The 72,089-nt window shown below is 38.2% G+C and overlaps 2 protein-coding genes across 2 annotated transcripts; both read left to right on the plus strand.

Annotated features, from left to right (window-relative positions):
* Positions 1–10,302: 10,302 nt before the first annotated feature.
* On the plus strand, positions 10,303–14,250 carry LOC132160245 (uncharacterized; the record flags this gene model as incomplete). The annotated part of the gene is made up of 2 exons (XM_059569978.1): positions 10,303–10,800; positions 14,125–14,250. Coding segments are annotated over 2 exons (624 nt in total), but the record flags the coding sequence as incomplete, so codon positions are not given.
* A 16,446-nt stretch (positions 14,251–30,696) lies between these two features.
* LOC132160246 (NACHT, LRR and PYD domains-containing protein 3-like) lies at positions 30,697–56,026 on the plus strand. Its single transcript, XM_059569979.1, has 7 exons — positions 30,697–30,792; positions 31,794–31,998; positions 32,170–33,931; positions 34,524–34,697; positions 35,699–35,872; positions 44,600–44,773; positions 55,849–56,026. The coding sequence occupies exons 1-7, from the start codon at positions 30,697–30,699 to the stop codon at positions 56,024–56,026; spliced, it is 2,763 nt and encodes a 920-aa protein (XP_059425962.1).
* The last annotated feature ends 16,063 nt before the right edge of the window (positions 56,027–72,089 follow it).

Genomic DNA, 72,089 nt, shown 5'->3' on the forward strand with positions numbered 1-72,089 from the left:
ACACGCTTCCCAAGACATCACTTCACGACTACTGAACTTCCAGCCAATGAGCAACCTTGGGAAACTGACGACAACAAAGGGAACCCCCTTTACACAGGCAATGCTAGTAACTTACCTCCAGACTCTGAGCTGCACTGGTAAATCTAATATAATTTCAACCTCGTATAGGAACGCAATGCGATGGTTAATTAAGTGATTGATGGTTGTTCATGTCTATGCAATTTCACGTATTGCTGTCAACTTGGGATTTCACATTTTCATTCTCTTAAACTCATTCTTTCCTAACTTTCTCTCATCCTACAACTTGTGTGAATGTGTGAATGCGTGTACTTATGTGTTAGATTAGTTTATATGTCTTCAAGGCTGCAGGACTAACCATTAGCCCAGATAAATGTGCCCTTGCCAAATCAGAAAACCAATACCTCGGTTTTGTGCTGAGTCACGGTGTGATCCGACCTCTGGGGGGGTGGAGGCCATCAAAAGAGCAAGCCGGCCAGAAACAAAGAAACAAAATTTAAAAATGTTATTAGATCAATCGGATGGCTTTATTTTGTCAAGTTTGTTATGAGTTTTTGCCCTAGCTGAGAAATTTGGAATAAACTTCCTGTACCAACCAACAAGCCCAAGAAAAGCTCTGACCTGTTTTTTTGCGATGACCCTCGGTACCCCTCAAGCTGAGATGTTGATGTGATGTGATATCTGATCTAAGTGGGCGTGGTGTGCGTAAGGTAGAGAGGGCATGACTGATGATAGTGTCCTGATCCAGTCATGACAACGCGATTCTCAGCCTGCGCTCCAGCTGAGTAATCAAATTTATTTTTAAAAATAATTTATATATTTTATATTCAAACTGAAAACATGATGTGATTAACACTCAAGTCATCCTGTCTCAAGTCAAGTCAAGTCCCGAGTCTTTAACTTCCAAATCCGAGTCAAGTCTCAAGTATTTTATTTTTTGTCAAGTCAAGTGACAAGTCCTAAAAATAGCGACTCGAGTCGACTCGAGTCCAAGTCACCAAGTCACAAGTCCCCATGTCTGCAAGATTGTAAATCCTGCTCTGCTTCATTAGGCCATCTTTTTACAGTCCTTAATAAAGGTTTAGCTGATTTTAGTTTCTGCCTGTAGGTCGGTATAAGATGAACCAGAAGGTGATCAGAACGTCCCAAAGCTGCTCGTGGAACAGAGTGATATGCATCCTTTATTGTTGTGTAACAGTGATCCAACATATTACTGTCTCTGGTGGGACAGGTAACATGCTGTCTGTATTTTGGCAGTTCACGGGAGAGATTGGCTTTATTAAAGTCCCCGAGAATGATTAAAACAGAGTCCGGGTGTTGTTGTTCTGTCTCTGTGATCTGCTCAGCGAGTTTCTGTAAATCCAGACTTACTTGCGCTTGCGGAGGAATGTAAACACTAACCAGAATGAACGAGTGAAACTCCCGCGGCGAATAGAACGGCTTGCAGTTGACAAACTGCGTTTCTAGATCAGGACAGCACATCTTCTTTAACACAGTTACATCTGTAGGATGTTACAACAAGGAGAAAGCGGCGCGCCTAGCGATTTCCACGCGTTTTTAGGCGCGAATTATTGACGACAAAAGCGATGACCCTCGGTACCCCTCAAGCTGAGATGTTGATGTGATGTGATATCTGATCTAGGTGGGCGTGGTGTGCGTAAGGTAGAGAGGGCATGACTGATGATAGTGTCCTGATCCAGTCATGACAACGCGATTCTCAGCTTGCGCTCCAGCTGAGTAATCAAATTTATTTTTAAAAATAATTTATATATTTTATATTCAAACTGAAAACATGATGTGATTAACACTCAAGTCATTCAAGTCATCCTGTCTCAAGTCAAGTCAAGTCCCGAGTCTTTAACTTCCAAGTCCGAGTCAAGTCTCAAGTATTTATTTTTTGTCAAGTCAAGTGACAAGTCCTAAAAATAGCGACTCGAGTCGACTCGAGTCCAAGTCACCAAGTCACAAGTCCCCATGTCTGCAAGATTGTAAATCCTGCTCTGCTTCATTAGTCCATCTTTTTACAGTCCTTAATACAGGTTTAGCTGATTTTAGTTTCTGCCTGTAGGTGGGTATAAGATGAACCAGAAGGTGATCAGAACGTCCCAAAGCTGCTCGTGGAACAGAGTGATATGCATCCTTTATTGTTGTGTAACAGTGATCCAACATATTACTGTCTCTGGTGGGACAGGTAACATGCTGTCTGTATTTTGGCAGTTCACGGGAGAGATTGGCTTTATTAAAGTCCCCGAGAATGATTAAAACAGAGTCCGGGTGTTGTTGTTCTGTCTCTGTGATCTGCTCAGCGAGTTTCTGTAAAGCCAGACTTACTTGCGCTTGCGGAGGAATGTAAACACTAACCAGAATGAACGAGTGAAACTCCCGCGGCGAATAGAACGGCTTGCAGTTGACAAACTGAAATCCACGCTTCCTGAGTCTGACGAGCGCTCCTGCTCGCTTTCCCCGCCTGCACGTCCTGAAGCGTTTGATCAGCGCCGCTGCTCCTCCGATAACAATATTCAGTAAAACGTCTGAATAATTGAAATCCGGAAAAACATCTTGTGGTGCGTTCTGCCGAATGTTCAGCAGTTCATCCCTGGTGAAACTGATTGCAGGAATATAACTAAAGACAGGACAAACTAACAAAAAGACAAAAACATATGCAGAGCACGTCACGGAGGCAGCCATCCTGTACTCGATCCTAATGATCTGAGTGCTCTGTTAGGTTTATATTTAGTGAGCATATCTGCAATATATTTCGGTCCTAGGTCATTTAGTGACTTATATACGAGTAAAAGTACTTTAAAATCAATCCTAAATGTAACTGGAAGCCAGTGTAAGGACCTGAGGACTGGTGTGATATGCTCAGATTGTCACAACCACGGCTAAAAGTTCTGAGTAAAAAGTCTCTCAAAGAAATCAAAACATAGGGCCAAAGGACCTGTCTGAACAAAAGAACTTCAAGACTGAGCAAAGATACAAATAAATGCAGGTCTTATATATGCCCACACATACACACTAACAAGCCAGGCACAGGTGATATCATTGAACTAATAATTAACAGGTAATCAGGAAGAAGTTGTGGAAGGTCTTGTGCTCTCGGTTTCCCTCTGCTGGACAGACAGTGGTGTGACACAGATTTTCTGGTTCTAGTCAGAATCCTGGCAGCAGCTTTCTGGATGAGAAACTGGAAACTGGAAACGATGTTTATTAAAACAATAAAAGACCTGAAATATTTCAGTTGGTGTGCAATGAATCAGTCTGAATAATTGAAATCCGGAAAAACATCTTGTGGTGCGTTCTGCCGAATGTTCAGCAGTTCATCCCTGGTGAAACTGATTGCAGGAATATAACTAAAGACAGGACAAACTAACAAAAAGACAAAAACATATGCAGAGCACGTCACGGAGGCAGCCATCCTGTACTCGATCCTAATGATCTGAGTGCTCTGTTAGGTTTATATTTAGTGAGCATATCTGCAATATATTTCGGTCCTAGGTCATTTAGTGACTTATATACGAGTAAAAGTACTTTAAAATCAATCCTAAATGTAACTGGAAGCCAGTGTAAGGACCTGAGGACTGGTGTGATATGCTCAGATTGTCACAACCACGGCTAGAACCCAGAATGTGTTGTTGGTAGCCCAATGCTCTAGCCACTACACCACAGAGCAGTATAGACCCAAATTGCAGAGAACCACACAAGGCAGGATTGAAGAAAAAACAAACAGTCTTTACTTAGTGTCCTTCTTGAATAAACATAAATTAAAGCTTCCAACTAAGCAGGTCAAAGTTCTGAGTAAAAAGTCTCTCAAAGAAATCAAAACATAGGGCCAAAGGACCTGTCTGAACAAAAGAACTTCAAGACTGAGCAAAGATACAAATAAATGCAGGTCTTATATATGCCCACACATACACACTAACAAGCCAGGCACAGGTGATATCATTGAACTAATAATTAACAGGTAATCAGGAAGAAGTTGTGGAAGGTCTTGTGCTCTCGGTTTCCCTCTGCTGGACAGACAGTGGTGTGACACAGATTTTCTGGTTCTAGTCAGAATCCTGGCAGCAGCTTTCTGGATGAGAAACTGGAAACTGGAAACAATGTTTATTAAAACAATAAAAGACCTGAAATATTTCAGTTGGTGTGCAATGAATCTAAAATATATGAAAGTTTAATTTTTATCATTACATTATGGAAAATAATGAACTTTATCACAATATACTAATGTTTTGAGAAGGACCTGTATCTGCCAGCCACTCTAAACTGAATGGAAGCCAGAGAGCTCCATGTATGATAGGTCAATTCATTTCATTGAAAATTATGTTACCAAAAATCAAACGGTAAATATTTAAATTAAGACAACCTATAAGAACCAAACAAAACCAACTACAAATTTGATTGACTAATCAACAAACTGGAACAAATTAGAACAACAATTTTCAAAATGATCTAAACTTTCCTCAATGTACTAAACTACATTGACTAATTGAACTTAACCACGTGTACCAAAATAACCTGATGCCTGCACCAGTACAGTAACTGTCATGGAGATGTTGTCTTGTTGTTTGCTGTGTTTGTCTGCTTCTTCTGCCTTTGTTTCTCCAGCTATTGACAATGTCTTCAGCTGAACACCTCGCCAATTGGAGGGTGGGGGGTATAGGGTATCAGACACAAACCAGACAAATTGAATATTCAAGGAGCATGGTTGAAACATGAGGAACCAAATTCCACAGAAAGGCTCAAGACAACAGGATGTTGTAAATCAATTCTTAGCACCACAAGCCAGAAGCAGGTCCACTAACTAGCAGCTTGAACAGCTTTCAACATTAGAACAAAAGAACAATTCAGAAAATAGATTGTCAAATTTGGGGCAAGTAATCAAGATTGATGATCAAAGAGATGCACAGGATGACCATCACATGTAAATCCATGATAGTAATTACGATCACAAGCTCTTTGGATTGTCTTCCCCCACCTAGAAGAAACAGACTGAAACAGACCTTTTAACCTCTGGACTCCACAGAACGTCCTTATGTCAAAGAATGCCACAGAAATTATTTTACAGATGTAGATTGTAGATGCACCAAAATTAACTCAAAAAGACTTATAAACAAATATCTGTCTATTACTTATCTCCTTATCATATATGTAACCCACGCATTTGACTATCATGTTCCTAATCCCTTATTGTGTATGTCTTTTTAATAACTATGGAATAGCTTAAGGATTCATATTCATGTTTAGTATGTGTATGTTTGAATCTTCTTGCTTGAAACGTTTCTGACAATCAATTATTTGTCAAATGTATCCTATTCTTGTTATAGGAATCATGTCCAAAATTATACCCTGCAAGAGCGGGAAAATCCAGACCACGTGATTGATAGAATAAAATGTTTTATGAAGGATAAAACATTGCAACACCCTGAACAAAAGACAATATCTAATTGGTCAAGAAAACATAAAACTACAACCGGCCCAGATCTCCACATCTTCAGACAACTCCCAAACACGCGCTTCCCAAGACATCACTTCACGACTACTGAACTTCCAGCCAATGAGCAACCTTGGGAAACTGACGACAACAAAGGGAACCCCCTTTACACAGGCAATGCTAGTAACTTACCTCCAGACTCTGAGCTGCACTGGTAAATCTAATATAATTTCAACCTCGTATAGGAACGCAATGCGATGGTTAATTAAGTGATTGATGGTTGTTCATGTCTATGCAATTTCACGTATTGCTGTCAACTTGGGATTTCACATTTTCATTCTCTTAAACTCATTCTTTCCTAACTTTCTCTCATCCTACAACTTGTGTGAATGTGTGAATGCGTGTACTTATGTGTTAGATTAGTTTATATGTCTTCAAGGCTGCAGGACTAACCATTAGCCCAGATAAATGTGCCCTTGCCAAATCAGAAAACCAATACCTCGGTTTTGTGCTGAGTCACGGTGTGATCCGACCTCTGGGGGGGTGGAGGCCATCAAAAGAGCAAGCCGGCCAGAAACAAAGAAACAAAATTTAAAAATGTTATTAGATCAATCGGATGGCTTTATTTTGTCAAGTTTGTTATGAGTTTTTGCCCTAGCTGAGAAATTTGGAATAAACTTCCTGTACCAACCAACAAGCCCAAGAAAAGCTCTGACCTGTTTTTTTGTTTCCAGCCGGCCTGCTCCTTTGATGGCCTCCACCTCCCCCCCCTGAGGTCGGATCACACCGTAAAAAACCGAGGTATTGGTTTTCTGATTTGGCAAGGGCACATTTATCTGGGCTAATGGTTAGTCCTGCAGCCTTAATGTGAGTCAACACATCCTTAAGGTGCTCCAGGTGCTCTTCCCAGCTTTGGCTGAAGAGTATAATGTCGTCAAGGTAAGCTGCAGCGTAGGCCTCTGTACCCTGGAGGATTTGATCCATCATCCTTTGAAATGTGGCCAGAGTCCCATGGACCCCAAAAGGAAGGACCCGGAACTGAAAGTGGCCAAAGGGGGTTCTGAAGGCAGTAAACTCCTTACAAGATGGATTCAGCAGCACCTGACAGTACCCTTTGCATAGATCCAGTGTGCTCAGGTACTTTGCTCTTCCTAGTCTCTCCACCAATTCATCTACCCGTGGCATTGGATAAGGATTAAATTTACTAATACTGTTCTGCCAGGAGGATGCTGTGGATGCCATCTTTTCACCATGTTCACATGAAATGTTTGCAGAGGAGAATTTCGTGAGAGGATCTCAATCTGATAGGTCACTGGACCTACCTTACTCTTTATGTGGTACAGGCCCTGCGACTTCGCCAACAGCTTATTTTCAGATGTTAAGCAATAACAAAACTTCTTCCCTGTTGCTCTGTTGTAGTTTCTCCCTAATTTTCATCACATAAGTGAGGATGTTCTTTGTCTTTGGGCTGTCTGTAGCCTCCCAACTCTCTTTCAGGACATCTAAAGGACCTCTTACTTGGTGAGCATACAGAAATTCAAATGGCGAGAGTCCTGTTGGAGCCTGGGTTACTTCACGGTAGGCGAACAGGAGGTATGGCAGCCATTTATCCCAGTCTTTGCCGGAGTCTGAAACAAACTTCTTTAACATATTCTTTAGAGTTTGATTGAACCTTTCAACTAGATCATCAGTCTGAGGATGATATGGGGTTGTTCTCACTCTCTTAATGCCCAAAAGCTGATAAACTTGCTGCAGTGTATGATTCATAAAGTTATTGCCTTGGTCTGATAAAACCTCTTTTGGTATGCCAACTTCGGAAAATAATTTCAACAAGGCTGCAGCTATATGCTTAGCAGTAACATCTCGCAATGGGTATGCTTCAGGGTATCTTGTGGTATAATCTGATATTACTAGAATAAATCGGTTTCCTGCCTGACTTCTCTAAAGTGGACCAATAACATCCACTATCCTCTCAAAAGGCACATCAATTACAGGCAAAGGGACTAGTAGGGCATATGCAGGAATCCAACCAGTAGTCAGCTGGCATTCAGGGCATGTCTGGCAGTATTCTTTAATGTCTGTGTACGTACATTCTAGGCCAGTAAAATCTTTTAGAGACAATAAATTACCATAACTGCAGTACCTCACTTCTTTGTGATTTAGGTACAACCAGCTGACGAGTTCCCCCCTTAGTCTGTTTATGCAGGAGTCCATGTTTCAACACAAAAGGCAAATCAAGTAAAACATCAGTGTCATCATGATTTTTAACCTGATTAAAGCACATGGCTAACGTCGGGTCTTCTATCTGTAACTGGGCTAGATCATTTGGAATGATAATGTCTGATTCACACAACTCCGGTTCAGCAACCTCCTCCTTAACCTGTTCTGCAGTGTCAAACATGTCTGCTACCCAACCTCTATGCTGATGTAATCTGTTGCCTTTTGTTGGATCAGACTCAATCTCAATATCAGCAGAACAAAAAGGCAAGGTTTGCAAGGCATTATCTATATAGTGTTGTCTGCACTGCTTGCCTTGGCTGAGTCATTTTCACTACCCCACACCAGTCTATGTCATCCAGTAATTCAGACAATATTGGTATATCTGTGCCAAGTAGGATGGGATAGGGAAGAGCCTTAGCTATTCCTACCTTCATTAGATATGACTGATTCAGAACTTCAATATACACTTCAGCAGTAGGCAAAGGAGTATTGTCTCCATGCACACAGCAAACAGTATAATGGTCTCAGTGTCACTCCAGTCCTGTCTGGGCACATACCTACTCTGCACTAGCGTCTATGTCCACCCAGTGTCCACCAAGGCTAAAACTGGTCTACCATTTAACAAGACAGACCTAACCGGCTGGGAGTTGCATTTTACTGGGGATGACTTAATTGAACGGGGGAAAATAACAAAGGCTTGTGGTTTTAGGTCTCTTCAGAGGACAAAGAGGTCTAGTATGGCCTGGCTGACCACAATGAAAACAGACAACATCCCCCTTAGCTACACTTTGTGAGACTGCATGAGGAGTCACAACTTCACTCAGTGTAAGTTTAAAGACTCTAGCTTGAGAGTTTGAACAATCCCCAGACCCCTCAGACTTGCCTCTGGCCACAGGGAGGATTCCTGCTTAGCAGTGTTAATTTTGTTAATGAAGATGGCGACAAAAAAATTTCATTAACGACAATTTTTTCTGTGACTAAGACGAGACGTTGACAAGCTAAACTAATATCTGATGATTAAAACTATAATGAAATGTATGCCATTTAATTGTTAACAAGACGACACATGACTAGATGTTAATTTAGAAATATCGGACATTCAATACATGATGTTTTCATAGCATCATAGTCTATCTTTCATCTGCGTCCCTTCTCCTTGAGGGCATCTGCACTCTGCAGCACTCTGTCTGTATATCTCAGGCAGGCAGCCGCTGCTGATGTCATGGGTATGGGTAGTCTAGGTTACCGAAACTCGAACTTGCGAACTCGCTGCAACAATGGCTTCAGCATTAGGAAGGAAAAGAAGAATCGACATATGGAAGCATTTCATTTACAATTCATCTGAAGGGAAGACATTGTGTAATGTCACAGTCACAGAACACGGAAAAAAGCCCTGGGGGTATAAATAATGTGGAAAGAATACAATGAACTTAAAAAGGCATCTGAAAGCACATCACCCTGCTGTTTATGCATCTCTGTCACGGTAAGTAAATTGTGTAAAATCTTATGAAAAAACTTTTCTTAATGTTAGTTCAGTGTTACTGAATATGTCAAAATAGGTGAATTCGGTAGCAATGTTGGCTTAGCCAAGAAGCAATTTTTTTTCTTGCAAAATATGTTTTAGCTTTCTGTTAACCAAGTTAGCCAACTTGTGTTAGCTAATGTTAATACAATGCAATTTACATGTATTTGTATAGCACTTTTCTCAATCCTTTTTAAATCTGCTTTACAGAAGATCCATGTGTTAATTTAATAATACACATGTCATGCATCTTCCGTAAAGCTGTTTTGAAACCATATGTATTTTGAAAAGAGCTATACAAATACATGCAAATTGAATTAACATTAGATACATTTGAACTAATATTAGCTAATACAAGTTAACGTGGTGGTCCAGCACCTACCTGATGATAACACATCTTATTGATTTGAAGGACTCACTGACTCAAGTAGCTGATAGGATGGTCTGGGATGGTCTGCTGCCAAGTGAGTAACTACACTACGATCTGCTCCTCCCCTTTGCTGAGCACACCCAGATGCTCCAGATTGACATAATGTCCTTATTTCTGGTGGTGCCTGCCCTCCTGGACCTGAGTGCTCACCTATCTGAGTTTTCCCAGGCCAATAGTACTAGTCACAAGGACTCAACCAATGCTTCGGTTACTTCCTTAATCCCAGTGATTCAAAGTTCTCGCCCCCTCGCTATTGCTGCATGATTTCTCGATCCAACGGTCTCAGCTGATGCACTCATTGAAAATGGTGACGAGCACATTCAAGAACATTAAAGAATATTTCATCAAGCACGGTGAGTAATGGCTTCTCCTGCTATTGTTTTTTGCACCTCTTGCCACATGTACAGTTTATCTATCTCTGTCGCTGATGAGGGATTCACATGTGATAGACTGACAGAGAAGATTTCAGAATTAGAGACACGCATCCAAACTTTAATTGAGGACAGTAAGAATGTTAGGGCTCTAGATACGGCTTTGGATGCGTCTAGCTCAGGGATTCCTGTACATTGTTCGGTTCAGGAAACAGAGCCCCTGCAGCAGGGCAACTGGGTGACGGTGAGGCAGCGTAGTCGTGGGTCAAAACACCGCTCTTCTATTCCGATCAAAACATTAAACAGGTTTTCCCCACTCAGTGATGCACCCACTGAGAAACCTGATGAAAGTGCTCTAGTTATTGGTGATTCTATTGTACGGAACGTGAATATAGAGACACCAACCACCATAGTCAAATGTTTACCGGGAGCCAGAGCGCCTGACATCTTGGCAAATTTAAAAGTGCTGGCTAATGCTAAACGTAAATACAGTAAGATTGTTATTCATGTCGGCGCTAATGATGTTCGACTTCGCCAGTTGGAGATCACTAAAAATAACATTAAAGAGGTGTGTGAACTTGCAAGCATGATGTCAGACACTGTAATATGCTCTGGTCCCCTCCCTGCTTACTGTGGTGACGAGATGCATAGCAGGTTGTCATCACTCAATGGCTGGATGTCTAAGTGGTGCCCACAGAATAACATAGGTTTCATAGACAAATGGTTGAGCTTTTGGGGCAGACCTGACCTGTTGAAAAGAGATGGTCTTCATCCCTCCTGGGGTGGCACCACTCTTCTCTCTAGAAATATGGCAAATAGTCTTAGTGTTTATACTTGACTAACTGGGGCCCAGGTCAGGAAGCAGACAGACTGGCTAAACCGACCATCTGCTAGCTGCCTCCCGTCACAGAGGTCAGTTAATTCTCAGCACATAGAGACTTTTTCACCTAGATATCACACTATAGAGACTGTGTCTGTTCCCCGAACTAGAAAATACAAAAAACGTCCAAACCAAGTTAAGATTAACAAATTAATTGAGGTTCAACAAATAAAAAACAGAAGCAATATGGATAAACAAATGATAAAGCTTGGCTTATTGAATATCAGATCCCTTTCTACGAAAACACTTTTTGTAAATAATATGATCACTGATCATAATATAGATGTACTCTGTTTGACAGAAACCTGGCTAAAACCTGATGATTACATTATTTTAAATGAGTCCACCCCCCAAGATTACTGTTATAAACGAGCCGCGTCTAAAAGGCAAAGGTGGAGGTGTTGCTTCAATTTATAACAACGTTTTCAGGATTTCTCAGAGGGCAGGCTTCAAGTATAACTCGTTTGAAGTAATGGTGCTTCATATAACATTATCCAGAGAAACAAATGTTAATGATATGTTTGTATGTATGTTGTTATGTTTGTACTGGCTACTGTATACAGGCCACCAGGGCACCATACAGACTTTATTAAAGAGTTTGGTGATTTTACGAGTTAGTTCTGGCTGCAGATAAAGTTTTAATAGTTGGTGATTTTAATATCCATGTTGATAATGAAAAAGATGCATTTAGATCAGCATTTATAGATATTCTGAACTCTATTGGTGTTAGACAACACGTTTCAGGACCTACTCATTGTCGAAATCATACTCTAGATTTAATACTGTCACATGGAATTGATGTTGATAGTGTTGAAATTATTCAGCCAAGTGATGATATCTCAGATCATTATTTAGTTCTGTGCAAACTTCATATAGCCAAAATTGTAAATTCTACTTCTTGTTACAAGTATGGAAGAACCATCACTTCTACTACAAAAGACTGCTTTTTAAGTTATCTTCCTGATGTATCCAAATTCCTTAGCATATCCAAAACCTCAGAACAACTTGATGGTGTAGCAGAAACTATGGACTCTCTCTTTTCTAGCACTTTAAATACAGTTGCTCCTTTACGCTTAAGGAAGGTTAAGGAAAACAGTTTGACACCATGGTATAATGAGCATACTCGCACCCTAAAGAGAGCAACCCGAAAAATGGAGCACCGCTGGAGGAAAACAAAACTAGAGGTATTTCGTATTGCTTGGCGGGAAAGTAACTGCTAGATCCGATTACTTTTCTTCTCTTTTAGAAGAAAATAAACATAACCCCAGGTATTTATTCAATACAGTGGCTAAATTAACGAAAAATAAAGCCTCAACAAGTGTTGACTTTTCCCAACACCATAGCAGTAATGACTTTATGAACTACTTTACTTCTAAAATTGATACTATTAGAGATAGAATTGCAACCATTCAGCCGTCAGCTACAGTATCACATGAGACAGTGCACTATAGACCCCCTGAGGAACAGTTCCACTCATTCTCTACTATAGGAGAGGAAGAATTGTATAAACTTGTTAAATCATCTAAACCAACAACATGTATGTTAGACCCTATACCATCTAAGCCCCTAAAAGAGGTACTTCCAGAAGTCATAGATCCTCTTCTGACTATTATTAATTCCTCATTGTCATTAGGATATGTCCCCAAAACCTTCAAACTGGCTGTTATTAAGCCTCTCATCAAAAAACCACAACTTGACCCCAAAGAACTAGTTAATTATAGACCAATCTCGAATCTCCCTTTTCTGTCCAAGATACTAGAAAAGGTGGTATCCTCACAATTATATTCCTTCTTAGAGAAAAATGGTATATGTGAGGATTTCCAGTCAGGATTTAGACCGTATCATAGTACTGAGACTGCTCTACTTAGAGTTACAAATGATCTGCTCTTATCATCTGATCGTGGGTGTTTCTCTCTATTAGTTTTATTGGATCTTAGTGCTGCGTTTGACACAATCGACCACAACATTCTTTTGCATAGACTTGAACACTTTGTTGGCATCAGTGGAAGTGCATTAGCATGGTTTAAATCGTACTTATATGACCGCCATCAGTTCGTAGCAGTGAATGAAGATGTATCATATCGATCACAAGTGCAGTATGGAGTACCTCAAGGCTCAGTACTAGGATCGCTACTCTTCACGCTTTATATGTTATCAATGTTAACTCAATACAATACAATACAACTCAATACAATATCAACATAATAAATTTTATTTTAGTGTGATGGGTATTTTTGTATTTTAGTCATTAAATGTCAAATTTAGAAAAAACAACAACATGAGGACAGGAACAACATTACATAGCACACGATCAGTTAAATTATGTGTTAACTGGTGTTCAATTTGCGCAAACATAGAGAAATGTACAGTATGCATGTATGTTCACAGTCCCTTATCAAAGTAAGAGCCCTTTTCGTAATAAAAGTTTGTAATCACAGAGCCTCACTGTGACAATTTCCTTTGAGCTAAATTGACCTGTTTCCCTTACAACAGTTACGATAGTGTTTTTTTTTTTGGTCAGCATTTACATTGTACAATTATCAGTCTGGGTACTCTCCTGCGTTTACCATGCTTAGCACATAAAATTATATGTTGTTAAATTACATGAAACTGTATGTTAACACCACTATCCTTATTTACAGTGTTGCAATTATTATTATTTTTTCAGTTTCTGATAATAAATTAAAAATTGCATGACTTTCATAGTAGTTGAACTTCTCTTGTATCTAACTGCACTCTTAGAAATTACTTTAAGCAAACAGCATATTACTGTGTTTCTACAGTCCATATGTACTATAAATGATCCCAGCATGCAATGCAGCATGAATACAGTAGATCATGCTGTAGAGTTTTTTTTAAATTATTGTTATTTGTGCTATTGAACTTGTTTTTGGGTCACTGTAGGTATAAGCAGGTGCTGAACTGAGAGACTGTATTAAAAAATGTACTGTATTAAAATAAACTCGCTTCTGGTAATTCATTTGGATTTTGTTGTAGTTCACTGTAAAGCAGAGTTCCTCAAATCTTACCCTGGATGTCCAATGCACTGCAGAGTTTAGCTCCAACCCTGATCTAACTCACCTACCTGTGATTTTCTTACAATCCTGGAGACATTGATTAACATGCTCACGTGTGTTTGATTAGTATCAGAACTCTGCAGGAAAGTGGTCGCGTCATCATCGCGTCATCATCGCGTCTACCTTCCTTTAAGCGCGTATACAGTCTTGAGTTTCTGCTGGATGTCTGCAGAACCGCATTTTTACAGTTAAACTCCGCGCACGTGGAACAGTTGCAGGAACTGCTCCGGAGGCCTACACCATCACCGACGCCCACTACTGCATCTCGCCCACAGTGGAGGTGCCACAAGCGGCATGAGAGGAAGCAGAAGAGGGGTAAGTGCAGAGGTATCCGGGCTAGGCTAACGGCTTACCCATACAAGCCATCTATCCCCACCATTGTACTGGCTAACGTACGCTCTTTGGACAATAAACTGCACTACATTCTATTACTACGTTCAACTCAGAGGACTGTAAGAGACTGTTGTGTTTTTGTGTTCACGGAAACATGGCTCAGCAACAGCGTCCCTGACTGCGCTATTCAACTAGACCAGCTGACGTGCTATCGAGCGGACAGAGCTCTCGTCATGGGAGGAAAAACCTGTGGCGGCGGGCTTTGTGTTTACATCAGTGACACGTGGTGCCGCGATGCTGTTGTGATCTGCAAACACTGCTCACCCCTGCTGGAGTTTATGATTATTAAGTGCCGGCCGTTCTATCTGCCGAGGGATTATACTGCCATACTGCTTGTTTAGGTTTACATTCCCCCGAACAACATCAACTGCAACAGGAACGATGCACTAAATGAACTGTACAAGCACATCAGTGAGCAGCAGACAGCACACCCTGATGCTTTTCTCATCATAGCTGGGGATTTCAACCATGCTGACTTAAAGAGTGTGTTTCCAAAAATACACCAACACATTAATGTTCCAACTCAAGGTAATAACATTTTAGACTTTGTTTACACCACACAGAGAGGAGTTTACAAACAGACAGGGTCTACAGACTCCTGAAGACACGGAACGCTGCCTTCAGAGCTGGAGATGAGGTGGGCTTGAGAACAGCCAGGCTAAGAGACATTACTCCAGGAGGATAGCTCATCAATTCAGTGACAGCAGAGACACTCGGAGCCTGTGGCAGGGGATACAGACCATTACAGACTACAAGCCCCCACCATGGACCTGTGACAGCAACATCTCTCTACTGAACGAGCTAAACACCTTCTTCGCTCGCTTTGAGCAACAAAACAGCACCACTGCACAGAAGACATCACCTGCTCACGGCGACCAGGTGATGATGCTGACCCCAGACAGCGTGAGGAGATCCTTTAGCAGGATAAATGCATGCAAAGCTCCGGGTCCTGACAACATCCCTGGGCATGTACTGAGAGACTGTGCAGTAGAACTCTTCTCTTCACAGACATTTTCAACATCTCACTTAGTCAGGATGTTCTTCCCACATGTTTCAAAACTACCACCATCATTCCAGTCCCCAAAAAGCCGTCTCCATCCTGCTTCAATGACTACCATCCTGTTGCACTTACTCCCATCCTCATGAAGTGCTTTGAAAGGCTAGGCATGCACCACATCATGTCTGCCCCCCTCCCCCCCTCTGGACCCCTTCCAGTTTGCATATCGATCCAACCGGTCGACCGAAGATGCCATCTCAACTGCTGTCCACTCAGCACATCTGGACAAAAAGGACTCGTATGTCAGAATGCTGCTCATAGACTTCAGTTCAGAAGTCAACACAATCATCCCTCAACAGCTCATTCACAAACTGGTCCAGCTGGGACTCAACACTTCACTGTGCAACTGGCTGTTGGACTTTCTGACTGGAAGACCTCAGGCAGTACACGTCGGCAGCAACACATCCAGCAGAAATCACAACAGCTTCTCTACTTCCTCCGCAAACTGAGGACAGCCAGAGCCCCGCGCCCATCATGTACACCTTCTACAGAGGCACCATCGAGAGCATACTGACGAGCTGCATCACTGTGTGGTATGGCGCCTGCAACCCGTCAATTCAAGTCACCTTTATTTATATAGCAAAACACATTGCGTCAAAGCAACTGAACAACATTCATTAGGAAAACAGTGTCAATAATGCAAAATGACAGTGAAAGGCAATTCATCATTGAATTCAGTGATTTCATCTCTGTTCAGTTTATATAATGTCTGTGCATTTATTTGCAATCAAGTCAATGATATCGCTGTAGATGAAGTGACTCCAACTAAGCAAGCCAGAGACGACGGCGGCAAGGAACTGAAACTCCTTCAGTGACAGACTGGAGAAAAAAACCTTGGGAGAATCCAGGCTCAGCTGGGGGGCAAGTTCTCCTCTGACCAGACGAAACCAGCAGTTCATTCCAGGCTGCAGTAAAATCAGATTGTGCAGAAGAATCATCTGTTTCTTGTGGTCTTGTCCTGGTGGTCATCTGAGACAAGGTCTATACAGGGGATCTGTATCTGGGGCTCTAGTTGTCCTGGTCTCCGCTGTCTTTCAGGGATGTAGAGGTCCTTTCTAGGTGCCGATCCACCATCTCTTCTGGATACGTACTGGATCTGAGTGACTGCAGTGACCCCTCTGATCTGGAAATAGACTGGATCTGGTGGCTACGGTGACCTCGGAATAAGAGAGAAACAGACAAATATTAGTGTAGATGCCATTCTTCTAATGATGTAGCAAGTACATCTGGTGTTATGGGAAGTGTTCCTGGTTCCAGTTTACTTAATTAATGCAGCCTAAAAATCCTTTAATGGTTTGGATATTAAAAGCATATTAGTATGTTATGTGCAAGGTTAAAAAGATGGGTCTTTAATCTACATTTAAACTGCAAGAGTGTGTCTGCCTCCCGATCAATGTTGGGAAGGTTATTCCAGAGTTTAGACGCCAAATAGGAAAAGGATCTGCCGCCCGCAGTTGATTTTGATATTCTAGGTATTATCAAATTGCCTGAGTTTTGAGAACATAGCGGACGTAAACGATTATAATGTAAAAGGAGCTCATTCAAATACTGAGGTGCTAAACCATTCAGGGCTTTATAAGTAATAAGCAATATTTTAAAATCTATACGACGTTTTATAGGGAGCCAGTGTACTGTTGACAGGACCGGGCTAATATGGTCAAACTTCCTGGTTCTAGTAAGAACTCTTGCTGCTGTATTTTGGACTAGCTGTAGTTTGTTTACTAAGCGTGAAGAACAACCACCCAATAAAACATTACAATAATCTAACCTTGAGGTCATAAATGCATGGATTAACATTTCTGCATTTAACATTGAGAGCATAGGCCGTAATTTAGATATATTTTTGAGATGGAAAAATGCAGTTTTACAAATGCTAGAAATGTGGCTTTCTAAGTAAAGATTGTGATCAAATAGCACACCTAGGTTCCTAACTGATGATGAAGAATTGACAGAGCAACTATCAAGTTTTAGACAGTGTTCTAGGTTATTACATGCAGAGTATTTAGGTCCTATAATGAACACCTCTGTTTTTTCAGAATTTAGGAGTAAGAAATTACTCGTCATCCAGTTTTTTATATCGACTATGCATTCCATTAGTTTTTCAAATTGGTGTGTTTCACCGGGCCGCGAAGAAATATAGAGCTGAGTATCATCAGCATAACAGTGAAAGCTAACACCATATCTGTGAAGAAGCTGTGTGATGGGTGGGAGGGATCACCCGCGATGCAGAGGGCTTTTCGAGTGAGACGGGTTCCGTAAAGGTCCTGGAGGGAGGGGAGAGAGACACCAGTGATCTTCTCAGCTGCTCTCATTATGCGTTGCAGGGTCTTTCGGCAGGTTTGACACAATTGACCACAACATTCTTTTGCATAGACTTGAAAACTTTGTTGGCATTAATGGAAGTGCATTAGCATGGTTTAAATCGTACTTATATGACCGAATCAGTTCGTAGCAGTGAATGAAGAAGTATCATATCGATCAGAAGTGCAGTATGGAGTACCTCAAGGCTCAGTACCAGGGCCGCTACTCATCACGCTTTATATGTTACCCTTGGGAGATTTTTTTTGATTGATTTGATTTTTTTTTTTTTTTGAAGAATTTATTTCACACACTTCATCATTTTAAAGACAAAATTAACAATAGTTACAGAAAGGTTATTATGTGTAAAAAGGGGAAACCCCAAAGAAGCTACTGAAAGCTTTTAGGAGGGGGCCCAATAACACCATACAACATATAACATACAAGAACAAAAAGCTCAATCCATAAACACAAATAAATATAAATACAACAAGACAAAACTAAAGCAAACAAACAATTAGGTGCAGAATTGACAATAAAGCAGACTTGACTTGACTTGACTAAAGTCTGTGTTATATTGTAAACCGTGTTTTAGAGGATGAGAAGGGTAGAGGATGGGAAACTGTAAAGAGTAACCAGAAGCCTGTTTATTACACTTATATCTTGGTTTTTGATAGGTTTTATTTATAATTTTTTCTTAAATAGTTAATTTTTTTACTTATAGCCTAATTAATAAAGCTTTCTTTGCTTTTAACATTACTTAAAACATTTAATAATAACTGCATTCTTTACACTGTTAAAATATTCCACTTGTATCCTGTAAGGGAGCAAATTATGAGGAAGTTGACAGAGAGCCATAAGTTGGATATTTTACAGAGAGCTGCATTCAATGGTTAGTACTAAACTTTAAATAATAAAGAATAAAATTTATATTAAGAGACTCAAACTCCTCCTTGTCAGGTGACACATGAAAGTGAAACTATTACAACAGGATCTTTCTTTGTTGTATGAGGAAGTAAACTACACAAAGAGAGAAAAACAAAGTGAGTATCACAATTTTACAATCATCTTGGATAGCCAAAATCAATCCAGATCCAAACCCAGACTGGTTTAAAGAGAAAAACAACAATTTAAATTTAAAAATTTACATTTAAATTAAAAAATGAGTTTATATGATATTAGGAGAGAAAACAAAGAGTTTTGTAAATCATCAGATTACACTTTTACTTTCACTTTAACACAATGCTTGTCTGATTTTGTTACGCAGTTTGTGAATAGTTTGATTCTATGCAAATGATGCCAAGATGAAATAGTTTTCATGTGTGCAGGTCATTGTTGTGGACTGACTATTGAGTTGGATTTGAGAAAATTAATTACTGAGATGATTCATGACTCATTCTGTGGATCAGCGTCAGTGTTTGCATTTAGATGAAACCATGGCTTTCAAAATGGATCCCTCTGAAGAACATGGTACACAGTTAAAGACAGTCAAGACGTGAGAGAACTTAAAACGTTTAACTTATTTAATGTTCAGAAACAATAAATTCATATTACAGTAACATTTTCATTAATAATGAGATTGAGGAGGGTGAGTCAGATTTACCTCAGATTACACAGATTAACACCATATTACACTTTTACTTTCACTTTAACACAGTGCTTGTCTGATTTTGTTACACAGTTTGTGAATAGTTTGATTCTGTGCAAATGATACCAAGATGAAATAGTTTTTCATGTGTGCAGGTCATTGTTGTGGACTGACTATTGAGACAGAGTTGGATTTGAGAAAATTAATTACTGAGATGATTCATAACTCATTCTGTGGATCAGCGTCAGTGTTTGCTTTTAGATGAAACCATGGCTTTCAGAATGGATCCCTCTGAAGAACATGATACACAACTAAAGACAGTCAAGAGGTAAGAGAACTTGAAATGTTTCACTTATTTAATATTCAGAAACAATAAGTGCCATATTACAGTAACATTTTCATTAATAGTGAGATTCAGGAGGGTGAGTCAGATTTACCTGAACACATCAATGTGTCTGTGAGGGAAAATCAACGGATGGATCTTTCAGATCTGTGCAGAGAGGAAGACTCTTCTGTTGAGTTTAGGTGAGATATTATGAGTATATATACTGTAGGTGTGGTGCATTATAGACATTCATCGGGTGTCCCTGTTGCTGCTGGATGTTTCTGTGTCTGCCTGTATCTAAATGTGTGTATTGCTCTATTTTATGATATAATGAATGAATGAAAATAGCACATGGGGCTGATCTCTTTCATTGATAGAAAAATAATACTTTAATCTTTTAACTCTCAAGTCGCAACAGACTCCTCACAGAAAAAAATAAAATAAAAATCAGTTGGATTACCATAAAAATATGTACACTGGTTGCACATATTTTTGGTAAGTTCTCTCAACATAATTTACCCAGTAACATCCCCCCCCCCCAACCCCAGCAAAAAAAAAAAAATTCATTTAGGGAACAGATTGCATCACAGGAACAGATTCAAGTGTGCTGATTTTAAAGCTCCACCATTATACTCCTCAAATGAATACTTCAAGTGATAGTTTACCCAAACATTTTAATTCTGATGTCATTTACTCGCCCTCAAGTTGTTTCAAACATGTATACATTTCTTTGTTCTGCTGAACACAAGAGAAGATATGAGGACAAAGAGCTTTGGGGCACCATTGATTTCCATATAGTAGAAAAAATACTATGGAGGTCAAAGGTGACCCAAAACTGTTCAGTTATAAGCATTCTTCAAAATAACAAAGAAATGTATACAGGTTTGGAACAACTTGAGGCTGAGTAAATGATACCAGAATTGTCATTTTTGGGTGAACTATCCCTTTCATCAGTTTAATGGGCAGTTGATTTTCGCAGTAGCTAAACCCAAGTTAACCTAATATCTGTAAGATTATCTGGCCCTTATTGAGGATCCTGATGTCCCATGGTCTGTCATGGACTTTGTCTCCTCAATGGACCCTGGGATGAGGGCTTCATCTGGAGAATGCACAGTTAAAAAATTTATTTAATACTACTCTGGAAATATCAATAATTTAATTATATCTGTATCCTGAGAAATGTAAACTTTAATTTAATAAAGAAGCAGTTATGGTCAACAAAGAACGATTACAGAGAGCAGATCTTGACAACAACTGACATAGAAAACTGTAATTTTCAGACCTGGCTAAAAATTCCATTAACTGAATTGAGCATTAGCACAAATGTTGTTTTTTAAAAAGTTTGATATGACAAGTTCATAAAACCTAAATGAAAATTTGCACATTTAAAAGTTGAATGGCTAATTTCTGAAATCTAAATTTAATTTTAGTTTAATGTTTTACTTATCTCTGTGTAGAGCTCAGTGCCCGGTTGCATGAAACTCCTTAAGTGAGGGTTTCCCTGAGGGAGAAAAAATCCCTGAGGTAACGGATTTCATTAAGAGCGTTGCAAGAAACGTCTTAACTGTCACCCTTATCTAAGTGTTTATACTAAGCGTTTCACAGTAGTTTCTGACAACATATGGCAAAGATCGCCGTGGTTGCTATAGTTACTACCTCTAACAGTAAACAGAACATAACCAACCACAAAGCCAAACCCTTGCTAAAATCACACTTGTATTAATATATTTTTGCTATGGAGAGTACAAACATAACAGAAAACAAAAAAATGTAAACCAAACTGGACAGAGGACGAAAAGGCAATTATTGTTTTCGTAAGTGGTTATAATAATAATAATAATACTTTTCAGCCTTTCATCAACCATTCATCGTCTCCAAGGGATTATTACGATCATTAAAAACACGCCTTGGTATTTCCTGCTTGCCTTGTAGTACATTAAATAATAACTATATATCGAATTTGGTCATTTAATTGAACTTAGTGTATCTTAATACAACCCGAATTCCCCTTTACAGATTCAATTTATGTATTGCTTTTATCTTTACGATCAAAACTTACTGGTTTTTTTAAGCTCTTTTCGGGGGTTATCAGGAGAAAATGCCTCATAACGCGTATTCACGTTAATCGACTCCAGAGGGTTAAACAAACTGTGGTCAGGTCAAAGTATCTGAATAGTTTTTTGCTTTGCCTGTATTTTTAAATACAACCCGAATTCCGGAAAAGTTGGGACGTTTTTTAAATTTTAATAAAATGAAAACTAAAAGACTTTCAAATCACATGAGCCAATATTTTATTCACAATAGAACATAGATAACATAGCAAATGTTTAAACTGAGAAAGTTTACAATTTTATGCACAAAATGAGCTCATTTCAATTTTGATTTCTGCTACAGGTCTCAAAATAGTTGGGACGGGGCATGTTTACCATGGTGTAGCATCTCCTTTTCTTTTCAAAACAGTTTGAAGACGTCTGGGCATTGAGGCTATGAGTTGCTGGAGTTTTGCTGTTGGAATTTGGTCCCATTCTTGCCTTATATAGATTTCCAGCTGCTGAAGAGTTCGTGGTCGTCTTTGACGTATTTTTCGTTTAATGATGCGCCAAATGTTCTCTATAGGTGAAAGATCTGGACTGCAGGCAGGCCAGGTTAGCACCCGGACTCTTCTACGACGAAGCCATGCTGTTGTTATAGCTGCAGTATGTGGTTTTGCATTGTCCTGCTGAAATAAACAAGGCCTTCCCTGAAATAGACGTTGTTTGGAGGGAAGCATATGTTGCTCTAAAACCTTTATATACCTTTCAGCATTCACAGAGCCTTCCAAAACATGCAAGCTGTCCATACCGTATGCACTTATGCACCCCCATACCATCAGAGATGCTGGCTTTTGAACTGAACGCTGATAACATGCTGGAAGGTCTCCCTCCTCTTTAGCCCGGAGGACACGGCGTCCGTGATTTCCAACAAGAATGTCAAATTTGGACTCGTCTGACCATAAAACACTATTCCACTTTGAAATAGTCCATTTTAAATGAGCCTTGGCCCACAGGACACGACGGCGCTTCTGGACCATGTTCACATATGGCTTCCTTTTTGCATGATAGAGCTTTAGTTGGCATCTGCTGATGGCACGGCGGATTGTGTTTACCGACAGTGGTTTCTGAAAGTATTCCTGGGCCCATTTAGTAATGTCATTGACACAATCATGCCGATGAGTGATGCAGTGTCGTCTGAGAGCCCGAAGACCACGGGCATCCAATAAAGGTCTCCGGCCTTGTCCCTTACGCACAGAGATTTCTCCAGTTTCTCTGAATCTTTTGATGATGTTATGCACTGTAGATGATGAGATTTGCAAAGCCTTTGCAATTTTACGTTGAGGAACATTGTTTTTAAAGTTTTCCACAATGTTTTTACGCAGTCTTTCACAGATTGGAGAGCCTCTGCCCATCTTTACTTCTGAGAGACTCTGCTTCTCTAAGACAAAGCTTTTATAGCTAATCATGTTACAGACCTGATATCAATTAACATAACTAATCACTAGATGTTCTCCCAGCTGAATCTTTTCAAAACTGCTTGCTTTTTTAGCCATTTGTTGCCCCCGTGCCAACTTTTTTGAGACCTGTAGCCGGCATTAAATTTTAAATGAGCTAATTAAGTGGATAAAAGTGTAAAATTTCTCAGTTTAAACATTTGCTACGTTATCTATGTTCTATTGTGAATAAAATATTGGCTCATGTGATTTGAAATTCCTTTAGTTTTCATTTTATTCAAATTTAAAAAACGTCCCAACTTTTCCGGAATTCGGGTTGTACATTATGCCATATTAAGTGTTTTTTTATTTCTACAGGAGGAAAACGCTTAACGAAAGACTTTTCTTGCAGGACCCTGTACGTTATAGTACTAAATTAGTTTTAATCGTTTAATCACCACCACAGCGTCTTGTCTCCATTGGCAACATGCATGATTTTTGTTGATAGAAAGTGACGTCACAGATAGCTGAGAGTGCAAGTGGCGATTGCAAGTGACATTGTAATTTAGTTTATTTTTTTCTTGTCTTCACCACCTGGCTACTTTTGTAAAATGTTGAGAGATTCAAACAAAAAGTTATCAATAACAAAATAAAAAAATTAAGACTGCAAGTGACGTCGCTAGCGGAAGTGCAAGTATCTGAGAGTGCAAGTCTGAGAATGCAAGTCTGAGAGTGCAAGTCTGCAGCCAGACCCTTCTCGAATTGGTTTCCTTGACAAAGGTGCAGGGTTTCTGAAGAACACATAACTACTTTATTTAGCTTCAACATGACTAATTCTGTATCCTTACAGAATAAATAAAAAACAAATTCATGTAGGAAATATGAAATGCATATTTAAAAATTTAACAACCTCCCCATTGCTATATTTCACTACTCAAGTGAAAGAGGTGAACATTAAATGCAGGTTGAAAGAGTAAAGCTGTTTCTGTCAGAGAAGTGTGCGATTTTCAGGAACTGTTTTTATTGCTGTTGTGTTTCAGTTTGTGTGAGGATGAATCTTCTGAAAACAGCTGTGTGTCCATGAAGAGTGACACGTCAATGATAAATCCAATTAATTTCAGCTTGGGAGACTCGTCTGCTGATCTGAGGTGTTGTTTAGTTTACAGTATAAGATATTATATTATATATATATACACACACACACACTCACCTAAAGGATTATTAGGAACACCATACTAATACTGTGTTTGACCCCCTTTCGCCTTTAGAACTGCCTTAATTCTACGTGTTATTGATTCAACAAGGTGCTGAAAGCATTCTTTATAAATGTTGGCCCATATTGATAGGATAGCATCTTGCAGTTGATGGAGATTTGTGGGATGCACATCCAGGGCACGAAGCTCCAGTTCCACCACATCCCAAAGATGCTCTATTGGGTTGAGATCTGGTGACTGTGGGGGCCATTTTAGTACAGTGAACTCATTGTCATGTTCAAGAAACCAATTTGAAATGATTCGAGCTTTGTGACATGGTGCATTATCCTGCTGGAAGTAGCCATCAGAAGATGGGTAAATGGTGGTATTAAAGGGATGGACATGGTCAGAAACAATGCTCAGGTAGGCTGTGGCATTTAAACGAGGCCCGTCTGGCAACAACAACCATTCCATGCTCCAAATTGCTTGAATCACCTTTCTTTCCCATTCTGACATTCAGTTTGGAGTTCAGGAGATTGTCTCGACCAGGACCACACCCCTAAATGCATTGAAGCAACTGCCATGTGATTGGTTGATTAGATAATTGCATTAATGAGAAATTGAACAGGTGTTCCTAATAATCCTAATATATATATATGATATTCATACACTGATCTGTATTCAAAATATGAATAAATATGTACAAAAATATTAAATAATTACAGTCAAAAATGTGAAGGACCAGAATCACATACAGCAAAGAAGAGCTTAGACTCCATTTTCAAGGTTGGTTTTGTGTGTGTGAGTGTGTGTGTGTGCATACATGTCGTTGTTCGTATGCGTGTCTGTTTGTGTGTAAGAGAGAGAGAGAGAGAGAGAGAGAGAGAGAGAGAGAGAGAATTGAATTTGAAAAATAACTTTAATTCACAATCATCTTAATACACACAACATTAACAAGCTGACAACAGGAAAAAACAAATTACGGAAAAAAAATTAAATCATCTTCAAAAATGGTACACAAAACTCCCTTGCAACACCAAATCTTCTCAAAAGTAAACAAATCATTCATATTTTTATAAAACTTGTAATCAATCAGCACTCTTGATTTCACCAATGTTAAAAAAGTGTCAATGATGTTTTGCCCATGTTTCTGTTCAATTTTATCCCTTCTAGTAATATATATTGCCATTTTTGCTTCCCCAATTATAAAATTCAGTAACTGACAAATGTACTTATTTTTTTTACTATATTTAAAACCCAAAATAAACACAGTTTCCGTAAACAATTCATTAAAACCACAAAAACATTTTTCTAAAAAAAACAAATAAAGATATTAATCTAGCACATTGTACGAATACATGAAAAATTGTTTCTCTTTGTAAACAGAAGGGACAATCATCATTAACTTCCACATTTAAAATAGAAACAAAAGAATTAACAGCTAAAATTCCATGAAGAATTCTCCATTGCAAATCCCCAACCTTTTTTGATAATGGCGGTTTATATAATACTCCCAGTTCTGGTTTTACATTTTCCTTTAAGCAAAAAAAAGATCTCCACGGTGTGTCTGTTTTTCTTGCCAAATGATTCTTATTAAAACCCATTACACAGGCTCCATACAGTATTTTTCCTCTAGTAGATATTACGTCCAACCACTGGGAGTCCCAAGTTTTAAAAGGAAAACCATTAAAACCATCCAACTTTGGTGAGATCATCAAACAAGAGAAAAAATCATTTTCATCAGGAATGGACACTCCAGAAAAATTATCTTTCAACATTAAAACCTCTTCTGTTGTGAGGGTAGACTTTAACTTAGCTAAAAAAATTGCAACTAATCGAACAGATCTAGTGCCTAAAAAAACAGCTACTTTTACAGCATTGTCCAATTTCTCTCCAGCTATGTCCAGCAAATGTCTTAAAATAATCACTTTTGATTCTTTAAGCTTAAAACCACAATTATTGTCATTCTCATATAGCCAATCCCCAAGAATTAAAGGTTCCTCCAGAAGCCAGTGAAGTGAGTATGGGTTTTCAGATTTCTGAATATAAAACAGACTCCAAACTTTAAAAAGACTCTTATAAATAGGTGGAAAAACAGACAAGTCCATTTTTAAAGGGTTTAGTAGAAACAGATGTTTGTTTAGTCTGAGACCTCCAAAGCTTTGCAAGACAATATGGGCCATTACCCTCCAGCTGACATCTGATGCACCGTCTACAAGTTTCTGCAGAAACTGCAAATGGAAAGCAGCAGTTCTGCTCTGTAAATGAATCAGTCCTTGTCCTCCTTCTTCTTTCGGTAGATAAAGAACACTCTGCCGAATCCAGTGTAGTTTATCCCAGAAAAAGTCTACAATAATCGCTTGTATTTTCATTAGTAGTTGAGGAGGAGGAACAACACACGCCAACTTATGCCACAGTGAAGACGCGACCAGGTTGTTGATAACAAGAATGCGTCCTCTATATGACATTTTAGGGAGCAGCCACTTCCATTTTTCCAAACGTCCTTTGATTTTTTCAACAAATCCTTCCCAATTCTTTTGTTGAGTTATGTCATCCCAAATATTTTAAACCGCCTTCACCTCAGACCAAACTTTCTGGTATTTTTGGTTTACCATTTTTCCATTTACCAACCAAAAGTGTTTCACATTTCTTCCAATTCACTTTTGCCGAAGATACAAGAGTAAAATCATTAATTAGATTAAATAAACTTTGCACATCTTTTTGTCCACTTACAAACACCATTACATCGTCAGCATAAGCAGATAAACATATATTTTTTCTACAGTTAGGCAAATGTAATCAATAAATTTTTCCCTTATTTTTTGTAATAAAGGTTCGATGGCCAAGGCATATAACATTCCAGATAGAGAGCACCCTTGTCTTACCCCTCTTTTAACCTGAAATGGAGCACATAAACCGCCATTAATCTTCAATACACTTTCAATTTCACTATAGAGTACCTGGACCTTCATAATAAAATCTTTTTTAAAACCAAATGCTACTAAAGTTTTCCACAAATAGGGGTGCTCAACCCTATCAAAAGCTTTCTCTTGGTCCAGTGAAATCATTACAAAATCCAAATCAAGCAATTTTGACACCTCTAAAGCATCCCAAACTAAATAGATGTTATCAACAATGGATCTGCACGGAATACAGTAAGACTGGTCTGGATGTATTACTTGCCTTATTACTTCGGCCAATCTGTTTGCCAAAACCTTAGAGAGCAGTTTATAATCACAACAAAGAAGTGATACAGGGCGCCAGCTCTTTATGTCTGTCAAGTCTCCTTTCTTTGGTATTAGCGTTATCACTGCCCTCCTGCAGCTCAACGGCAACATACCTTTTGACAGACTATCACTCAGCACCTGTAACAAATCCGGTCCCATCTCTGCCCAGAAAGACTTGTAAAAGTCAATTGGAAGGCCGTCAATTGGAAGGCCGTCAATCCCAGGCGCTTTTCCCGACTCCATGTCATGAAGGGCCTTATATAACTCTCCCAGACTTAGCCCGCCTGAAAGAGCCACATTACCTTCTTCTGACATCTTTGGTAGGGAATTAAAAAAATTACTGTCCTCATCACCTTCCATAACATACTTCTATACAGATTTTTGTAAAAATCAACTGCTCTCTTTCGAATATCACTAGGGTTCAACAAAAACTGACCCTCCTCTGATCGCAAGGCTTTAAACAATCTCTTCTGCCCATTTTTTTTCTCTAAACAGAAACAAATTTTTGACGGTGCATTCATATGATTTATATTTTGGAATCTTGATCTGACCAATGCACCCTGTGTTCTGTATTCCAGCAGATCCGCTAACTGAGCTTTCTTTTAAAAAAAAAGTTCCAAATGATTACTTGTCCCAGTTGATTCAGCTATTTTTTGACACTCACTTAATTCATTCTCCAAAGTTTCCAGAGATTTTTTAAACTCTATAGTGACGTTGCGAGTGTATTGTTGACAAAACTGTCTAATTTTAACTTTACCAATGTCCCACCACTGCTGTATTGATCTAAAATTAGTCTTTGATTTTCTATAATTCTGCCAAAAATATTTAAAAATAATCTCTAAAAAAACTATCACTCAATAAAGAAATATTGAAATGCCAATAGGCGATGCTAGGTTTAAATTAATTTAAAATAAAATTGCATTGTACCATACTATGATCAGAAAAACCTATTGGGATTATAGAGCAATTCTTGAAAATATTAAACTGATGTGTAAAACCATACAACCTATCTAATCTGGCAAGGGAAACCATGTTTTCCCTCATATGAACCCATGTATATTGTCTTATATTTCCGTTTAATTGTCTCCAAATATCACATAGTTCAAACTTCTTAATGAAATGAATAAGACGTTTCTGAGACAACAAATGGGGTTCGACGTGGTTCCTATCCATCATATTTTCTGTGCAATTAAAATCTCCACCCAAAAACAAATATTCCTCTTCCGAGCAATTTTGTAAAGTAGTACACAAGAACAACAATCTTTCCATAGGAACTGTTGGAGCATAAATACAGATAAAAATTAAAATATAACTTTCATAGACAGCTCTGATTTTTATTAGTCTTCCTTTCACAACTTCATCAATAACGTAAGAAATTGGATTAAAACTCTTAGAAAAAATTACTCCTGCACTTATTGAAGAGTTATGGCTTAAAACAGTTAGCCCCTCAAATTCTTTTTCCCAATCTGCTGCATTCCCCCCGTCACTATGTGTTTCTTGTAACAATAAAATATCAAGATTCTTCTGTTTCATTAATTCATTTATCATTCCTCTTTTCTTAATGTCTCTAGCACCATTTACATTCAGGGTTGCTAGACGAACTTCACTCATGACAGAGAGGAGAAAAAAAAAGCCCCCAAAAAACCACACTCATTAATGTGGAACATGAGCTTAACTTATTCAACATCATTCTTGAGTTTCTCTACATTCCTCACCAATGTTTTTAAACGATAAACTTCTTAATTTGTGAAGCAACCTTCAGCCATTAAATTCCTCGTTTTCTCAACAAACTGTGTTACATTAGGAAAATACTCTTGTACACACACCCCTCTCTTGTTCTTCGTTGACTTAAGGAATAATTTGATCTCTTCAGCATCATAGCTACGAACAGAGAAATCACTCAGAGACAACGCCACACTAGAATCTGATGATTCACCTTCACTTTTTTTGTTTCATTATCATCGCTACCAAATAAGTCAACTTTCTTCACAACTTTCTTATTTTGAGACTTATCACTCATTTTTCCTTTTTGAGGTGTTTTGAACAATTCTGTTCCTGTCTCCATCTCCAATTCCACACAATCAATTCCACTCTTAACCTGATTACCATCAGTCCCAGTAGTAACCCCTTCTCTTTCTTTTTCAGGACGTTTTGATTGTTTTACATCAGATATCATATCAACTTTGTCTTTCTTTTCTGAATCTATACCGGTCACATCAACAGATTTTATTCCAGCTAACTTCTTGGAAATCACCACTTCAGTCTCACTATGATGGTCACCTTGCACCTCTGAGCTCAGTGAAACTATACCAGCTTCTCTACTCGTGCTTGGATTGGAAACCATGTCCCCTTTCTCAGTGACTTTCTTTTCTGAGCAGTTACAAATTAGGTGACCTGTTTTTCCACAAGAAAAGCACCTGGTTTTAGCAGTTGTAACAAAAATGATGTAATCAAATTCATCAGCCCTAAAACTAAGTTTAAGATCCAATTCCTCATCATCCTGAATTATCATGTATGCAAATCTCCTGAACGACACAATATGTTTCAAAAGGGGAGAATCCGTGCTAATCGGGATTTTTTAAATTGGGGATACCAATTTTCCATAGCGTGATAAAGCTTCTGTTATTATTTTGTCACTGAGAAAGGGGGGAACATTAGTAGTGAAGTAGTGAAGTGACATTTGGCCAAGTATGGTGACCCATACTCAGAATTTGTGCTCTGCATTTAACCCATCCGAAGTGCACACACACAGAGCAGTGAACACACACACACACACTGTGAACACACACCCGGAGCAGTGGGCAGCCATTTATGCTGCGGCGCCCGGGGAGCAGTTGGGGGTTCAGTGCCTTGCTCAAGGGCACCTCAGTCGTGGTATTGAGGGCGGTGAGAGAACTGTACATGCACTCCCCCCACCCACAATTCCTGCCAGCCCGGGACTCGAACCCACAACCCTTCGATTGGGAGTCCGATTCTCTAACCACCAGGCCACGACTTCCCCTACATTAGATAAGGTGACCCTCTTAGAAGGTAGTGAAAGGGGAAGAACAGGAACAAACTCGCCACTAATTACAATCCCACGCTCAACTACTTCATTCACCTTTTCAACATTACTAAGAAAAATCACCGTAGCGTTATTCATTCTTGATGCGGATAGAATACATCCATGTCCTACAACTTCGCCAATTGCTAAACAAATGTCCTCTACACTCGCCGCCAACACCACTTTGACCGCATTGCGTCGCGTGAGTGTAGACAAAACCTGTGTAGCTGGGCTCATCATGCTTCTCCCGGTAAAAACCGGTAGCACACGGCCTAAACCACACCAAAAAAACAACCACAAACTAACAAACAAACAAACAAACAAAGACAAAAAGGCGGAAAAAAACAAAGATATTTAGACACAAAAATCCACTTCACTCACCATGCTCGCAATACACCACTCAAGCGCTCAAACACCCACACCGGAAGTGAGAGAGAAAGAGATAGAGAGAGAGACACAAGGAGACACCAATCAACTGCAATGACATATTTAAACCCTCACCTGGACAAGCAAAACCCATCAGAACTGTGCTGACTAAAGGAGTAGCTGGAATTGGAAAAACAGTCTCTGTGCAGAAGTTCATTCTGGACTAGGCTGAAGGAAAAGCCAATCAGGACGTTCATTTCATATTTCCACTTCCTTTCAGGGAGCTGAACTTGATACAGAAAAATCTCAGTCTTGTGGATCTTCTAAACCACCTTCACACAGAAACCAAAGAATTTAAATAAACAGATTATGATGACTACAAAGTCATATTCATATTTGATGGTCTGGATGAGATTTCCAAAACAATCAGAGTTTGTGTCTCAAATCAATAACTCTCTTGGTAAAAGTGTTAAGAAATATATGAAATCCTCTCGGTAATAGTCACATTTATTTTCCTATCCATGTAAAATAATTTGTAGTCCACTATAAAGAAAATTAATGACCACTACAGCAGAGAAGCTGAACTCATATGTAACCTGATTGCTGCATAAAGATGAACATCAATCTAGCAAACAGCCAATCCAGTCAAACTCTCTCTTTTAGCCTCGGTATCTGTAGATGCTGATGTTTGAGCATACATTGGAAGTTATTAACAGGTGTGATATAATTCAGCGATGTTAGTATTAACTAATGATGAATTAGTATTCATGCCTTTGACTAAACTACAAAATAAATACAGGCTTGACTCGTGTGTATTGATACTTTGGTTCACCTTCTCTGTGACTGCATGCAGGTTCCTTGTTTAAATATTCATTGTGATTTCAGGAGATTGAAAACAAAATCATCTCTGTGATAAAGAGTGAGTTGAAAAGTTTTAAGAGACTACTGAGTCCAGATTACCCAGAATGCTCTGAAAGCAACTGCTATGTTGATGAGGGTCATAGCAGAGTCAGAGAAGGGCTTCTGAAGATCACACTGCTCTTTCTGAGGAAGATGAACCAGACAGACCTCGCTAACAAACTACAGACCAGTAAGATCTCTGGACCAGCAGATTTTAGCCTGTTTTTATTATCAACCTTCTGTCTTCAGTCACTAATGTTCCTGAATGTCACGACACAATCTAATATCTAACATATCAAAACAAAAAATAAATTTCTAATATATTGCTCTGTCAATAACAAAAATTGTTTCCTTTGTTCAGAACTGATGCCTGTGTATCAACAAAAACTCAAATCCAGACTACAGGATAAATATCAGAGAATCAATGAAGGAATGTCCAATCATGGAGACTCAACACATCTGAATGAGATCTACACAGAGCTCTACATCACAGAGGGAGGCAGTGGAGAGGTCAATAATGAACATGAGGTGAGACAGATTGAGACAGTGTCCAGGAGACCAGAGACACAGGAGACACCAATCAACTGCAATGACATATTTAAACCCTCACCTGGACAAGAAAAACCCATCAGAACTGTGCTGACTAAAGGAGTCGCTGGAATTGGAAAAACAGTCTCTGTGCAGAAGTTCATTCTGGACTGGACTGAAGGAAAAGCCAATCAGGACATTCATTTCATATTTCCACTTCCTTTCAGGGAGCTGAATTTGATACAGAAAAATCTCAGTCTTGTGGATCTTCTAAACCACCTTCACACAGAAACCAAAGAATTTAAATCAACAGATTATTATGACTACAAAGTCATGTTCATATTTGATGGTCTGGATGAGAGTCGACTACGTCTAGATTTCCAAAACAATCAGAGTTTGTCTGATGTGACCGAATCAGCCTCAGTGGATGTGCTGCTGACCAACCTCATCAAGGGAAATCTACTTCCTTCTGCTCTCCTCTGGATCACCTCTCGCCCAGCAGCAGCCAATCAGATCCCTCCTGAGTGTGTCAACCAGGTCACAGAGATACGAGGATTCAATGACCCTCAGAAGGAGGAATATTTCAGTAAGAGAATAAATGATCAGAGTCTGGCTGATAGAATCGTCACACACATCCGATCAACAAGAAGTCTGTTCATCATGTGTCACATCCCAGTCTTCTGCTGGATTTCAGCCACTGTTCTGGAGAGGATGATGGGTAAATCAGAGAGTGCAGAGATCCCCAAGACCCTCACACAGATGTTCACACACTTCCTGATCTTTCAGACCAAACTGAAGACACAGAAGTATGATGGGAAATATGAAATTGATCCTGATCAGGCTAGAAAGACTATTCGGTCTCTAGGAAAGCTGGCTTTTGAACAGCTGGAAAAAGGGAACCTGATCTTCTATGAGGAGGACCTGAAAGAGAGTGGCATTGATGTCAGAGATGCATCAGTGTACTCAGGAATCTGTACCCAGATCTTCAGAGAGGAGTTTGGACTGCAGCTGGGGAAAGTGTATAGCTTTGTTCATCTGAGTATTCAGGAGCTTCTGGCTGCTTTGTTCAAGCTGTTGTCCTTTTCTGAACAAAACATAGGACTGAGGAATGTGTTCAGGTCGCAAATGACCAATTTACTCAAGAGAGAAGTGGACAAGGCCTTACAGAGTGAGAACGGACACTGGGATCTTTTCCTCCGGTTCCTTCTAGGTCTCTCACTAGAGTCTAATCAGACTCTCTTAAAAGGCCTCCTGAGAAAGACAGTAAGCAGCTCTGATATCAATCAGCAAACAGCTGCATACATCAAACAGAAGATCAGGGAGAATCCCTCTCCAGAGAAATCCATCAATCTGTTCCACTGTCTGAATGAACTGAATGATCGTTCACTGGAGCAGGAAGTCCAAACATACCTGAGCAGAACAGGAGTCCATCGTCTCTCTGGAGTCAAACTGTCTCCTGCTCAGTGGTCAGCTCTGGTGTTTGTGCTGTTGAACTCAAAAGAAGAGCTAGATGAGTTTAAACTAAGTAAATATGATCAATCAGAAGAATGTCTCCTGAGGCTACTACCAGTGATCCATGCATATAGAAAGATTGAGTGAGTATATACTGTTTCTGTATATTCTGAGGTCTTTCTTATTTAACACACTCAGTTAACATTACAGAGCACTCTACTAATGATCTGAAGTGTTGAATCAAGTGTGTTTGATAAGAGAGATTCATCCAAACTGCAAAGTTGAGGTGCCTTCAGGAACAGGGTTGAAACTCTCTGATATTACAAATATTAGATTGGGATCATCATCATTCACTTAAGTTACATTCAGGTTTGTTGAAATAAATGAAAATAATTCTAATTCAATCTAATAATTCAAAAGAATAATCATCAAATTTAATTAAATTAAATTAGTAGATAAAATGTTTATTTGAGTGTGTGTGTTTGAATGTGTGTGTGTGTGAGAGAGAGAGAGAGAGAGAAAGTGACAGTTGAGATTCAAATTCACAAACATTCCATCAATGTAAGTCTATGGGATTTTTTTTCCTGCCTTTTTGTCCTCTGTTTGAACATTGTAGATCTGATAGCTTAGAATAGATAGAACTCTCTTCTCCTCAGTGAGTCAGTCGATTTGACACCTCATTCATGGGTCTGTGATAAATGGTGAATCTTTATTTTTTCTGTATTTTCTCTGCAGTCTTTCCAGCTGTCGTATTACACAGAATGGCTGTGCTGCTCTGGTTTCAGCTCTGAGATCAAACCTTTTACACCTGACAGAACTGGATCTGAGCTTTAATAAACCAGGAGACTCAGGAATAAAGCTGCTCTCTGCTCTACTTGAGGATCCACACTGTAAACTGGAGAAACTAGAGTGTGTTATTATATTACTGAACACAAAATCTGTGTGAAAATACTGCCAAACAAAAACATTTCATGTTAAAGGAATAGTTCATGCAAAAATTCTGTTGTCTTCAAGTCATTTCAAAACAGTATGACTTTATTCTATAAAATATAATCTGTTGTGTTTCACAGAAGAAAGAAAGTCATACAGGTTAGAAACGACATACAGGGAAGTAAATTATAACGGTTTTCATTTTGAGGTGAAGATTCCTTTAAGAATTTAATTGTAAATGATCAAATACAATGATTATACTGAATGCACCTCTCACACTTAGATGGATTTTTGAGCAACTGATATTATGTATTTGAGATCCATGACCCCAGTTCAGAGTTAGACTCAAATTTCACATTTTATATGAGTGCGTGTGTGTTCATGTGTGACTGTATGTGTGCACGTAAGTGTGTGCGCACGTGTGACTGCTTTTGTGTGTGTGTGTGTGTGTGTGTGTCTGGGTTGCCAAGTTTTCACAACAAAACCAGCCTAATTGTTACACAAAAATAGCTCAAAACTAGCCCAATCAAGTTTCAAGGGGGAACCCCCAGTAAACATTACATTATGTTGGGGTAAATTACATATTTTTGGTGGGATTCCGCTGGTAAAATTCACATTTTAGGGGCAAAATATCACATTATTGGAGTCGCTTAGGCCCATGGACATGAAAAACAACCCGCGGCAACAGTGTTAAAGTAACCACAGACTTGGCAACACCGAGTGTATGTGTGTGTGTGTGTGTGAGCGAGAGAGAAAATGACCACTGAGATTCAAATTCATGAACATTCCACCATTGTAAGTCTATGTGATTTTATTCCTGCTTTTTGTCTTCTGTGCAAACAACGTAAGTCCATTCACTTAGAAAAGATACATCACTCCTCTCCTCAGTGAGCTGGTTGATGTGACACTTCATTCATGGGTCTGTGATAAACTGTGAATTAACTTAACTCACCTTTAGTTTTTCTGTATTTTCTCTGCAGTCTTTCATACTGTGGTATCACACCGAATGGCTGTGCTGCTTTGAGTTCAGCTCTGAGATCAAACCCCTCACACCTTACAGAACTGGATCTGAGATATAATAAACTAGAAGACTCAGGAGTGAAGCTGCTCTCTGCTCTACTGGAGGATCCACACTGTAAATTGAAGAAACTACAGTGAGTCTCTTCATAACTCAGTAACTATAAGGTTTTGAGTAAAAGGTAAAATTACACAAATGTGTGTTCTCTAGCAGTGGTTTTGTTTGTTGCCCTCTATTCAAACCCTTTATGAATAAAAAAAAATACTTTTGTTAACCAAGTACATTGCAGAATGTGTTTACAAAATACAGAAAATTTTCTTTAAAAAGAATCTTACACTGCTTGAAGATCCCATTACAACTTACTGTGGATTTACAGTAGTCCCAATAAATATAATATTGAAATGGGAAATGGGACAAAATTATTCTTGACAAACTATATATCATTATAAAGATCTAAGCCTTTGGAGAGCTTATAAAGAATGCATTTGCTAAATTTGTGTAAGCAGTACACATCAAAACATGAAGAATCAAAAAGTATGTACCAGATTCATTGCAATAAGTCAAACGCATCCACATATGTAAATCCCAGTTTAGTTAGAAAGGGAAGGGTCCACTTAACGACATCCAAAAAAGCACATTTAGTCCAACAAAGCAATAACATTGTAATATGGATGATAATTCCTTTGTTTATGTTTCAGTTCTGCGGGGAAAGTATTGTTTGTGTCCATTATGGAATAACTTGCGCTCAGAAACTACATCTTGGTAGTAAAAAAAAAATAGTATGGTTTTGTAGTATACGGTGTCACAAACAGAATGAGATGATCCACAAAAAAAAGTGAAAGAACTCTCCTGACGAGCTCTGTGATGCGCCTGTCATTTGATGGGGGCATAACTTAGTGATCAGGGTTTGGCACAAGTAAATAAATGTCCTTTTTTTCTTTATCAATATTTTTCTTACATGTGTCTGTGTGTTTTGTGGAGAATGTGGATGTATTTGCATGATTACCATCTGTTTGAGCACAAGTCAGCATGTTATTACTGTGTAATCACAGCTATCAATGTGATTATTGTGAGTGTGATTATTGACTATTGCACATCTGTATGATTACCATCTCTATAACTGGCCATCAGCACGTCAGCATGTGATAATTGACTATATTAACATCTAAGGTACAGTAGGTAGACATCGAAAATGCCTCTTTTACCGCCGGCGGTACGTCGCCGCGTTTGTAAAGTGCATTTGCAGCTTTTGACCACTGAGTGTCGCTTTCATGACAAGTTATCAAACAAGCGCATCAAAGCACATTTTCGCAAATAGACGTCAGTTTTGCCTCTCTGATGTGTTACATTTGACGTCTTTAGTCACGGAAAATGAAAGAAAAATACTATAGTTAAAATATTTCAAATATTTAATATATTTAATATGTAATATTCACAGATGAAAGTTTGGTACTTATGAAGTTATGTGCATTTCTTAGAACGAATTCAAGCAGGATGAAATGTCAAGCCTGTGCCTGAGCTTATATTTTCTCTAAGCTACATGGTATTAAACCATATTTTAGATTTAATACATTTAAAAGGTGTGCAGTATTATTTATATTATATGAATTATGTTATATTATTCAAAAGAAATTGTGGTTTAATTTGCATCGGAGCATTAAAAGTGGTAGCCTATTTTAAATTCCTTTAATAAAACAACATGCATTTTTGTTATTAATTTCCTGTCCTTTATTTTGACATAACTTCTTGGGAAAAGACATTTGTCTGTAAACTGATTAAGAAATTGTTGCATGTTAAAACGTGAAGCACTGTATAATTTCGTTCCCATTATTTATGTCTAATTAGCCTAAAACAGGAAACGAATAAATTAAACCTGCACGATTTAGCTAAATCTTTGAAACTCTAAAGAATGGATGGGTTAAAATAAACCGTTCCTCACAATTAAACACAATTTCTCATTATAAACAACAAAATGCACACGATGTAAAAAAGAGCTTCATTAACTGACAACATGATTTTAAAGGGAGCCTTCTTTACTTACTTTTAGTGCTGGGCGATAGCATATGGCCTAAAAAAAATCCAATTTATGATTTAAATCGTTTTTAAAAATCAATATTTAAATGACAAAGACATTTTTCAAAGTTTTTTTTTTTTCTTATATAACTTATCTGTAAATAGAGCAGTCACTGTCTGCGTCTACATCTGTGTCTTCTGCTAAATGAATAAATGTAAATGTACACCTGATACGAGAGTTGTCATCTGTGCCCCGCTGCGCTAAAAGTGTGTAAACTTGATGACATAACACTACAGTGTCAAATCATCTGAACGCAGTGTCAGAACTTTTCGTCATAAACAGAACGAGGCATCAGTTCACTGATGGGGATCATGTCCAGTGTATCCATCACTGGGTTCTGTTGTCTTTTGTCGGATCATGCCACTCGTGTCCGGTGTAGACCTGGCATGCGTTTTTTAATGGGTTATGTTACAGCCCTGCTTGTTTTTATGTTTTTATTAAATATCTGTATTGACTGCATGATAATATCATCGTATTATTTACTGCCATGCGACCTACAAAAGTAAGGCTTGGCGAGCCGAGCAACGAGCATTGCTACAGGTTGATTTTTGGTGGATTTTCTATGCTTGTGCTGCTGCGGTCGTCTTCATTTCGTCGGGTGAAACATCTCTCACTCGGCAGCAGAGTCTGTGAGAGTGAAGCAGTAGCAACTTCCCCTCAGAGCATTTAATATTCATTCCGATCCGAGATCACCGATACCACTCCATGGATAAAGTATTTCAATATGTTTGAAATTTTATGTTCATAACGTATCCTATAAAAAAATAAAAAATAACAGGAGAGTTTCAAAGTGGCTTTATGTGTGTAAACTATTTTCCCTATCACATGCCAAACATTGTAAGCATTAAATCTGCTTTCTGCTGTGCAAATTTTGTTTGTGAGGAAAATAAAAGTACATTTTTGTTAGTTATTTTATCTAAACAGATCGATGAATTTCTTCAAGATTTCAAAATCAGATAGCCTACTGATAATGTAGTAGCACTTTAAGATTACATTTGTTTGAATGCATTCTTGCTAAAGCGTTTGCGTGTGAATGTGCTTTATCTGTTTAAATCATGCTTTAACCGAAAACAATCAGTAAAAGAAACACAAACTCCTTAGCCTTTAACATCCCGCTCGACTCTTGCAGTCATTATAACCTGATCAAGCCATAGCTAAATATGTTTAACATGAATTCTTGCTGAATATGCAGTTATATTACGGGCTGTTGGCATGAATTGTACTCGTTACGGAGGCTCCAGTCAGAATCACACCGCTCCGTTCATTCTTTGCTCGGCAGCGTGTCTCTGTCAGACTCGCGGGGGAGGGTTGAGCCACTCAGAACTATGGGAGCCTGAGTGGTGCATCGGTGGATGTTAAAAAGAAAACCGATTTTCATTCAAACAAACCGATGTAAATTACAAACTCGGGTTAATTGATAAAATCGATTTATCACACAGCCCTACTAGCTTTCATATAATAATAATAATAAAAAAAATGCAGCTGCATTTAAATGTATGTGTAAAATGTGCAAGATTTGCACTGCACTGATGGTAGATGTGCAGCATTTATTCTTATTTGTTTTATCTTCATTACAAATCTTGTTTGGTTTTATTTTGGATAATTGCATGTAAAAAATCATTTTCATTGTAATGTATATGCAAAATGTGAATTGATATTCATATTCAAGTATTTGTGCAAAAATTATTAATGCGCATTAATGACAGGGCGCATTAATTTTCAACATTCAACAATCTGTGAATGTTGCATTTCTCTTGCTGGAGAGAGCCAGCACTGTGTTTTGGCTCTGAGGAACAGTGTGTTACTGGGCTGAAACATGCCTGCACTCAGACCCCACGCGACTGAATTACAGTTACCGCCACGGCAGCGGTACGCGTGGCGGTAATGCCCATTTAGCTTGTCCACCTACTGTAAATGCTGTATTTCTAGCAATCTCACGATGTACTATAATTGGCTTACATAGTTAATTATTTTTTTCTAATTTAATTCAAATTCCTAATCTAAATTATTCTTATTTTATTTTTTCTAGTGCTCAAATAAATCACTTATATGATGTCTAATATTATGTATATTTTTTTAATAATAGAAAAAACTATGCATTATTACGTTTTATGACTAAAACAGTTTGTAGAACCCATCAATACATTTTGTTAATATTTTTATGCGGGGGAGGTGGGGGGGTTGGGCGATATAGTCACAGAAAAATTGTTGCAGGAATCTCATTTTTCATGGTATCTTCTTCAGATTTGAAATAGACTCATGAGACATGTGACTTTCAACCCATTACTTTTCTAGATTGCTCCAGGACTGATTTCATGTATTTTAATATATCAAATTTATAAACAATTTAGTGTGGGGAAAAAAATCTTCAGTGAAAAAAGGCACTTCAGTGTCTATAACTTTTAATATTTTTGAGCAATATTTGTAACAAACATAAGTTAGGAACTGTTGAAATTTTAAATTAGGTAGGGCACTTTCAGCTGTGAGTCCCATAATGGGAGGTCTGGTTAACAGGTTAAATTTAAGTACAAAGTTAGACAATACCAATTTAGATCAACAAATTACCAAGCAATGCTTAATTTTGTTCAGTCTGCGGTGTAAAAAAAAAGTCACCTGGGGGCCTGGAGAAGTTTTGTCACGCCCTGACATTTGTGCTTTTTTCAGTTTCTTATACACATCTAAATGGCTAAAGTCTAATCTCACTGCAATAAGCACAAACTTGGCTATAATAATATGTGAGCAGCATGTATGTACATGATTGTGTTTGAGAAAAAAAAATGTTATGGGTGGTTAGTGAAAAACTAGAAATGTTAAAACACTTGAATAAGGCAATAAAACACATACAGAACATTGGTTCCCGGGATTTTTGAGAACTGGAGCTTGTAGCCTAGAATTTTCCTTTCTAAATTATGTGAAAATCATCTTGTTTAGTCACTTACAGAAAACAATATATTGATTTAAATTTTTGAAGACACTTTTTTTTTGGTGAAAGTCATATGCGAGTAGGCATCAACTATCATGAATATCATTGTGATTTACACCTGAGAAGACAAAGGCCCGCATAATGAGCTGCACAATAATGAGCCTTTCAGTCAGATGTGTGTCTGAGTGGGAGGAGTTACAAGAAAGAATGTGAGGACAAAATAAATCTATATAATTTTATGTTTGTAGTTTATTTAGAATATATTTAATTATCCCACAACATAATTTAAAATCCACTTGGGAGTGCAGTTAAACAGTTTATAAGGAACAATCAAAGCTAATTTTCAAACTAAATTTTGTTGCATCATTACTGCAGTCCAATCCTTCAGAAATCCTTTTAAAAATCTTATTTTCTACAAAAAAAAACATTTATTGTTATTATTATTATTATTATTATTATTATCATCATTATCATTATTAATGTTGAAAAGAGCTGAGAATATTTGTTCCAGTTTTTTAGGGGGGATAAATTTAAATAATAGCATTGTTTGTTACATTTGTTACAGTTACATTTATTTGTTACATTTATATTATTTACATCAAGCTTTTGAATTGTATAGTATTGTATATTGTTATTGGAACTTCATAATATTTCACTTGATTATACATTTAGTCAGGAATTATAGTTTGGAAAAGTCTTTGGAAAAAGTCTAACTAGTAAAATGTTTACACGTTATGTGAAAACTAGTACAAGTATATAAATAAATAAAAAGAGACTTACTCATGTTTATGATCTCTGCTGAATAAAGCACTTCATCCTTTTTTTTCTGAGGAAATCCAAATCTCAAATCCTCAACCACATCACATCTTTTTGGGGTGAATTAAGTCTTATTCCTTTCATCGCGAAGCAAACAGTAAATTATAAAAAAAAAACTTGAACAGTCTGGTTGTGCTGTCTTCTGTTGTATGGGCATATTCGAACCGCGCGCTTCAGTGAAACATTATAATCTTAATAGTGCGTTCAGCGGGGGGGCGTGGTCACATAAGAAGATAATGAAGGGAGACGTGAAAAACAGAAGTCGCGTTGTTTTCATATGGATTACTTTATCACAGAATATCTGTTTTTGCCAGCACTTGTTTAGTTTAAAAGTAGACATGTCAGGCTTTCTATAGATATCTCTCTCATGTCTCTTCGTTGAGTATTCACAGAGGTACAGTTCATTCTAATGACGTTTTTGTAAATGAAGATTAGCGCAAACCAAGGCTGCAGATAGCACACCTTGTTTGTTATCTTTATTTTATATTGCACAAAGTTCTGTTATTATATCTGTATACAAAAAAGTAGACCTTTTACAGATTCAATTTATGTATTGCTTTTATCTTTACGATCAAAACTTACTGGTTTTTTTAAGCTCTTTTCGGGGGTTATCAGGAGAAAATGCCTCATAACGCGTATTCACGTTAATCGACTCCAGAGGGTTAAACAAACTGTGGTCAGGTCAAAGTATCTGAATAGTTTTTTGCTTTGCCTGTATTTTTAAATACAACCCGAATTCCGGAAAAGTTGGGACGTTTTTTAAATTTTAATAAAATGAAAACTAAAAGACTTTCAAATCACATGAGCCAATATTTTATTCACAATAGAACATAGATAACATAGCAAATGTTTAAACTGAGAAAGTTTACAATTTTATGCACAAAATGAGCTCATTTCAATTTTGATTTTTGCTACAGGTCTCAAAATAGTTGGGACGGGGCATGTTTACCATGGTGTAGCATCTCCTTTTCTTTTCAAAACAGTTTGAAGATGTCTGGGCATTGAGGCTATGAGTTGCTGGAGTTTTGCTGTTGGAATTTGGTCCCATTCTTGCCTTATATAGATTTCCAGCTGCTGAAGAGTTCGTGGTCGTCTTTGACGTATTTTTCGTTTAATGATGCGCCAAATGTTCTCTATAGGTGAAAGATCTGGACTGCAGGCAGGCCAGGTTAGCACCCGGACTCTTCTACGACGAAGCCATGCTGTTGTTATAGCTGCAGTATGTGGTTTTGCATTGTCCTGCTGAAATAAACAAGGCTTTCCCTGAAATAGACGTTGTTTGGAGGGAAGCATATGTTGCTCTAAAACCTTTATATACCTTTCAGCATTCACAGAGCCTTCCAAAACATGCAAGCTGCCCATACCGTATGCACTTATGCACCCCCATACCATCAGAGATGCTGGCTTTTGAACTGAACGCTGATAACATGCTGGAAGGTCTCCCTCCTCTTTAGCCCGGAGGACACGGCGTCCGTGATTTCCAACAAGAATGTCAAATTTGGACTCGTCTGACCATAAAACACTATTCCACTTTGAAATAGTCCATTTTAAATGAGCCTTGGCCCACAGGACACGACGGCGCTTCTGGACCATGTTCACATATGGCTTCCTTTTTGCATGATAGAGCTTTAGTTGGCATCTGCTGATGGCACGGCGGATTGTGTTTACCGACAGTGGTTTCTGAAAGTATTCCTGGGCCCATTTAGTAATGTCATTGACACAATCATGCCGATGAGTGATGCAGTGTCGTCTGAGAGCCCGAAGACCACGGGCATCCAATAAAGGTCTCCGGCCTTGTCCCTTACGCACAGAGATTTCTCCAGTTTCTCTGAATCTTTTGATGATTTTATGCACTGTAGATGATGAGATTTGCAAAGCCTTTGCAATTTGACGTTGAGGAACATTGTTTTTAAAGTTTTCCACAATTTTTTTACGCAGTCTTTCACAGATTGGAGAGCTTCTGCCCATCTTTACTTCTGAGAGACTCTGCTTCTCTAAGACAAAGCTTTTATAGCTAATCATGTTACAGACCTGATATCAATTAACTTAATTAATCACTAGATGTTCTCCCAGCTGAATCTTTTCAAAACTGCTTGCTTTTTTAGCCATTTGTTGCCCCCGTGCCAACTTTTTTGAGACCTGTAGCAGGCATTAAATTTTAAATGAGCTAATTAAGTGGATAAAAGTGTAAAATATCTCAGTTTAAACATTTGCTACGTTATCTATGTTCTATTGTGAATAAAATATTGGCTCATGTGATTTGAAATTCCTTTAGTTTTCATTTTATTAAAATTTAAAAAACGTCCCAACTTTTCCGGAATTCGGGTTGTACAATGTTTCATAAAAAAATGTGGTGATTATCTCTAAGATGGCCAATAATGAACTCAAATGCTGTTGTCTACATTTACCATTTCATGTCAGCAAATGGAAAGTCAGACAGTTATTGATCACATTAGCTAACAGTATAGGGATGCTTTTTTATGCCAAATACTGTTTCATATTCTTCAGTTATTGAAAAACTGTTGATGTAATTTCCCTGAACAAAACTGAAAACATTAACAAGACCTTCGTCTCAAAGTATATTCTGTAATTTTTTTATGCTCATTTGTTACACAAGTCTGTAATCATGATGCTCATAAATGAGTCTTTTACATGAGTCTTCCCTAGCCCCATTGTAAAATATCACACTTGATTCCCAAGTCACTCTTTGACTGAATGTTTTATATAAATACTGGCAAGGAGTCACTTTAAACACAGCAAGACAACACTATGACTAAAATATAACACATATGTTAAGAAATGCATGAAAACTAAGGTTACATGTGCACTTCATGATTGATTCAATTCATAGCTCTAATAATCATCCATCCTTCTGTTACTGAGCAGATAGATTCCCTTATTAATCAATTCTCAAGTCTAGAGAGCTAAATCAGAAATATTTGTATTGAAGAGATGGAGATGAATGGTGTTACATTGTTTCAATAACAAACATTTGAAACACAGGACTATTAATTATTGATTTTAGCCATTTTTTCTCTTTCTCCCTGCAGGCTGTATAACTGCAGTATTGGAGAGGAAGGCTGTGTTGCTCTGATTTCAGCTCTGAGATCAAACCCCTCACACCTGACAGAATTGAATCTGAGCTGTAATATACCAGGAGACGCAGGAGTGAAGCTTCTCTCCGCTCTACTGGAGGATCCACATTGTAAACTGGAGAAACTATGGTGAGTTTTAATATAACAAAATCTATGTGAATATACTGCCAAACCAAAACATTTGTTAAAGAGGTAGTTCACCCCTAAAATCTTTAATGCAAGAGGGTCTGGCTGCAGACTTTCACTTACACATCCGCTAGTGACATAACTTCTAGTCTTTATTTTTATTTTGTTCTATTTATAATTTTTTTGTTTGAATCTCTCAACATTATATAACAGTAGCCAGGTGGTTAAGACAAGAAAAAATAAAAATTATAAAGTCACTTGCAATCGCCATTTGCACTCTCTGCAGACAAGATTCTGTGGTGATTAAACCTAATTTAGGATCGTAACGTACAGGGTCCTGCAAGTCATCTGTAGAAGACCTGCAAATCGGTGGCCACAGAACAGTATAATATGAATGCAGTGCGCGACGTCTCTCATTAAGCATTTTTCTCTCGTACAAAAACACTTAATATGGCTGAATGTACTAAGATGCTATCAAAATAGCGAATTCAATATACATTTTATTAATAATTGTATAGCCTATAGTATATTTCTCCCATTCTGAAATGTGGCATAATATGGCAGAATGGACGATGATAAAGACCAAACTGTAACGACAAATAGGACAGAAGCAAATGCAAGTGCATGTAAAGTTTAATGAACCAAGTTCACACAGAACATAAGCAGAAGGCCAAATGATGAATATAGGGCAGATCTCTTGCAGCCAGGGATCAGGTCTGGAACCAGACAGCAGGGGAGTGTGATGCAGGGACTGAGATGGGTGATCTTGAGGTGAGTGAAGAGGTGAAGACAACCCACGGTGAGCACGGGAGTGAAGCGATCCATCTCGAGAGAACAGGAAACTAACAAAAGGATGAAAAAAAGGCACGAACACGGGAGGCTTCAAACCATGATCTGACAAGATCAAAGACAGGGCAATAACTATAGGTGCCAGAGGAAGTTTGAGTCAGACTATCACCGGATTAATAATTTTGATAACAGGGAACGGGCCAATAAATTTGGGAGCTTACTTGTTGGAAACGGAACGGAGCAGAATGCTCTTGATATAAAGAATTCAGATTCTAGACTAGGAAAAACTGGTGGCTGGTATACCTATACTACACTTAAACGGAGAGAAGCTGGTGGATGACACTTGGCTGAAGATAATTTGGGCAAGGGAATGAAATGTGCCACCTTCAAGAACCGGTCCACTACAGTCAAAACCACCATCATGCCATTAGAGGGCGGTAACGGTCTAGCACAATGTGGGACCAGCGTCTCGAAGGGACATACAGCGGTTGGAGTAACCCATCCGGAGGTCAGTTAGATGTCTTACCCCTTGCACAAACTGAGCAAGCCAAAACAAAATCGGGAATATTGAAAGCCATTAAAAGCCACCAGAAACATTGATTTACTAAGCTGCTAGTGCGGTTTACTCCTGGATGATCCACATTGGATCAATGACCCCATCGAATAACATCGAACCGCAACCCCTACAGCAGAACTAACAGCTGATCCGGGTGGCAACCGGGCGGAGGGGTTACCCCTTCTAAGGCAGCCTTGACCTTTGATACGACCTTCCATATGAGTGTGGAGATAACTACTTTCTCGGGAGAAAAAAATAATGCACTCGGGAGTAACCGGGCATTCGGATGGATCAAAAATGCGAGATAAGGAATCAGATATTGAAGTTCTTGGAACCCGGGCGGAACGAGAGAGAAAAGTAAAAAAATAAATAAAGTGCCCACCAAGCCTGCCTGGAGTTGAGTCTTTTAGGAGATCTAATATACTGTATTCAAAATCTTTATGGTCAGTCCAAACGATAAAAGGTACCCCCAACCTTTCTAAACAATGATGCCATTCCTCCAATGTTAACTTGACGGCCAACAATTCTGTTTCCAATATCATAGTAATGTTTTGCTGCTGAAAAAAAAAAAAAAAGCACAAAGATGCATCTTGTCATCTGAGGAAGAACTTTGGGAAAGAACTGCACCTACCCTCACCTCTGATGAATCGACCTCCACCACAACTCGTCTCTGAACAGCGCAGGGAACAGGCAGTGTGGGCGGTGCAGCAGGAATGCTTAGTTGTTGGATCTGCTGGGTGAGCTCGAACACCTGCTGTTGGTAATGCTCTCCTGCTGCTGATCCATCTGGGAGACGCTGCGATTGATCAAATCCGCTAGCGTGGTTGAGCTTGCTGCTTCCATAGTACAGTCAGATTGTTCTGTAACGACAAATAAGGAGGAAGCAAATGCAAGTGCAAGTGAAGTTTAATGAACCAAGTTCACACAGAACATAAGAGAATAAGCAGAAGGCCACACGATGAATACAGGGCAGATCTTTCGTGACCAGGGATCAGGTCTGGAACCAGACAGGGGAGCATGACGCAGGGACTGAGATGGGCGAACCTGAGGTGATTGAAGACAACCCATGGTGAGCACGGCAGTGAAGCGCTCTGTCTCAAGAGAACTTGAAACTAACATGGATGAGAAAACCAGGCACAAACACAGGAGGCTCCAAACAACAATACGAAAGACAGGGCAATAAATAGGAGCTGGAAATGAATTGCAGCTGCCGCTGGTGAACCAATCAGTAGTCACGCCCACATAAAACAATCAGTGCAAACGAGACCCACACATCAACCCACCCACATAAGATCAAAATGAGACCGTGTTCTACCAACCATGATACAAACTCAAATTCATTATTAAAAAAAACAGTATGATTAATATGTACAGACAATCAGGTGAGCCCAGAATAAATGCAACACACAAGCATTTTTCCACATAGAATAAACTGCCTACAGCTCTTTTATTTCATTGTCTTTGTCCATTAAGCTACATTACGTGTTTTATTTATAATGATTTTCTATGGGAGGAAATGTTTAGCATTAACGCATTGTGTTCTGGTCTCTACTGCTTGCCTGTAGGAGTTGATGCTTTTAATATCACTTAATGCATTTCATAATGCACATTCATATTTGTTGGTTTGTATATACAGTGCATAGCATAAATGAGTACTCCCCTATAAAACTTAACAAATTCAGAAATTACTCTTTACTTAGAAGCTCTTTACCAAACTCTTTACCAAAACTCTTTACCAAAGAAGACTGCCAAAAATTTCAGCAAAATAAGATTTTCTTATCGAAGTGATACAATTTTGTGTTTCATAAATGAGTACACCCTACTGAAAGCTACTTAAGAAAAAAAAAGTGTATAGGTTTAAGGCCATTTTTGATCAACAGGTAAGTATATTGAACCAAAAGACAAGTAATTTCCTGACAATTAAAAGTATTATATAGCTCACTAAATCATACTCAGACTTAATGCTGGCAGCAGTAGAACCAATGGGAGAGAATTGCCAGGTGACTTATTTCTTAGCATAAAACAGGACAATGGTACAAGTGGCATACCAAATTATTGTTTTATGTGTGAAAATATAGCAGAAGTAACACCAACATTCAAAAACTATGGACTTGTGATAAGGCTCCTGAAATAATCAGGTCTTCACTTCAAATTTTCATTTAGTGGTGAGTGAAAAGGAGCAGAAGAAATAACATGACAAGTGTCTCAGAGCCAGCAAAAGCTTTGAAAAGAGTGACACTTTATCTCACAGAGTATGACACATGCATGGTTGTTGTCACCACTAGAATTACCTACAGTAGTCAAAGCAAAATAAACTAATTTAACCCCTTCCAAGGCCTAGACTTAGACTTCTGGGGATCCATACTCTGGTCTCAAGAGTATTTATCGCTAAGTAGTTCTTAACCTATTCTTTAACCTCTCTCTTAACCTTATGGCACGATTCCCGACACGTTCGTACTCTAAGTATATCTTCTGTAAGTCACACTTTCGTAAGGTTGGTCTGGACCATTCGTAAGCTCTCTCTTAGCGTTGTTTGAGCTCAAGACACTAGTCACGCCACTGTGCAGCAGTCTTTAGAAATCAGCGCAGCTCAGTACAAGTCAAACTATAGTATGTTGACAACATTGTGGCTCAACAATGATTTTATGTTATGGACATTTTAAGACTCATAATAAATTATGTTCGCAATAGATACAGGCCTATTTATGAAGTTGACTGTGGTCTCAGAACTAATATGGTGGTAATTAGCCTAGGCTTTTTCATAATGTAATTAAAGCAAATTGGCAATCACTTTTGATAATTAAAATCTGGCAAACAATTTGGCACTAAATGGCTAAGATCTATAAATGGGTAAGCATGGTGGTGTCCAGTAAGCGACCAGCTATGGCAGCGATCCAATGTGTCCTTGTATTGAATCAAAGATGGAGCCGGACGCGGAGCCGTTTAGTCCATGTCAATTTTTTTTTTCGCCAAAACTTAAGTCCTTTTGACATTTTGCCTGACGTGGCTATATTAAAAAAAATTGCCTCCCAAGACAGCTTATTATGGAGCTGCTGGACCTTCTCAGACCTGCGCTTGCCAGGCTAACGCGGTGGAATTTTGCTTGAAGCCCTGAAGTCCAGCTGCTTACAGCGCTACATGTTTTTTTTTTTTTTTTTGCTACAGAGAGCTTCATCGAGGTCGTAGGAGAGGGCTACGGCCTAATCAAAATCTCGGTGTGGAGGTGCGTCCACACTGTTACCAACGCCCTTCTGCGCCATGCCGGGGATTACATCCTGGTGGATGGCACACTCATCACTATTGCCAATCCATCAGTGATTGATCAGGCGTAGGCTACTTATCGCGAAAGGGATACGTGGTCATAAACGTGCAGGTTATAGTGGACCATAAGGGTGTGATCTCTCACCTGGTGGCAAGTTCCTCTGACGAGAAGCTTGGTGCCCTTTTTACGTTGCTTCCCCACCATATTCTGTATCTAACTCCCTCTCTCTCTCTCTCTCTCTCTCTCTCTCTCTCTCTCTCTCTCTCTCTCTCTCTCTCTCTCTCTCTCTCTCTCTCTCTCTCTCTCTCTCTCTCTCTCTCTCTCTCTCTCTCTCTCTCTCTCTCTCTCTCTCTGTTCATTGTAGATAGGTTGCTTTTTATTGAAAACATTAACCAATGGCAATCAATACCGCATTAAACAGAAGTAACTGCAGCTGCTTGCCAATCAATTCTGATTGTAAAGTACCTTACCATTAATATAAAAGTGTATTATATAATTTTTATAAGTCGTTGAACTCATGTCAAGAAGCGGCCATAGTGGCACAATGGGATAAGGAGAGTGGATGATTAGCAAGGGATACCCGGATCGTCTAACCATCACAACATATCATGTGAACATATTACTGACCATTTGATAATTTAATTATTAATTTAATAATATAATTATTTAATTAGTCTATATTCTCCTGATAACTTAAACTATGTCTAAATAAATGTTACTTTAATAATTTGAGGAACGTTTCATTTGCATAGAACGTGTTGTCTTTCTTAATGCTGTAATGCACCTTCGTGTGAAGTGGAAAATCGTTTCCTGAGCAATCGATGCCAACTAATTCAGCACCCTCACTTTGGACAGCGCTCTTGTAACGTTGGACGTTAGAGGCAGCGTGTTAAGAAGCTTCCTAAGGGACACTTCGGGGAACACACTTAGGAACATAAACAACTTTGGTAAGATATATCTTTCGAGGTCTTCTTAGCACGCTAAGAGTGAGCGTTATCGGGGAACCAGGCCCAGGTCAATCATTTCGGATCCAAAAACATTCAACACATTCTGGTGTTGCTAGAGGCAGAGTAGAGTGAGAGTTGCTTGGAACCCACAGTGACGTTCAGTGGTAGTAAAGCTTTTATATAGGGATGAATGAGTGCTGAAGGTGTGAGGGAGTTGCTGGCATGAATTCACACACTACTGTGTGATGTAATACAAAAACTTGAAACAGAAGATGCTACCCTCCCCTTATTCCCTGCATTATTTGGCATTTTTTTCAGCATGACAATGAATAATTCTCTTAAGATGAAAATCCTTCAGGGAACATGTACAGGTATTTCACCCAATCTTAATGCTCTTGAGCAGCTGTGGGGGATTCTATAGAGAAGAGCTGAGCAACACTCAGATTAAAGAGCAGAGCATTTAAGGAAGTCATCCAGGAGTTAAACAGGACAGCTGTGAAAAATGTTACACTCAGTGCCAAGTCAAGTTCTGGAGGACATATTAAGTACTAGAATATTATACATTTTCTGAATAAAATCTCGGGTGTACTCATTTCTGCAATCCTTCATTCAAACAAAATGGGCTAATTTACTTATCTTACAGAAAATACTGGCATTTATTTTGTTGTTTTTATTAAGTATATGTTTAATGTTTCAATTTTGCCATCTTTCCATGAAGTATATTAGTGGTCAATAAGAAAATATATATTTTATATTTATTCAGAGGGGGTGTACTCATTTATGCTGTGCACTGTACTTTGAGTCAACAACAAGACATATAGGCTACTTAATTGTCTTTATCATCTTATTCCATTATAATGCCACATAAAGCGTTTTGCTGTATAGGAGGAAAAGTGAAAGTTTGGCAATTGTGTTCACGGCCATCTGCTTGCCTTGTAGTACATTAAAAATAACTATATATTGAATTTGATCTTTCAATTGCACTTAATGTAGGCCTATCTTAATACATTAAGCCATATTAAGTGTTTATGTTTTTCTATGGGAGGAAACATGACTTTGTGTGTTGCATTCATATTCTTCTGTTCTGTGGCTGCAGATTTGCGGGTCTTGTCTTTTACTTGCAGGATCCTGTACATTACGGTACTAAATTAGTTTTAATAATTTAATCACCACCACAGCGTCTTGTCTCCATTGGCAACATGCACATTTTGTGCAGAGGTGGAAAGTAACGAATTACATTTACTCGCGTTACTGTAATTGACTAGCTTTTTCGTGTACTAATACTTTTTAAAGTAATTTTTTAAATCTGTAATTTTACTTTTACTTAAGTATATTTTGTTTGAAGTATTGTACTTCGCTACATTTTAAAACACATTAATTACTGAGTAAAAAAAAAAAATAATAATAAATAAATCGCTCCCTGGAAACTACGTCAGTAAATAATGGGCAGGAGAGCAAACTGGCGCTAAAATCACAAGAAAGATGCAGACGGTCAAAACAGGCGTTAGTGGAGCAGACACCGCTGAAAACGAAACCCCGTCATATTATGAAGTTGAACTCGAAGGAAATGAAGTGAACCCCTGGCCATATGTATGCTCTATTATGCAGTGTAAGCTGTACTTGCCTAGGAAGACCAAACTAGCAGCTTATAAAATCTCGACAAGACATCAACCCTTCGCAAGAATGTAGAGGTAAGCTAAATAATTGCATCGTTGCATTGGTGGTTAAAATGAAGCTTTGACATTTTAGCAAGAGGTTTTGCACAAATTAGCCAAAAAGACCGTGGTGAGGAGTGTGCTATTTTTGTTTTAATGATGTGCGTGCGCATTTATAGTGCGTTCTTTTACTGTGTGATTCAGTCTCCTAAAATGCATTTAGAATGATCACAAAATTGAAGATATAGGGGCAGAAAATTAACATATTAATATAATTTCATATATTAAATCAAAATTACACAAAGAATGCCATCTTTTCCTCCAAAAAATCATCATGAATATATACATACATATATATAACAGTTCAGTAAACAAGTTAATTAAGAGACTTGCATTTTAGACACCATATTGCCTTTTTTAGCTCTATTTCTACAACAGAAAATAATTCCAAACACAGCCACCAAAGCACAGTTTTGCGTCTCTGAGCAACGTGACAGTGTTTCGTTCCTGAATGAATCAACCGTTTAAATGATTCGGTTCAATCGCAATGACTCACTTATTAACAGTGACTTGCTGACACATACTGGCCATTTTAATTTCACATTTAAAGTATCTTTTGATTTTTTTAAATAATTAATTTCTTATCATTTCAAATGAGTATTCAACATTTTATGTCTTGTATATCAAAACATTATTCATGCATTTGTAACTGCAGGTTAAATGCATTCTTGTCCTGCACTAAACAGTGTAATACATCTAAATGCCACTTCCAATGAATCTTCTGCATTTCCTCTGCATTAAAAGATGAGTTTGTTGATACTGATTTGCCTGGTAACAGCTTAAATGTTTTATTATTCTAAATAACTGATTCCTTTAATTAAAAACAACTAGTTTGAGATTAATAGACCTATCCCAGGGGTGTCAAACTCAGTTCCTGGAGGGCCGTAGCCCTGCAGAGTTTAGTTCTAACCCTGCTCCAGCACACATATCATGTAGTTTTCAAATAAACCTAAATGATTAGATTAGCTGGATCAGGTGTGTTTAATTAGGGTTAAATCTAAACTGTGCAGGACTGTGGCCCTCCAGGAGCTGAGTTTGACACCCTTGGCCTGTCCCATTTTGACTCCCTCCCACTGTTAAAATGTAACTAAGTAATTTTTACTCTGAGTAAATTTTAAATGAGCTACTTTTTACTTTTACTTGAGTAGATTGTTAGACTGGTACTTTTACTTGTACTTAAGAAAATTTCATTAATGTAATGGTACTTTTACTTGAGTAGAATATTTTTGTACTCTTTCCACCTCTGATTTTGTGTTGACTGCAAGTGATGTCACAGGTAGTGGAGAGTGCAAGTGACTTCCTAATTTTGTTTATTTTTTCTTGTCTTCACCACCTGGCTATTGATGTAAAAAATGTTAAGAGATTCAAACAAAAAGTGATCAATAAATAAAACAAAATAAAAAAGACTGCAAGTGATGTCATGAGCGGAAGTGCAAGTGTCAGAGAATGCAAGTCTGCAGCCAGACCAATCTCCTTTACTAATCTTCAAGTCATTTCAAAACAGTGTGACTTTCTTCTGTGGAGCATAAGAGAACATATTTTGAAAAATGTTTTTGTCCACACAATAGATGATAACACAACTTTGGTTGGCAACAATATTCAAAATATCATCTGTTGTGCTTCACTGAAGAAAGAAGGTCATACCAGATAGGAACGAAATGCAGGGAAGTAAATTAATAATTTTCATTTTTGGGTGAACAATTCCTTTAAGAATCAAAAGGATAAATGATCAAATACAATGATTATACTGAATGTGCTCAAGACAAATATATGTTTGTATTTACACTTATAGACCATTGAACAACAAAGTACATGAGTGTAAGCCAAAATTAAACATACAGATACATTTTAATATTTGAAGAGTATTTATATCAGAGAGAACAGTATTCAATCTGAACTGAACTGCATGATGACATCACTGAATTCAATGATGAATAAACTGCCTTTAACTGTCATTTTGCATTATTGACATACTGTTTTCCAAATTAATGTTGTTCAGTTGCTTTGAGACAATCTATTTAGTTTAAAGCACTATATAAATAAAGGTGACTTGACTTGACTATTCATAAATGCTAGTTATTCCGCTGTCAGGTTTGCACCTCTCACTCTTAGATTCATCTTTGAGCAATTTATCTTATGTATTTATAATCTCCGAATTGGATTCTATTTGTTTAATTAGGTAATTGGCATGATACATTTTTACCTGACAAATAAAATGTTTTATTTTATTTATTCTGAACTCTTCAGAAATCACTGTGATTAGTAGATCATGTGGAGGCTGATGTTTCATCAAATCTGTGTCCAGGACAGGCTAATTAGAAACATAGGGCATACAATTTTTTTTACATTAATTCTAAATGTAATGATCTCTTCAAAATGTGAGTCAGGTTAAACACAGAGCTACAATAAACTTTAAACTCAATACTAACAAATTAAGTGAACTTTGTAGAAGCACTAGAAGTAGACCTACATGCATTATATCTTCACCAAAGACTCTTTACAGTCAGTAAAGAGATGGTGGCCATCTTTGAAATGCCCCTTGTCGTCACTTATTATAAACCAGATTGACTTTATCTTCATAATACATTTACAAAAGGTGTTATTGAGATTAACAGAGGTTTAGATGCTGATGTCTATTTAAAAGTAATAGTTTGGTTTAATGTCACCATTATGGTGACAAGTGTTTGCTGTAGATGGGCAATTTTACACTTGAGTTTTTGATGCTTTTCTCTGGCTGATGTGGCTTTTTATGTTTTGGCAATAGCTGGTAGTTTGCTGATGATTAAAATGCCATCACATAGTGGTCTGATTACCTGATTTTCTACAGTCTAATCTATGGTTTTATCTGTACATTATTTTTTTTTACTTTTTTAACTCAATGGTTCTACCGACTGAGACCCAGCAGACTTTTAATCAGATTATAAAAAAAAAAACAGACATCAAGTATCAGTGTATGAATCTCAACAAAATCTCAAAAGACATGCTCCATGCTGCTATGTATTCTGGCTGCATCATACAAAACTCATCCATTGCTACCAGAATGCATTGCAGCATAAAGCATGTCACCATTGTTGAGATTCATTCACTGATTCTTGATCTCTGTGTGTGTCTAAGCATTAAATAGTTAAAAATTATTTGTGTGCAAAGTGATTTAAAAATTGCAGGCAGAATTACAGATTATCTGATTAAAACACTGCTGGATCTTATAATGTTCATCTCATCTAATAGAAAATTAATAGCATAGATCAGACTCTAGATGAGATCAGTTAACCAGATCACTATGTGATGATATGTTTGTTAAAGTAATTTCAGAAAAAAAATAAAAACTGAGAACGCTGCCTGTTTCTATATCAACCAAAGCTTCATTTTAATTTAGAAGATGGGGCTTATTCACCATACTGGGCATTGCACTTTTTCCCATTCATAAACAATAAGAGTGCACTGTCTTCCTAAATATAAAGTCTTTGATCTTCACCCACTCCACTGGATTCTATCATTGTGCTGATGAGTGATCCTTACAAGATTTATATGTCATATTTATTCTATAATGTTACTCTTATTTTTACATTATCACTTGTATACTGATACAAATGGTTTGAAGAGTGAAAATGATAAACTAGTTTAGCATCACAATCATGAATCATGTGGGTAGAGTGTATTTAAATTAATCAACTGCTGGCCAGTTAAAATCTCTACACCGATCCTGGTGTAACGAAAAAGCAGAGCTTATACAAACACACACAAAAACACTGTGACCCTAAAGCTTAAACAAAATCTGAGAGATCATTCATGTTCTTCACTCTTTGCAGTCTGTATAACTGCAGTATTGAAGAGGAAGGCTGTGCTGCTCTGATTTCAGCTCTGAGATCAAACCCCTCACACCTGACAGAGCTGAATCTGAGCTGTAATATACCAGGAGACTCAGGAGTGAAGCTGCTCTCTCCTCTACTGGAGGATCCACATTGTAAACTGGAGAAAGTAGAGTAAGTTATTGAGTCAATGCTTTCATTTATTATCTCATATTAAAGCACATCTTAGTGTAAGTTTTATCTTTCTCTATATTGTACAGAATCTGACAGTGGAAACTCCACAAGCACTGAACAAGTGAATCAAAACCATGAACAATGACTGTCACCTGGACAAATGCTGATACTGTTCCAGCAGTTTCACATGTGAAGGATTTTTTGTTATTAATTGTAATTTAGCCTAGAGTTTTTTCCCACTCTCATGGGGATTTTTTTATAAGTAGATTGGACATACTTACTGCACTGTAAAAATGTTTGTGTGAAATGACAGTGTATTCCAGTTTAATAACTGCATGACTTGCAAAGTATTTCACAGTGGGACATCTCTTGTATTTAACTGCACTCTCAGAAATTACTTTAAACAAACAGCATCATACCGTTTTTCTACAGTGCATATGCACTATAAAGCTTCCCAGCATGCAATGCAGTGTGAATAGATCAAGCTGTAGGGTTGTTGTTTTTTGAGGGGTTTTATTTGTGCTGATGAACTTGTTTTTGGTTCACTTTTAGAATTTTGTGTTGTGTGTTTTATTTTGTAATGTTGGTTTATGTTGTAAGTGTTGTTTATATGTTGAGTTTTATCATTGTTGTGTTTTGTATGTCGAGTATTAATGTCACATCTTTTAAAGATGTTTCTCATGTTACTTCACTATTGTGAAAGATCCATCCACAAACAGTTATGAATATGAAATAAGATATTGGTGAATCTTCTTGTTTAAATAATGCTAAAATAAAATCTTCATGTTTTTGTGAAGAATTGTATGACTATCCTAAAGTCAGGTGAATAACTTTTTTCATATTTGAGTTTGTCATCATTTTCATCAGAGGTGGAAAGAGTACAAAAATATTCTACTCAAGTAAAAGTATCATTACATTAATGAAATTTTACTTAAGTACAAGTAAAAGTACCAGTCTAAAAATCTACTCAAGTAAAAGTAAAAAGTAGCTCATTTAAAATTTACTCAGAGTAAAAATTACTTAGTTACATTTTAACAGTGGGAGGGAGTCAAAATGGGACAGGCCAAGGGTGTCAAACTCAGCTCCTGGAGGGCCACAGTCCTGCACAGTTTAGATTTAACCCTAATTAAACACACCTGATCCAGCTAATCTAATCATTTAGGCTTATTTGAAAACTACATGATATGTGTGCTGGAGCAGGGTTAGAACTAAACTCTGCAGGGCTACGACCCTCCAGGAACTGAGTTTGACACCCCTGGGATAGGTCTATTAATCTCAAACTAGTTGTTTTTAATTAAAGGAATCAGTTATTTAGAATAATAAAACATTTAGGCTGTTACCAGGCAAATCAGTATCAACAAACTCATCTTTTAATGCAGAGGAAATGAAGAAGATTCATTGGAAGTGGCATTTAGATATATTACACTGTTTAAGGCAGGACAAGAATGCATTTAACCTGCAGTTACAAATGCATGAATAATGTTTTGATATACAAGACATAAAATGTTGAATACTCATTTGAAATGATAAGAAATTAATTATTTAAAAAAAATCAAAAGATACTTTATATGTGAAATTAAAATGGCCAGTATGTGTCAGCAAGTCACTGTTAATAAGTGAGTCATTGCGATTGAACCGAATCATTTAAACGGTTGATTCATTCAGGACCGAATCACTGTCACGTTGCTCAGAGACGCAAAACTGTGCTTTGGTGGCTGTGTTTGGAATTATTTTCTGTTGTAGAAATAGAGCTAAAAAAGGCGACATGGTGTCTAAAACGCAAGTCTCTTAATTAACATGTTTACTGAATAGGGTGACCACCTGCTAATAAGCCCAAGTGGGGACAAGGGGTACGTTTCTGAGGGACAATGTGGGACACCCCATGGGCAGACTCACTGATAGTGGTTTACCCATTTCTAGCACATACCACCTTACATGGTATATTAATAATGCCCTATTCCCCTAAACATGTGTAATTGCTGATGTATGCTCATGACAGAATTGACAGATGCACTTCCACTTACGATTTACTTTAGCTATTTTATTAATTTTTCATTACAATTTATTCACTTTAAATAAATTATAATATAAAATTATAGGATTAAAATGAATTGTAGTTGCTCAACACCACAGGAAAAGTTAAAAAAAAAAAAAAAGTCTGACATCACAACTCAAGGGAAGGGAATTCACTCATTCACTAATCATATAGTGTATGGCAGTTGAGTTCACTATATCAGGAAGGCGTGAATAAATAAATAAGTGAACGGATTCGGACAGTGACGTATAACCTACACTGCGCGTGAGACTTGGAGCTGTTGCAAAAACATTGCCATGTGTACTTTTATATTACATCTACCTAATTTTAGAAAATAATACTAATAGCAATAATACTCAAAATTACTTTATATTGCAGTTATACATACCTCCCGCGTCAGCTTTGTGGTTTCATCGATAGTATATAGTAATAATATATATATATATATATATATATATATATATATATTGTAATGCTTTATGTTCATAATCATTAATTGCTATTAAAATAACGCACTGAGAACAAAAATGAACACACATAAACGTTCATAATTATGTATTTATTACTTTTAGTATCTTGACACTTGCTCAAGCAGCGTTTTGAGCTCAGATAAGATGGTTGTTGAGCGTCCACAGGCGACTGTTAATTTTACATCGGAATACACTACCTGTTATTAACGGAAAAATGTCAATTATCCACCAAATTATCATTTTTGTAAGTTAACAACGATGCCACCTCAGTAAATTAGTCAAATAGTAAACTGAGTTATTGCCTACATAACATATTTTAATATAAATAATGTAGCAAAAACGTTAAAACAGAAATAATAAAGATGTAAACTTCATCTCTCATTCAAACTCGCTCGCTCGCTCTCGCAGTAGCGTGCTGAACTGTCAAGTAATGTTCGTTTGGCTGCCTGGGGCTCGAGGATATAGAGCCATCAACTTTTTTTGAGCAAGCATTGATTTTGCGTGACACAGTCTCAATTTGCGGGACGCATGAATTGGGCTTCAAACACTGTGCGCGCACGCGCTACGCGGGACGGGTGGTCACCCTATTACTGAACTGTTATATATATGTATGTATATATTCATGATGATTTTTGGAGGAAAAGATGGCATTTTTGTGTGATTTTGATTTAATATATGAAATTATATAAATATGTGAATTTTCTGCCCCTATATCTTCAATTTTGTGATCATTCTAAATGCATTTTAGGAGACTGAATCACAAAGTGAAAGAACGCACTATAAATGCGCGCACACATCATTAAAACAAAAATAGCACACTCCTCACCACTGTCTTTTTGGCTAATTTGTGCAAAACCTCTTGCTAAAATGTCAAAGCTTCATTTTAACCACCAATGCAACGATGCAATTATTTAGCTTACCTCTACATTCTTGCGAAGGGTAGCAGGGTATGTCTTGTCGAGATTTTATAAGCTGCTACTTCCTAGGCAAGTACAGCTTACACTGCATAATAGAGCATACATATGGCCATGGGTTCACTTCATTTCCTTCGAGTTCAACTTCAGAATATGACGGGGTTTCGTTTTCAGCTGTGTCTGCACCACTAACGCCTGTTTTGACCGTCTGCATCTTTCTTGTGATTTTAGCGCCAGTTTGCTCTCCTGCCCATTATTTACTGCCGTAGTTTCCAGGGAGCGATTTATTTTTTTTATTTTTATTTTTTTTTACTCAGTAATTAATCTGTTTTAAAATGTAGCGAAGTACAATACTTCAAACAAAATATACTTAAGTAAAAGTAAAATTACAGATTTAAAAAAGTACTTTAAAAAGTATTAGTACACAAAAAAGCTACTCAATTACAGTAACGCGAGTAAATGTAATTCGTTACTTTCCACCTCTGATTTTAACAAATGTTTTCATTTGTCACACTTCCAGCATGAATTGATCATAAATTTGAATATGAATATGCAAGGTCAAAGAGCAGAAAAAAGGAAAATCAATAACTATTATGGTGAGACAACTTTATAATGTGAATTTACAGTAAAACAAAAGCAGTAAATTACTGTGATGTTAGCATCATTCTGATGTTCATTCGGTCATCTGTAAAAAAAATTACCCAGCATGCTTTGATTTTAGAGTACATTTCTGACTACAGTAATATATTGTAAAACAATATTCTTTAATCCTGTAAATTCCTTGCATTTTTTTACAGTGAAGATAGATAGATTTTGTATGTTGTGATTGTGTAGCTATAATGAAATGCATGGCCATATTGATGCCCCCCACTTAAAGATCTTCAATAAACTTTTGTATATTGTTAACACGTAGACATGGAAATCATTAAATTACTTTTTTACTTAAGTAGGTTTAACATATTTTTCTTTATAAAGTACATTATAATATAAGCCTGAATATAAATGAATGAAATACAATTCTAAACATAGTTTGTGACAATGGGCCTCATTCATGAAATATTTGTAAATATTTGAGTAAATTCCGGGTAGATTGCATGTAAAACAGACCTCCCCAAAAACTTTCCTCCGAATTCACAAATGCTTCGTAAACATCCAATGTGTTAGTAAAACGTGTATATTAATGAATTCCAATCATTGGTTAAGAGGGCACTTGTGCACACTCATTAACAAATAGCATTGTCCGCGGCTATTAATTACAGCTACATAAATTGCGTGTCCTGGAACACAGTGGAATTTTCTGGTCTACTTTCTTGGGGTTAGGCTCCAGTATATTGCAAAAATGCAAAAAAGACTAAAAGGCCATATGCCTAACATAAATATTCAATAACGCTTGCCTTTCAAAGAATTTTTAGCCAGCTAAAAAAAATGTCAGGCGCTCTTCAGTAAACGACCAGCTGTTGGTGCTTGAGAATGCTTTTGTGGCATAGCATTTTTCCATCTGAGATGCTTTAGTTGCTATGATTTGGAATATCCATGGCAACAATGTATTACTATAGTATCTCATTTTAAAGAATTTTACTAAATATAAAAAAGCAGTAACCAGTAATATTGAATTCTTCATTGTTGTAAGCAGTCATTGTACAAGCAGGATGGTTGGTCGCTATTTTTACCACCCGTCCTCTATTTACGGCTGGGTAAATAGTGACAGTGACAAGAGCTGTGTTTTAGTTATCCAAAAAATAGATAAATTATTAATAATATAGTATTAAATAAAGAGGGCAAGGGCAAATTAACTTGTAATTATTATGGGAGTGCATCAAAATTCAGTGTCATCAGTTTGCCAAAAAGAATGTTTTACAAACCATTTACACGTGGTAGAGAGCATGTGTACATTTCTTTCGTACCAACTTACATTTTGAAAATACAAACATTTTCATGAATTCAGAAGTTTGTCAGAACAGCTTTACAAACGATTTACAAAAAAAAAAATTGTTCTGCTCTTGTTTCATAAATGAGGCCCACTGTGTTATATTTTAAGTCCTAATGCAGCCTCAAGAGGGAGCTCATGAGAGAAGATGTCACAGTTTACCAGCAGAGCAGAGTCTCAAGGAGAGAGTTTGACATAAAACATACTGTAATAAATAAATAAATTAAATATGTAAAATTATTAATATGTAAATGATTTTAAAATAGCTCTTACTATGAGCCATTTCACAAATCTTGGTAAATCTTTGATTTTAATATTTATTGCCTAGCTTTCTTCCAATTTATATTTTTCAATAAGAAACATAATTATATTTTTTTCTTTTGGGGTATTTTTTTGTGATGGAAATAAAAAATACTGTGTAATATATTTATTAGCACATATTATGTCAAATATATCCTCACCCCTTAAAAACAATTAAGTTTTTTTTTCTCTGTTAAATATTTTTAGTGTCTACACATTAAAGTAAGCCCAGAGGATATGATACTTACAAAATAAATATTAATAAATAAATACTAATAAATACTTCAATATTTTCAAACCTCAGGTTAAATTAACAACTGCAAGAATTTATACCATGGTCATCCCATTTCCCTAGAAAATACAGTTGTAGTTTATAATTGTAGAGGCCAAAGTACAATTCATAGTAATGTGAATAAGAATTGATGTTAAAAAGGTAAATAATTTCATTTAGAAGTTCATGTAATGGTTAAAATGTTAAATACTACTTAAAAGGTTAAAAGCATCTTAGAATTCATGTGTTTATAGGATTTGGTACATATTTGTAAAATAGTGTACTACCTCTTTAAGAAAAGGCCAAATATTACGTTGATTCTCATTATGTTATTCAGATCTTGAGAGCTGTAGAAGCAAACGGTTTTCTTACCTGCTAACTGCTAACTTCTAGATACTTTTATTAGTAATCTTTTATTTCATTAGCAACTATAGAATAAGTGTATTAGTCAGCTCATTTTCTTTTTTGTAAATTTGAAACCAAGGAATAAAACCGGAGATTTTCATCTTTTATTTCAACAACGTTTCTGAAGTGGATTTATTGAACTGTGTTGCTGGGCTGACAATGGACACTACAAATGGGATTAGCTGCTTGGAATAATATTAGACAGTTATTAGTGTAAGCCATTGCATATATCAAGATTTCAAACCTCTATATTAGTAAGAAAACCTGCTTGACATTGAACAACGAGCCTTTGAAGAGGTTTGCGGAAAGTGGAACATGAATGAAAGTTCAATGAAGGGCTAACTTTCTCGACTAGCCTGATCATGTGCTGTACTCGTGGCTGGTGAGTGCTAAGTGGATTGTTAAAGTCTCAAGGAGTTCGTCGTTGCTGCTGCACGACTGTTGCAAGTGGAACTTGTAAAAAAAAACGGACTGACTATCAAAGCAATCATGACGGAGACAGGAACAGAAGCCACTTTAAGCCTAACTGAGAAAAAACGAGTGGTTAAGCCAACACTTAAAGCATTGGAGTATAATCTGCAAACGAAAATAAGCTCCAGAAAAGCCATACTAGGACAACTTACTGAGAAAAAGAACTAATTGCGTGGTTTAATGGATGATGATGCAAATGTGGAAATCATAGCAAAGGAGTTGTTGGCCAAGTATGAAACACTGATAAAGGAATTCAGTAAAATAAATGATGACGTTAAAGACGTATACTGCCAGATGGAATGCGTAGAGAATTTGAACACAGATCAAAGGGATTGGTTTGAGCCAAGAAATAACGAGCACAGAGAATTTGTGCAAGAAGTGACCGCATGGATACAGAATGCAATACTATGCAGAGAAGAGGCTAACAAGGTTAGTGAGCAGATACATCCTGAAGATAGTGTATCAGTCACATCCAGTAAGTCTATCCAGTAAAATCTAAGTCTGTTTCTGCTACTTCTGCAACATCATCAGCTCGTGCTAAGCGCTTAAAGGTCGAATTAGAGAGAGCTGCTCTATTAGTCAAGTCAGCTACATTGAGAAAAAGACAAACTTTAGAGGAGCATGAACTAAAGCTCAATGTTGAAAAAGAACAGTTGGAGCTGCAAGCAGGGCTCGCTGCAACTGATGCACGATTAGCCGTGTTAAGAAAATATGAAAGTTCAGAGGTGTCAAGTAGAACCAAAGGCAGTAGGGTGGAAATATTGATGACTGCGCCAAGGAAGCATGATGTCAGCCACAGTAAGAGAAGTGTAGCTAGCAGTGGAACTTGGCATAGCCACACTAGTGGAAGAGGTACAGATGCGATACGAGCTTCTGTCACTTCAGATAATCACACAGATAATCTGGTTACCGTCATGCAACGGCAAAACGACATCACTGAAAGCCTAATAAAGCAGCAAAGGCTATCTACATTGCCATCACCGAACATTCCAGTTTTCAAGGGAGATCCATTAGAATATCGTCTCTTCATGAGAGCCTTTGAGCACCGCATAGAAAGCAAGACTGAAAACAGCAAAGATCGGCTTTACTATCTAGAACAGCACACAAATGGGCAGCTTAATGACTTAGTGTGTAGCTGTTTTCATATGGATCCAGATCAGGGCTACCCTGAAGCCAAGAGACTGCTAAAGGAACGCTTTGGTGATAAATATAAGATATCCATGGCATACCTTGACAAGGCTTTAAACTGGCCTGCCATTAAAGCAGATGACACCAAGGCACTTGAAGCATACGCACTCTTTATGACAAACTGCAATAATGCAATGTCAGATCTGGAGTACTTAGAAGAAATGGAAAATGCTGCTAACATGCGTACGATCATCTCAAAGCTCCCATACAGGCTGAGAGAGAGATTCAGGAGTGTCGCCATAGACATTCAGAAAAAGCAAGATCGGCGGACAAAGTTCAAAGACGTAGTGTCATTTGTCAACACATAGGCAGAAATAGCAGCACACCCTGTGTTTAGTGAAATCTCAGGACAAACAAAGCGCCAGACTGAAAGGTTAAGTGGAAAGAAAAACATCACAACACTAGCCACTGAAGTAAAAGAACAGAAAGCTGAGAAAGATGCTGCTGGTGCCCGAAACAAGAAAGCTCAGGAGAAGGGAACAAACATGGACAAAGCCTTCATGAAACCTTCTGTCAGGGAGATCATACCATGGAACAGTGCAAGAAACTCCAAAGAAAGCTTCACAAAGAAAAACTTGAATTCCTTAAGAGTAAAGGACTTTGTTTCAGTTTTCTTATAGGAGGACACATGAGTAACGCCTGTGAAGAAAAGAAGAACTGTCAGATATGTTCAGCGACACACCCTACGCTCCTACACATAAAGCAGAAATTTAAAGACTTACCAAAGGAAGAAGAATCACAGGAGGACCCAAAAGAGGAGTCTCCAAAGGAAGAGCAAACTATTGTCAGTGGATTCGTGGATGCAGGGGAAGCATGCTCTCAGACTGGGGTCGGGGGTACCGGTAGTGTCCTCGCCATCGTTCCTGTAAGGGTAAAGGCAAAGAAAGGCAACAAAGTGCTGACTTGTTATGCATTCATGGATCCAGGGAGTAACGCCTCCTTCTGCACTTACAAGCTGGCGAACGACCTTCACCTGCAAGGGAAAAATGTGAACATCTTACTCACTACTATGGGAGACCAAAAGACAGTCTCATGCAAAGCTGTATCAGACCTAGAAGTGTGTAGTTTAGAAGGTGATGACTTTATCGAGCTTACAGGTGTTTTCGCACAAAAGGTTATCCCCGCAAGTAAAGAGAACATTCCAACCCAAGAAGACGTGGATAGGTGGTCACATCTACGAGGTGTACGAATTCCATCGATCAACGCAGATATCGGTCTTCTCATTGGGACTGATGTGGCAAAAGCAGTTAGAAATGTCTAAGGAAGACCAACTGTTTATGGACAGAGTTTCCAAATCGGCAAAGCTGGTCAATGGCCACTACTCTATTGGTCTTCCGTTGAAGAACAAGGATGTGAAAATGCCCAACAACAGAGCAATGACAGAGCAACGAGTGCTCAACATGAAAAAGAAGCTACAGAGAAATCAAACGTTCAAAGAGGACTATGTCAGCTTCATGAATGATGTGATAAAAAAGGGCTACGCTGTAAAGGTTCCAGATGAAAAACTAAAACGGAGTGATGGAAAGGTGTGGTTTATTCCGCATCACGGTGTCTACCACCCTAAGAAGCATAAAATGCGAGTCGTATTCGACTGTGGCGCTTCATATCAAGGAACCACACTCAATGAACAATTACTACAAGGGCCTGACATGACAAGCAGTCTGGTTGGTGTCTTGACTAGATTCCGTCAAGAGCGAGTCGCAATCATGGCGGATGTGGAATCGATGTTCCACCAGGTCAAAGTCCCACCAGAAGATGCTGACCTTCTCAGGTTTTTGGGGTGGCCGGACGGCGACACCTCAAAAGAGCTGCAAGAGTACAGAATGGAGGTACACTTGTTTGGAGCCACCTCCTCACCAAGCTGCGCGAGTTATGCGTTGAGAAGGTGTGCCGAGGACAACAAGAACATGTTTGGTGCAGCAGTTGTGGATACATTCTTAAATAATTTTTATGTAGACGATTGTTTAAGATCAGTTGCCACTGAACAAGAAGCAGTCAGACTACTACAAGACTTGAAGGCCATTTGTCAAACAGGAGGTTTTAGACTGACAAAATGGACGACGAACAATCGAAATGTGTTGTAAAACATTCCACTTGAGGACCGGGCAACAGAAGTCAAAGATCTCGATCTTGACCAGGATTCACTCGCCATCAAGAGAGCTTTGGGAGTACAGTGGTGTATCCGGTCAGATCAATTCAAGTTCCATGTGCATATAGAGCAGAAGCCTCTCACCAGGAGAGGAATCCTGTCTACGATGAGTTCAGTCTACGACCCACTGGGAATATTGTCGCCAGTCATACTGCCTGCTAGAAACATCCTGCAAGAATTGTGTAGACTAAGAACAGGCTGGGATGACACTGTGCCAGAACATTTCACACAACAATGGACAGAGTGGACTGAAGAACTTCAACAGCTTACTTTGGAGTGGATCGGTGCTTTAAGACACCTGAGTTTGGGAAAACAGTGCAAGCTCGGTTGCATCACTTTTGTGACGCGTGCGAAACAGGCTACGGTACTGTTACTTACTTAGTCCAGAAGAACAGTAGCAATCAAATACTCTGCTCATTTGTCTTGGGAAAGGCAAGGGTTGCCCCTCTCAAACCACCAACTATCCCGCGGATGGAGCTGACGGCGGCTGCCTTAGCTGTGAAGGTGGATGTCATGCTGAAGAAAGAACTACAGTTGCCACTGTCAGATTCCAGGTTTTGGACTGACAGTACTGCCGTACTCAAGTACTTAGCAAATGAGAACATCAGATTTAAGACATTTGTGGTGAACAGGATTGCCATAATCTTGCTAGCATCAAAAGTGCAGCAATGGAGCTACGTCAACACTCAGTTGAATCCTGCTGATTGCGCCTCCAGGGGACAAAAGGTTAGTGTCTTCATGAAGAACGAAGTTTGGATTGCAGGGCCTGTCTTCCTCAGTAAACCTGAAAGAGAATGGCCAGACAAGCACGATTACCTAGAAGAGATCATGGCTGAAGATCCTGAGGTCAAGAAAGGCATACTTGTCAATGCTACAACAGCAGAAGAAAGCACTGATTCAATGCAACAACTAATTGGATACTATTCTTCATGGATACACCTCAAGAAGGCTGTGGCGGGGCGCACACGACTCAAAGGAACCCTGGTAAACCTGTCAAGGAAGAGAAAGGAGATGAATGGATTGTACAGTGATCAACAACGGGTGGACAGGGAGATGTTGAGCTACAAAAAGAGTCTCAAACAGACTTACCTGACTGTGGACAATCTGCAACAATCTGAGACGGATATCATCAGCCATTGTCAGCAAAGTAGTTTCCAAGAAGAGATATCTGCTCTTAAAAGTGAAGTGACATTCAGCCAAGTATGGTGACCCATACTCAGAATTTGTGCTCTGCATTTAACCCATCCGAAGTGCACACACACAGAGCAGTGAACACACACACACACACTGTGAGCACACACCCGGAGCAGTGGGCAGCCATTTATGCTGCGGCGCCCGGGGAGCAGTTGGGGGTTCGATGCCTTGCTCAAGGACACCTAAGTCGTGGTATTGAAGGTGGAGAGAGAACTGTACATGCACTCCCCCCACCCACAATTCCTGCCAGCCCGGGACTCGAACTCACAACCTTTCGATTGGGAGTCCGACTCTCTAACCATTAGGCCACGACTCCCCTCCCCCCTCTTCGTAGAAAGGACTCCATCAAGAAGAGTAGTCGAATCTTCAGACTGAATCCACAACTTGAAGAGGGAATCCTTCGTGTTGGAGGGCGGCTCAGTCGGGCATCCATGCCAGCCGAAGCCAAGCACCCTATAATTCTGCCTAAGAACCATCGTGTGGCTGATCTGATTCTCCAAGATTCACATGAGCGGCTGGGACACAGTGGACGTAATCATGTCTTGTCTCATGTACGTCAAAAGTACTGTATTATCGATGCTCTCTCGTCAATCAGAAGAATGCTGTCATGGTGTACTACCTGTCGAAGACAACATGGTGCATCAGGCACACAAATGATGGCGGACTTACCAAGAAACAGAGTTGTACCAGACGAACCACCCTTCACCAGAACTGGAGTGGATCTATTTGGGCCATTCAACATTAAACATGGAAGATCATCTGTAAAAAGATATGGGGTGATATTTACCTGCCTTGCATGTCGTGCGGTCCACATAGAAATGGCAACATCATTGGAAACAGACTCCTTTATTCAAGCTCTGCGTCGCTTCATTTCAAGAAGAGGTCAGGTAAAGGAGATGAGATCTGAGAATGGGACCAACTTTGTTGGAGCTGATCATGAGCTCAGAAAGGCAATAAAGGAGTGGAATACTTCACAAATCGAGAACAGCTTGCTCCAACGTGACATCAGATGGTTATTCAATCCACCATCCGGATCCCACCATGGAGGGGTGTGGGAGAGAATTATCCGCTCCATCAGGAAAATCATGGGTGCTACACTAAGAGAACAAAATTTGGATGAGGAAGGTCTTCAGACGTTCTTCTGTGAATGTGAAGCCATTCTGAATAGTAGGCCTATTGCCATGCCTTCCAATGATATTAATGATCTGGAAGCTCTTACCCCACAGCACTTACTCCTGCTCAAGACTAACCCCAACTTACCACCAGGAATCTTCCATAAGGATGATACTTATGCGTGTAAAAGATGGAGGCAAGTACAGTATATATGAGCGATCTATTCTGGAAGCGCTGGACCAAGGAATATCTGCCTCAACTCCAGAAGAGACAGAAATGGAACCATCCATCACGGACCTTCATCCCAGGAGATGTAGTCTTGATTGTCGATGAATCAGCCCCCAGGGGATCATGGCTGATGGGAAGAATCGTTAAGACTATGGAGGACGAGCATGGAGTGGTCCGCAAGGTTCGAGTCAAAACAAAGACGAATGAACTTGAGAGGCCGATAACTAAACTCTGCTTACTTCAGGAAGCAGTATGAGAAGGACTGTAACTGAGTTTTACTCAAAAGAAAGACATTTAAAGTTATAATTGCTTCTAGGATAAAAGGCAATCAGGGGCCGGGTATGTAGAGGCCAAAGTACAATTCATAGTAATGTGAATAAGAATGAAAGTGAAAGTGAAAGTGACATGACATTCAGCCAAGTATGGTGACCCATACTCAGAATTTGTGCTCTGCATTTAACCCATCCGAAATGCACACACACAGAGCAGTGAACACACACACTGTGAGCACACACCCGGAGCAGTGGGCAGCCATTTATGCTGCGGCGCCCGGGGAGCAGTTGGGGGTTCGATGCCTTGCTCAAGGGCACCTAAGTCATGGTATTGAAGGTGGAGAGAGAACTGTACATGCACTCCCCCCACCCACAATTCCTGCCGGCCCGGGACTCGAACTCACAACCTTTCGATTGGGAGTCCGACTCTCTAACCATTAGGCCACAACTTCCCCAAGTTGATGTTAAAAAGGTAAATAATTTCATTTAGAAGTTCATGTAATGGTAAAAATGTTAAATACTACTTAAAAGGTTAAAAGCATCTTAGAATTCATGTGTTTATAGGATTTGGTACATATTTGTAAACTAGTGTACTGCCTCTTTAAGAAAAGGCCAAATATTAAGTTGATTCTCATTATGTTATTCAGATCTTGAGAGCTGTAGAAGCAAACGGTTTTCTTACCTGCTAACTGCTAACTTCTAGATACTTTTATTAGTAATCTTTTATTTCATTAGCAACTATAGAATAAGTGTATTAGTCAGCTCATATTTTCTTTTTTGTAAATTTGAAACCAAGGAATAAAACCGGAGATTTTCATCTTTTATTTCAACAACATTTCTGAAGTGGATTTATTGAACTGTGTTGCTGGGCTGACAATGGACACTACAAATGGGATTAGCTGCTTGGAATAATATTACACAGTTATTAGTGTAAGCCATTGCATATCTCAAGATTTCAAACCTCTATAATAATAATCAGTTTGCCAAAGCATTTGAGAATACAAGTGACAGTATCCAGCAATATCCAATATCTTTTGCTTATTAAACATCACATTAAAACATCTTTCCTTTTTATTCTTCATCTGTCCACCTGTCATGTAATAAACAAACAAACACAAACATGTTCAGTGTCTACTGAGAAGCAATAGCAAACTCTGGGAATGTGGTGAACAGATTTCAAGTACATTTTTAGAAAATAACATTTCAAATTTAATCGAATGGGATAAAATAATTGGTTTATATATCTAAAAATGTCTTCCTATCACTTACCTTAAACTGAGTTTGATGGTTTAATTTAAACTTCAGCTGTTATGGTGTACGGGTGTTATCAGCTGTATGGGCACATGAATTGACAGATTTTCAGGAATGTGGATGTCCCTCATCTAGAAAGAGAGCAAAAGAGAAGTACACAGATAGTAAATCCACAAAATCTCACTGAAACTTGGGTGGTTGACCACTTACGTGGGTTAATGATTGTGGTTAATGTCAGATATTCAGGTAAGTCCTTCCAGGTCTCTTGGAAATAGTTATTTTGGAGAAGCTGGTCATCTTTCCAGTCTCCTCAGAAGTCCTGGCACCATTACAACTCTTTTGGTTTGAGGGTCATCTGAGCTGCCTGAAATCCATGTGGAGCTGTGGAAAACACTCAAGGTTTCTCAATTAGGTGTCCTACACGCTGAGTGCAATCGGGCCGGGCTCGGGCATGTTTTTTTTTCAAGCTCTGGTTTGACTAGGGATTATGTTAGCTAATCTACTTTTATTGTGCCTATATACGTGCAGAGCACACATAGGTTTCTGTATGAAATACTGTTATATTGATTATATTATGAATATTATAGGCTACAACACCTATGCAATACACAACACATATGCACACATTAGCATACAGGTGACCATGCAGAGCATCAGGCAAAAGTTGGAGCATAGGTACTAAAATTACTAAAAGTTCCCAATGCTTTGGGAAAAGCTGCATTTTGGAAGAGTTCTTTATTTGATTACCATGGCAAACAGTGAGTCAATTGGTCATGTGCAGTGCAAAATATGCAAACAATAGGCTCAAGCGTGTTGCAAAGCCCCAGCAAATGTAATTACCATGAAAGTGCCGGGGGGGGGGGGGGGGTGGGGCACTTCAATAATTTGAATTATTTATTAATAAATTAGTGTTTTCTGAGTTCGTGTCGCAAAGATTAAGATGACAGTGACCTGCCATTTCCTCATTGGATACGCCTGTAGAGAGAAATGCATATTTATGGATTTTATCAAATTCATAAAAAGAGTTTTTGATTTGAATTATTTAGATGTCTATATGTCCTGTAAAGTGCACTCTAGCTCTCCACACAAACGATTAGATATGCACATATCTTATGCACTTATAACGCACATTTATAAGCTATAGATTAAACATTTAAACTAATATTGTGATATGTTTTATATCTATAGATGTTGATGATTTGAGAAGGTTGCGATGATTTGAGAAGGTTAAATTGATCAAACATATGATCAACTCACTGTCTGACACTTGCCACTTGGTTATACTTAAAAAAACAAAAACGTACATTTAACTAACAAAAAAATGCTCCAAATGTTTTTCTAAGTTAACTTAAGAAAAACTAAATATAGCATAATCACTCTGACATTACATACAAATATGAACTATTTTACCTGAAACGGTAGTATAAGCTGTTTTGAGAGAGGTGGGGAAAAAAAGATGGGCTCTGGTCAGACTTGGGCCAAGAATTCTATAGAATTCTATTGGGCCTATATCTGAAGAAAAAGCAGAGCAACAGAGAAGTACAGCAGTTTGTAAGTGTTTTGGCTCATTTTCTCATTAGTCTACTGTGTGATCATCATTGCTAGGAAGGTTTGGTTTAAATTGTGTGTCTTACCCTGGTACTGTAAATACCGTATTTTCCGGACTATAAGTCACACTTTTTTTCATAGTTTGGCTGGTCCTGCGACTTATAGTCAGGTGCGACTTATCAAAATTAATTTGACAAGGACAGAGAGAAATGAACCAACAGAAATGAACCAATAGAAAACATTACCGTCTACAGCCGCGAGATGGCGCTCTATGCTGCTCAGTGCTCCCGTAGTCTACACTGAAGACATAGAGCGCCCTCTCGCGGCTGTA

This window comes from Carassius carassius, chromosome 16 (genome assembly GCF_963082965.1).
Source record: "Carassius carassius chromosome 16, fCarCar2.1, whole genome shotgun sequence".
Taxonomy (NCBI): domain Eukaryota; kingdom Metazoa; phylum Chordata; class Actinopteri; order Cypriniformes; family Cyprinidae; genus Carassius; species Carassius carassius.

Coding starts and splice junctions, on each gene's coding strand:
- LOC132160246 (XM_059569979.1), top strand. CDS start 30,697: ATGTCCTCTACACTCGCCGCCAACACCACTTTGACCGCATTGCGTCGC. Junction 34,698..35,698: donor TGTAAACTGGAGAAACTAGA/GTGTGTTATTAT, acceptor TTTTCTCTGCAG/TCTTTCATACTGTGGTATCA. Junction 44,774..55,848: donor TGTAAACTGGAGAAACTATG/GTGAGTTTTAAT, acceptor CACTCTTTGCAG/TCTGTATAACTGCAGTATTG.